This window comes from Amblyomma mixtum, chromosome 6 (genome assembly GCF_055824585.1).
Source record: "Amblyomma mixtum isolate Tamu chromosome 6, ASM5582458v1, whole genome shotgun sequence".
NCBI classification, from domain to species: Eukaryota; Metazoa; Arthropoda; class Arachnida; order Ixodida; family Ixodidae; genus Amblyomma; species Amblyomma mixtum.
Window position 1 is genome coordinate 21503153 of NC_143017.1, and position 72089 is coordinate 21575241.

Consider the following 72089-nt stretch of genomic DNA (forward strand, 5'->3'; position numbering starts at 1 on the left):
TACTATACATGAGGTACGCGGTATGTGAACCAGAATCATAAAATTTCAGTCACAGCAATTTCATCTTGTTCAGATGTTTGATGTGTGTTCCACAAGGTCACCATCCTCAAATCCAGCAAACCATTGTCATGAAATGCACCATTATTTTTTTACTTGCAGTTATGTTGTAGGTAGGCAGCCAATGTCTGTGTTAAAGTACTCCACTCAGGATGTCGGTTTGCTTCTGCAAACAATGGAAACTCATTAAAAGCATGTGTTTGATTGCACAGACGGTTACCAGTTCAAAATAATAACAGTCATATTCACCCGACATCACTGCTATCATTCAGCAGCACAGAGAACACTAGGCAACGTCGTATAGGCTTGCGCCTACGCTTACGCTGCTGCTGAATGACTGCGTCGGCAGCGACGAACTGCGCGACTAATGGCCAGTTCACCCTGTTTGTGTTGCCCATGTAAGCAGTCAAAACCTCTACAGCCGAGCTACTCATCTGGTAGCTGACGAGAGCCGCGTACAAGAGCAAGAACTTCAAAAACCACGCCATGGCTCAGCCTAAGTGCCGGTCGCCGAGGGGCAAAAAAAGACCACGTTTTCGCGCCGTCTGGGTTGCCAACAGGAGCATGCTATTGGACAGACGGCAATGCCGGGTGCGCCAATCGGAACGCTTTAAACCATCCGCCTCGTCCGCCAGCTCCAAAATGATCGTACAACACCCATTCCGCCCCACGCCCGAGCGAAGGCCGAAAGCGAGCGGTTCGCTCGCTGGCGGATCCGCCCAAAAACGATCGTACAACGGCCTTTAGCGAATCGGTGAGTGGCACGCAGTCAATTCCCTGTCACCGCTGCCCGTCAGTAACAAAAAACGAGGTGAACCATCGCCTTCTATATTTGTTTTCAACAGGCTGTAATGTGCAGCTGCCAATTGCTAGAAGTAAGACCTACTTATAAGCAAAAAAAGAAACGAAAAGAAAACAACTGTTGTGGTTGTTAAGTACCGGCCGTAATGTACACACAGTTCAGCACCTCTTCTTTGGCCAAAACACGATTTAGACAGTTGTGCGTGCGCATTAAAGCTTACCGCAGGTTGTTCCAAAAGCATATGACACAAAAATCACTATACTGTGCTCTAAACAACAATATATTTGATAACAGTTTGAGCGGTAAAGACAGACAATGTGTGTGTTTCGCATATAAGGCTTTTATTTTCTGCCTCAGACCGTCTGTTGTGGTGGTGTAGTCGTATCCGCGTTCGGCTCGTATTCCAAAGGTTGTCGGTTCGAATCCTGGTGTTTTCATGTATGTTTATTTCTGTTTCCTTTATCGTTGTTATGGGTGTTAAGCTATGTAGGAAAATCTCCCCCTCTTAATTACGCTGGAAATCACGAGTAGTTAGCTTTTTTTTATTAAATACGCTTAACATTATTACCCTTTCTAACACGGTGTAAATGTGCACCTGAAAAGATCAAAACCATATGCTCTTGCAGAGCAATGTTACGCCCATTGATAAGGTGTAAAGTTGCACTTCAGGAGCGTTGTAGTAAGCTCATTTGTGATAGGCTTAATTGTAGCCCTTGCGAGGATAAGTTTACGCTTTGGGATAGAGCATAAGCTTATTCCGAGTGGGTGCAAACATGCACCAGAAAGTAAAGCATATGTTTGCACTTTCATGGCCTAAGCGTTAGTCTTTCTTAGGAAGGGTAACGTTAGTCATCAAGGGCTTATACTTACACTTGTCCAAACGGAATAACACTAGTCCTATTGCAGCCTAAACATTACACCGTACGCACTTAGTCCCCCGACGAGGGTGCAAATTTGCACCAAAAGGGGCTCGCCACAGCGTCAGTGGATTTAGCCCCTTAAAGGACTAAGATCACACCTTTTTTTCTTAGAGTGCGTGATCTTCGCTAATAATACTTCCGTCCAGGAGACAACCAGGTTTACCCCATTCCAGCTGGCATACGGCAGGAAGCCCACGACAACACTCGACGCAATACTCCCGCACGTTTCTGACCAAGACAACCTCAACGTCACCTCCTACCCTCATCGCGCCGAGGAAGCCCGAAGACTTGCGCGGCTTCGCATTCAAGACCAGCAGCACACGACGCCCGACGCTACAATCTGCGCCGACGAGACACGCATTACAAGCCAGGTGATCGCGTTTGGATATGGACGGCAGTTCGCCGCCGTGGATTGAGTGAAAGTTGATGCGACGCTACTTTGGCCCGTACAGGGTTCTCCGTCGCCTCGGTGACCTCGACTATGAAGTCATCCCCGACGGCACGACAGCATCTCAGCGACGCCGCACACGCCCGGAAGTCGTACATGTCGTACGCCTGAAGCAATATTATGAACGCTGAGGGACTAAATGTTTGCATTCTCCGAGTTTATATTCATTTTAAAGCATCGAGACGATGCTTCTTTGGGAGGTGGGTAATGCCACGTATCATTGTAGTGTCCGTTCATTCGCGCAAGGCCGCAGGAAAGGGGTGCTATCATTTGTGTTCGTGACCCGAGAAGCGACCGGACTAATCTCGATTGATCACAGCCATGCCGAGCTGCATCTATGTGTTTCCAGATTACTCTAGATGATCTCGACCTGTTATCTCGAAGTTTCCTTGCCGGCTTTAAATTGAACGATGCCGCGAGCAGCGGGCATTCGTAGTTCGACGACTGACGAGCGCGTTTGTTGCTTACGCCGCCGTCGAGTGATTCAGTTCTTTTGCGGGCGCAAATCAGCCCAAATAAAGAGCTTGGTTTCCAAGTTTTCTTGGTGTCTTTCTGACCGCTGGACTGCCGTCACTACAACGTGACAATATGTTAAAAGGTTAAAAACTACAGACTTAATTTACGTCACAGTGCCCCTTTAACTATTGCCCTAAAAAACAAGCCGGACATTGAAGAGTATTCTCTCTACAAAAGATGCCAAGAATTTTGAGCAAAATTGCCTGGAAACCGTGGATGCTTTGGCCGCTGCTAGCAAACAGGGCGCCCCCTTGAAAGAAAAATCCGTCCTCAAGCTACGCATAAAGGCGGGGACACACGTCCGGCAAGCACTGCGTATCCGGTCCGGCTCGCCGTTGCTCGGCTCTGGCCAACCGTTGAGCGCCGGATGCATCAAACTGGGTAGCTACGAGCGGCACACCGAGTACGGCACGCCGCTCCGGCGGGCGGCGAGAGCCAATGAGATCGCGGAGAGTGCCACCATCATGATGACGTAAGGGTGCGGTTCTCGGTGCCGGCCGGCCTGCCAGCCTGGATGCCGGTCGCCGGCGTCTCAGAAATGCGTTCATAACAGGCCCTAGGATACGGAAATAACGGAAATAAATAATTTTTGAGGATCATCTGCCAATACCGAGTTGTTGGTTGAAGTGATGACTGCGATGCATGCAAATTTGTTCCGATAGCCGATTGGCAGTTCCTGCCTGGTGCGGCTCGCTTGGCATCTGCTAGCTCCTCTGTTGAAGGCGTCGCAGGAATTGAGCATATCTTTATTTTTTTTATGAGACGAGATTCACACTAAATCGATGATGATAGCTATACCTTTATTATACAGCGCTGGCCATTTCCGAAGATCCCTCAACTGCGGCATCGATGCAAAATTGGCAGGGCATGTTGCCGTTGCTTGAATATAGCAGGCAGTCTTTGTGATAGCATGAGAGAAGCCAACAGCCACAGAAACCAAGGGGCACAGGGGATTTTTTTAGTTTATTTATTTATGTTGTGGTGTTGGTCAATTTATAATATTACTGAATATGTTATCGCTTAAAGCTAACTGATTAGAAAAGCAGAAGAAAAAACAACCACATGCCGCCGGTGGGATCCGAACCCCCGACCTCTGAATTACGCGTCCGGTGCTCTACCACTGAGCTACGGCGACGGCTGTCAAATCTTCGGCTTATGGGGGTATTTATGTTTACAAATAACCTGAACTTGGGAGTGTTCAACAGCGCCACCCACATTCTTAAGCGGCGGACGTAGCACGTCCTGAGTTACCGCTGATGTGACGTAGAACGTCATCGAACGGCGAGGGTGGAAGCTGAGTGAGAACCCTCTTATGCTTCCTAAGGCATCAAGGCTGCCAGAACCGAGGCCCTCGTTAAGCAATTAAGCAGACAAGGAAAGGGGAATGAGGGGCTCGTTATAAATATGAGAAGCCAACAGACACAGAAACCAAGGAGCACAGGGGATTTTTTTATAGTTTATTTATTTATTTTGCGGTGTTGATCAATTTATAATATTACTGAATATGTTATCACTTAAAGCTAATTGATTAGAAAAGCAGAAGAAAAAACAACCACATGCCGCCGGTGGGATCCAAACCCACGACCTCCGAATTACGCGTCCGGTGCTCTACCGCTGAGCTACGGCGACGGCTGTCAAATCTTCTGCTTTCGGGGGTATTTGTATGTTTACAAATAACCTGAACTTGGGAGTGTTCACCAGCGCCACCCATGTTCTTAAGCGGCGGACGTAGTACGAGGGGGTACCCAAAAGAAACCGGACTTATTTTTGTTTGAACTTATTTGTTCACTTTTTCAGCACAGACCTTTGTTATCCTTCAAAGTACTCCCCACTTACAATAATACGTTTGTCGAATCTTTCATTCCATTTTTCAAAACATTTTTTAAATTCATCTTTTGTGATGCTTGACAGTCCCTCCGTCGTTTTTTTCTTCACCTCAGCAACATCAGCGAAACGCCTTCCATTTACCTGTCTTTTCATTTTACGAAACAAAGAAAGTAGCACGTGGCAAGGTCGGGTGAGTATGAGGGTTGAGGAACAGAGGACATGCCATTTTTGGTCCGAATTTGTCGTAGAGACAGGGCTGTGTGAGCAGGGGCATTGCCATGGTGGAAAAACCAGTCACCCGTCTGCCACAAATCAGGCCGCTTCCACCGAACACTGTTGCCCAATCTTTTCAAAACATCCAAGCAGAAAGCCTGGTTAACTGTTTGACCCTGCGGAACAAATTCTGAATGGACGACTCCTCTCACGTCGAAAAAACAAATCAGCATTGTTTCGAGGTTTGGTTTCACCTGACGAGCTTTCTTGAGGCGAGATGAATTTGAAGTTTTCCATTGGCATGACTGTTGCTTTGACTCAGGATTTAATTCAGGAACACTTGAGTTGTCCCCATAGCATGGTCCTTGAACGTCTTTCTGAATATTTCGAGAGTTTCCGTTCCACTGGTTCCGAGAAAAAATCAAAATTTCACCGGCGCACGCTGTTCACGAACATCAGCCATTGCAAAAACGACGCTCACACAAAACAGTCGTCACTCTAAAACTCTGCCTAAACTAGTCTGACCTCCTTCAGCGACGGCACTCGGCTTACTGACTCAGAAATGCTCGTTCTATGCCCTCCTAGCGACAAAACGCGGTACAACAGAAGCTGTGCCGATTCAAAAAATTAGTCCGGTTTCTTTTGGGTACCCCCTCGTATGTCCTGATGTGACGTAGAACGTCATCGAACGACAAGGGTGGAACCTGTGTGAGAACCCTCTTATGCTTCCTAAGGCATCAAGGTTGCCAGAACCGAGGCCCTCGTTAAGCAATTAAGCTTACAAGGAAACAAGCATGGCTGTTTTGTCCTGACAACGTGAAGTCCACCGAACCAAAGGTGCCGGCCGCCCGTCCATCCTGTATTTCGTCCGCCATCGTCGGAAAAATGAGCTAAGAGTTTTTTCTTCACGTAAATAATAGACTTGAAGGAACAAACAGCGCGACGAAACACGGACACACGTAGAAAAGACACACACACGAGCGCTGACTCACAACTGAAAGTTTATTCTGGTGGAAAGACCCTTAAATAGAAAACATGAGGGGGTGGGTAACAGGGCTGCTCAGCGATAACCGGTAATCAGTGTGGTCGCGTCACAGGATGACACAAAAACACAACAGGGAACAAAAGAAAGTTATAAGCGATAAAAGACGGTGTAGAGGGCCGCGTAACAGTGGTCAGGTAGGTAACAATAACAAAAACTATGAAAAAGTAGCCAAAAGAGCGGGGAAAGGTAAAACCTATGAAGAAAACAGATGAAAATTACACAGGTGAAACCATAAAAATGTAAAAACGTGAAGAAGGTAAAAGTTTTAAAAAACGTGCCCAAAAAGGGGGTGTGGAACTAAAAGCAAGATAAAAGCGGAGCAACAAGGATTCCGTGAATTAATCAGTTGTGTGTGGCGCACCAGAACCTTGGGCGTTAGTCAACGCACCCAGAAAATCTAGCTCTTTTTTTGACAGGGAGAGGGATGGAGTACTGACGCAGTCTTGACCGGCATAATGGATTTGGAGGGCTTCAACGATTTCCCTTGTCAACTTATCTCGTCCTCGCCCAATAGTGGTGCAACGGTTAAGGTCAGGGGAGCAGATTCTTTCAGGGGTGTTTCCATCGATTTTGCACTTCTTACAGTGCTTAGCCAGGTGCCCAGAAATGGCTATACTTTTTACATTGTTGTGGTGTTCTTGGAGTCTGATATTGATACACCTTCCCGTTTGACCAATATACCTCTTCCCACATGACACTGGCACAGAGTAAATTATTCCTGAATCACAGGGGACATACGGGTCAGAGTGTGACACTCTGCACCCTCGGGGTTCCTGCGGGTTATTCACTTTGGAACAGAGGGCGGAAAGCTTGTTCGGAGCCGTGAAGACGAGATCCACACCGGCGCGCTGTGCGACTTTTTTTAGACGGTGACTAACTGTGTGGAGGTAGGGCATTACTACAATATTTCTGCGCTTATTATTTGATGTATCACCCACCCCCTCATGTTTTCTATTTAAGGGTCTTTCCACCAGAATAAACTTTCAGTTGTGAGTCAGCGCTCGTGTGTGTGTCTTTTCTACGTGTGTCCGTGTTTCGTCGCGCTGTTTGTTCCTTCAAATGCATTACCAACTAGCCCGGAACCTTGCTCTTCTGAAATAATAGACCCTGGCATTGAGGAATGTCAAAAATATATCATTGTTTAGGATCATTGACCAATACCGATTTCCTCGTAGATGTGAAAAACGTGATACAAATTTCTTGCCCCAACAGCCTTGCACCTACTGTTGCCCGCCGTGGCGATGCGGCTCTGCTGCTGAAGGTGTCGCTGAAACTGACCATATTTTAATTATATTAGGAGATAATGCTGTGAACAGCTAAAGCGATGTCAAGAGTAAACCTTTTATTATAGCACAGGCGACTTCCGACGCGCAGTCTAGTGCCGCTCCGATGCAAAACAAGCTAGGGCATCCAGGCAGCGGCGCAATTCGTCGCCCGGCGCACCCGCGGGCGGTGCCTTTGCCGACAGATTGCTACTTGCGCAGGCATGTTTTGTCGTTGCTCGAGTGTAGCAGTCTTTCTGATAGCAAGGCTGTTTTGTCTTTTCCACGCGGACGTGAAATACACGGAGAGACTGCTGTGCGGTGGCAAGGTTATGATACTGGCTGTGGGCAGAGCTTGATAGAAGCGGCATGCCGCTTTCCTTTGGGCTAAATCCTTTGCGCAGACACTAAAGACGCTGCACAGAGGCTGATAACGATGGGGCAGCGCACCCGACTGCTCTGATAGGCATGTCGAAGGGCGCTGACAAAAGTCCCCTCCGTCACACTTGGGGTGCAGGTCATTGTCGGATTTGCTGGAAAATAGGATTGTCTTGCTGATATGGGCGCATCGTGACGCGATCTAAAGCCCCTCAAACATCGTTTGTTTGAAGGGCTTTAATGTGACTGCGATCTAGTTGTGCGCTATGGTTGCCTGCATAGGCGCACCGCGCGGTTGACATCACGTAGAGGGTAGCGTGCAAACGTGGTTGTAAGGGATCGGTAGTGTACGCGGGGTGATCGGAACGCTGCTGGGGGCACTCAAAGCGAAGCGTCTCCTTTCTTGGAACGCGGCCGCTCGCGAACGCGCCGGGAACTACGGGTGTCCCCCCGCCCCGCGTTACCGATTCGCGCACGTGCTGGCACGAATGTGTAATTGTGTTTGTTTTTATTTTTATTTTCTGGTAGAGAGGGTGGTTTACCTTGTAGAAGCCGGAGGGCTGGCCATGCCTTTGGAGCTCGCTGAGCTCAAGGAGTCTAGGAGAGCTAGCGAACTAGCCAGGGGGAACAGCTCCGAGTCCAGACAGCCTGCGCTTGAAGGGAAAGGTTTGTGCTTGTCAAACACAGGTCAAGAATACAAGGGGGGGTACTGCGCACAAAAAGACAAGGACAAGAAGATAACACAACAAGCGCAGACTCGCGACTAAGTTTATTTGAAAACACGATACTCCTTTTATAGTATAGTTTACTCACGAGTTACCGGAACATGACAAGCTACAGTTTTTAGATATTAACCTGACTTTAACACCAGATCACGTTTGCTGGATGTACTTACCACGTGCACGGAAAGACCTGCTGCCGTTCAGGTCAGCACATTCCAAGACAGTCAAACGGGCTATCGGAACGTATTGCCTGCAGGGCGCCTTGTCTAAGTCTTGCGCTCACCTGGTGCACGAGAGCCTCAATAATCAGGTAATTAGGATGACGAAGGCTGGTTTTCCTGCTTCAATCATTGTTGCAGTGGCAGAGAAGCTTCTGCGCAAACTGAAAGATAGGACGTGCCGGGATAGTGGCCGTTCTAAGGAAATGAGGCCAGCGGTTCTACCGTATATTCACAGAATTTCCCACAACTTGAAGAACGTGGCGAAAAGCTACGGCGTGCCGGTAGTTTTTACCGCCCCATGCAAGTTGGCCTCATTGTGCCCTCAGGTCATGTCCGGAGGGAAGAGGAAAGCGGACTGCGAGAAGCGTCATGCCACTCGATTTGTCAGGTGCCAGACGGGTGTCGTATACCAGATTCCCCTCACCTGTGGCAGGGTATACATCGGCCAGACAGGCCGATGTGTGAATGAGCGCTTAAGAGAGCACCAGCTTTCCATGAAATCAGGGACAGGGTCGAATTTACCCCTGCATTGTGGCGCATGCCCGGATGCTACGCGCAATAACCCTTGCCTGCCTTTGCTGACAGATACAAAAGTTTTGAGGAGGAGCCGTGACCAGGTGGCGCGTGAGTTGGCGGAGGCGTTCTGTATCAAACAGAAGGATAAAGATTGCGTAAGTGACCCGTCTATCAAACTGTATCAGAATGAAGAAAGGTTTTTGTTTTCCACATGTGTGTGATGTGACAGTTTGTAACTATAAAAGGAGTATCGTGTTTTCAAATAAACTTAGTCGCGAGTCTGCGCTTGTTGTGTTATCTTCTTGTCCTTGTCTTTTTGTGCGCAGTACCCCCCCTTGTATTCACCATGATTGACCGACTAGCCCAACAACGTACGCTCTTAAACAGGTCAAGAAAACAGCCAGGCAGAAGTAAAAAGTGGAATCGCAGTTGAAGAAAGTATCGTGACGGAACGCAGCGTCGCGGTATTAGAGGCGGTGAACGCGCACTCCGACGATCCAGCTGCACAGGTTAGCTCTACCCCAAATGACACCTTGGTCACGGACGCGAGTTCAGGAACGCTGGAGTTGGGTCTGACAATTCCAAAAACGCAGTCTCAAGCAAGCTGCGGAAAAGAGCATTTAGTTCAGGAGGAAACGGCCAGCGACGACAGATGTCAGATCGCGGAGCTAGTGACAGGAGAAAGTCTAGCGTTGCTGGAACTGCACACTGTGTCGGTCATAGGGCAGGAAGGGCCTCGTAGCCTTATTGATAGCACTAGCCTTTCATCCGAGGCAGAGAGCGGAGGTGGGCCTGCTGGGCCGACCAGGCAGAGCGCCGCGCAATTGTCGAACGCACCCGATGTGTGTCCGGCCAGGTCATTTGAGGACCCGGAAATGAGTGGCGACTTGCCACAAGGCAAATTACGGTCAAGTGACTGCGAGGGATCTCATGCAGCCTCAGAGTTAGACGACGCCGCGAAATCGGCAAGCGCCGATCAAGCAGGGAGCGGCAATTATAAGGTTTGCCCGTGCAGGAACGGCACAAATGGCTCCAAGCGAGGCAGAGTAGCTGGAGGCAGGTGCGTGGCCTTCACGTTGAAAGTCAGCGCGTGGAGCAGTACGTTCCGTGCTGCAGTACGCCAAATCCCGTGTGGCAAAAGCGGCCGCACTGATATGATTAGACTGGACAGGGGCTATGCTCCTTAGGCAGTACGCGTCTCGTATTGGCGCGCCGAAGAGAGCGTGCCCTCAAGGGCGTCGCGTGATCTGGGATTTGGACCCATCGAGTACTACAACGTTTTCGATCCTGCAGCAACTTTTTAGTTATCGCCCCGTTGTGGCACCAGCCTAATGAGTGAGTGACCGTCAGGCGTTAATCGGGGTGATTAACACGTAGTGGCTCGAACGCACACGGGGACGCGCGGTGCGACCAAGGAGGCTCACATGGCCGCTTGCGGACCCAACATGAGTGACAATAGTTTAGTTTATGGGGTTTAACGTCCCAAAGCGACTAAGGCTATGAGAGACGCCGTAGTGGAGGGCTCCGGAAATTTGGACCACCTGGGGTTCTTTAACGTGCACTGACATCGCACAGTACACGGGCCTCTAGAATTTTTCCTCCAAAGAAATTCTAGCCGCCGCGGCCGGGATCGAACCCGCGTCTTTTGGGTCAGCAGCCGAGCCCCATAACCGCTGAGCCACCGCGGCGGCATGAGTGACAATGAATGCTCCGGTTGCGAGTGTCTGTGTGCATGTGTGCCCATTCGCGAGGACGAGTGTGTACTTCGAGGTGGTGAATTGGGTGCAACCCACCAACTTGGACGCCGTGTTACGGCGCACGGCAGGCATGCCACTGTGTGTATTTAAGTGTGCATTTTGCTTATGTTTGCTTGGTGCCCCTAAGCATTTTTGCATAATATGGTATTGGGGCCCGTGTGCATTGTTTTGCTTTTGGTTTTGTTGGTGCCAGTGCTTGTGTAACTGCAGTATGTCACCCACAGGGTGGTTTCGTGACCGACACCGATCCTTTCTTTGTTATAATTCTAAAAGTGCCATTTGGGCCCTTTGTAGAATCTTGGGAAGGGCGTGTAAGGGATCGGTAGTGTACGCGGGGTCATCGGAACGCGGCTGGGGGCGCAAAAAGCGAAGCGTCTCCTTTCTTGGAACGCGGCCGCTCGGGAACGCGCCGGGATGTACAGGTGTCCCCCCGCCCCGCGGAACTGATTCGCGCACGTGCTGGCACGAATGTGCATTTGTGTCTGTTTTTATTGTGTGGTAGAGAGGGTGGTTTACCTTGCAGAAGCCGGAGGGCTGGCCATGCCCTTGAAGAGTCAACCATGTTAAGAGTGCAACATGATTGGAAGCTACCAAATGTGGGCCGGGCCTTTAGGGCTTTAAAACCGGGCCCCGGAGCCGGAAGCGGGGTTCTGCGCTAAGGTCAGATGCTATGCATCTTCGGCTATGCCGAGTAGGGGCCTCCCCTAGTGTTAGCCAGTTACGCCTTTTTGTGTTGTTTGTCCTTTTGCCGTTTAATTTGTCTCTAGTGCCTGAACTTGTATGCAATCTAAATAGCTGTACATAAACTTCGAGTATTCGCCTTAACCCTGCATCTCAACTCGTCACGAGAGCGTCTCTGAGGGGACACCCCTGGTGCGAAGAAGAGCTTCAGTCTTCGAGTTAAACAAACCGTCTCTGGCGGGGCACCACTGGTGCAAGGAAAGAGAACCTGTGAAATTTACTGTGGTAGAATCATACCTCAGTTGAAATGGCGCTCGGCTGCTGACCCGAAATACGCGGGGTGGATCCCATCCGCAGGAGCCGAATTTTGATGGAGGCGAAATTCAGAGGCCCATGTAGTGTGCGATGTCAGGACATGTTAACGAACCCCAGGTGGTCGAAATTTCCGGAGCCCTCCACTCCGGCGTTTCTCATAGCCTAAGTCGTTTTGGGACGTTAAGCGCCAATAAACCAAACGTTCTCAAAATAGCTATTGATTGTAAGTTCTCGTAGCGCCACCCTCATCGTTTTCTCACTTTATTGCATCTGGCTTTGTTATTTCAATTATTTTTTTATTTTGTGGACTTCGTAGTTGATAAATGTTACAAATAGATTAAAAGAATAAGATGCTGAGATGTTAAGAAACATTCACCAGAAAAAAAGTGGCGGAACACTTAAACCTTGCTTAAAATATTTCATGGCGAGTTTGCGCCCTTCATAACCATTACTAAAAAAGTAGCTGAATCACCCTGACCCTGCACATTTCCCCACAGTCGTAGAGTAAAGGCGATGCTTAGCCACGTATGGCCAAGTATTAAGTTCTTTCACACCAAACCTGAGCATTGTAAATGCTGGTTACCTGAATAGTTTAACATGTGCCCGCCGCGGTGACTCAGTGGTTACAGCGCTCGGCTGCTAGTCACAACTTTCACGAGAAGTTTTTCACAACTTTGCATTTTCTGAGAAGTTTAGCTCAAAAGCCGTTTTTTTACCTTCGCGATTTCGTTTACAGTTTAAACACCCTTGCAGCTACTGATAAACTAAATACCTCTTCCGAAAGCAGACAAAAATAGGATTTCTGAAGATAATTGAACTACGTTTATGACGTAAACGAGCGAGGTACAGTGGACGCACAGATATCGCCAAGAATGTCGTCTGTTCACCGCCGGAGTAGGACCGCCACTTTGTACTGATGCGTACATGAGTAATTATTAATAAGGAGTTTGATTGATGAGTGAGTGCTGCGTAGGGATAAGAACGGCATTCGATAATTCTATCGCGTTATACTCTTAAAGGAGAAGCCTAAGCATTGCCCGAACTTTTGTCATCGACTTCAGTGGTTACAGGCTGGCTTGTCCAGAGAGCTCTACGGCACAGGGTCTGGTCTGCTCCAGGACGGATCGTATATATCTTTTGCCAAAGATTTTTCACCCCAGAGGAACCGGCCATCAAGTCAGAGCAAAGCTTGTAGCCAATGGGACACCCGCTTCCGTTATGAGGATTAGTTCAATGCCACACTTTAATTCAGGCGCGAATGTTTGTGCGAAGTGAACGTGTAAAGCCGAACGCATGGCCGCAGTAGAATTTATGAACGGTAAGAAAGCCTACTTTGCTTCTGCGACATTTTGAGGCTTTTACTCGAAACAAAAAACGGACATAGTGGTTCAAAGGCGAATTTATCTTGAGCGTCAGCAGCTAGACCGATAACCCGTACTCCCCGAACTCTTCTTTCCCTCTCAGGCGAACTCGGCAAGTCGATGCGGCCGCTTGATCAGAACCGGATTCGCTTCTGAGGTGGCACTCCGTCGTCGATGGTTGGCAGGTCCAAAGCGGGATCGTCTAGGCCTTCGTTGCTGCCGTCATCACCGACGCCTGACGTTTCGACGGCCGCTCTGTCGTCGCGCCACCGGTCGATGACGATCTGGCCCAGTAGGCAGTGTCTCGCCAGCGGTGACACGAAACCTATCCCGATCTCCCTGAGCGTGGCACCGGGACTGTCACTCAGATCCCGCACGTAGAACTTCCTGAGAGCGGGCGAAAGTAAGCAAAATTTAACACATCATTATCATCATGATCATTTATGGACCCTCAAAGGAGCCCTGAAATAATTTAAATGGACATATTCTAGGGCAACAAATCCGTAGAGGTGGTGTCTGTGGGTATCTAGTCAAACTTGATAGATCTGCGTGGACCCTATAACTGAAAAATATTTTTTCAAAATCTCTTCTCTCAGGAGCCCGCAATTGATTAAGGCGACACATCTTACCGCGTATCCCCTACCCCGATGACGTCAGCGCGCAGACGGGGCGAGCTTGTTGGCTGACGTGCCGGCTTTCACCTTTTTCTCCTTTTCACCTGACCGGGCGAGGACGGAATGTTACTGCCCAAGCGTCCCCGTTATTCTTTCTGTTCCTTTTGTTTTCCCACCTGGTCCGGCCACAAGGGAACATTGCTGTACAAACTGTCCACCGCAGCTTTTTCCGTGAATATTTTTCTCCCTTGCTTTCAACCACCTCCCCCCCCCCTTTTTTTCTTTCCCCCTTTTTCTTGCCTCCCTACCCCTGCTTAAACCCATGCGCAATACCTTCATACTCAGTCCTGATGAAGGCCAGCTACACACACACACCCACACGCGCTCGCACACACACACACACACACACACACCACACACACACACACACACACACACACGCACACGCACACGCACACGCACACGCACGCACGCACACGCGCACGCACGCACGCACGCACACGCGCACGCACGCACGCACGCACGCACACGCGCACGCACGCACGCACGCACACGCGCACGCACGCACGCACACGCGCACACACACACGCACGCACGCACATGCACACGTGCACGTAGAGGGGGAATGGCCACTATGAGTGCCAGCGCAATCGAAGATCCCAGGCGGATACACGCACCTTGTAATCCAGTCGGCCGAGGCCGTGTCCAGGTCGGGGTCGATGCTTTCGTGCCGCCTAGCAGAGTACCTCTCCTCGTCTGGCACGGTGATGAGTAGGCCGAGCCAAATCTGCTCACTCTGGGCTGCGGCACAGCTCACCGTCAGGACTAGGGCGACGTCGCTCTTCACCAGTGGCGAGGGGGAATCGTCGATTGTGTAGCTCACGACGAGCGACCCGAGCGGCATGTCGCAGCCGAACAGCCTGCCAAGAGACGGCGCTTCTTCAGAGTCCAAACTCGCGCAAGGTGGCAGACATGCTGACGTGGACAAGTTATACGCAAGCAGGGGTAGAAAACTCCAGTTAGTTTTGGTTTCAACTACTTCAGCGCACCTGATGACTGAAGACGAACTGATGTTTAAATATCGAATAAATCCTGGACATGAACACCGCGCTGGAGGCTGCGGCAGTAGCAGAAATGTCTGAGGCATCGGAAAACGAAGCAGCTTGGCTTTTGCTGGCGGCGGTTCGAATCCTGCTCGGGGATGTGGTTTTTATTTTTCTGCTGGATACCGTTGCCATGACAACGGTAGTACGCTGCGGTTAGGTTTCCTCCGGGCGCTACTGGAGGAATTGGCACTGACGTCTGGATTGGCTGGTCAATGGCATTTATGGCAGTTTCCTACACCTGATGAAAGCGAGGCGCTAAGACGCCAGAAACAGGAATAACGGTAAACACAAGACTTTTTGTTTGGTTACGTTTATGGGGTTTAACGCCCCAAATCAACTCAGGCTATGAGGGACGCCGTAGTGAAGGGCTTCGGAAATTTCGACCACCTGGGGTTCTTTAACGTGCACTGACATCGCACACTACACGGGCCTCTAGAATTTCGCCTCCATCGAAATTCGACCGCCGCGGCCGGGATCGTAAATTGGTTTTCTGGGGAAAGGAAATGCCACAGTATCTGTCTCACATATCTCGCGGGAGTCCCGAAACGCGCCATACGGAAAGGGAAGACAGTGGGAGGCTCGGGCCAGCAGCCGAGCGCCATAACCAGTGAGCCACCGCGGCGGCACACGAGGCTTTTCTCATTGGGGAGAGATGGTGGTGGTGGTGGTGGGGGATTCGAATGCACATACCACGGTGCGATTTTAATTTATAAAGGTTTCTAAGATATAAACGTGGGAAGGTGCAACTTCAACACTGCGATCAGAGTAAAAAAAAAGTGGTAAACGGTCTCTTCAATTATTAAAATCATTACGTACGTCATATTGCCACGTATCATTGTAATGTCCGTTCGTTCGCGTAAGGCCGCACGAAAGGGGTGTTATCATTTTTGTTTGTGACGCGAGAAGCGACCGGACTAATCTCGATTGATCACAGCCACGAAGAGTGGCATCTACGTGTTTCCAGATTACTCTAGGTGATCTCGACCTGTTATCTGGAAGTTTCCTTGCCGGCTTTAAATTGAACGATGCCGCGAGCAGCGGGCTTTCGTAGTTCGACGACCGACGAGCACGTTTGCTGCTTACGCCACCGCCGAGTGATTCAGTTCTTTTGCGAGCGCAAGTCAGCCCAAATAAAGAGCTTCGTTTCAAAGACTGGTTGGTGTCTTCCGGACAGCTGGACTGCCTTCACTACAACGTGACATCTGGTGGAGGTGCTGGGTAGCCTTTCATGTTCCGGACACCCCCTACAAGTCCTGACGCCAGCCCTCTGAGCCATCTACCGCAGGACCTGCGTCCAGTCTACCGCGCAAGCCGACGCCTGCAAGGGGACGCTCCTGAGTTCGGGATTATGCCGGACCCTACCCGAAAGCAAAAGCCAGCAGCAACGTCTACCATGAGCTTGCCCCAGACAATGGCTCCAATCATTCTTCAGCAGCCCCGGGTGCCACCAACCTTCGACGCTTCGCCTGGCGCCGACCCCGATGAATGGCTGGAGCAGTTCGACCGTGTGGCTATCTTCAACAACTGGGACGATGCCACGAAACTTACGTACGTCTTCTTCGCCTTGGAGGGACCAGCAAGAATCTGGTTTGAGAATGAGGAAGCTAGCCTCACGAACTGGGAAACCTTCAAGGAGCAGCTTCTAAAGACCTTCACGAAAGTCGCGCGAAAGGAGAGATCCCAGCGGCTGCTACAGTCTCGCATACAACTTCAAACGAGACCGTTGCAATGTACAGGGTCGTCCACTTTAAGTACGAACACGGCGCAGCGTGGCCGCGCTTCGCGGGGCGCTAGCGCATCCGGCGCGGCCGCGCATCGAAGCTCTGCGGCGCAGGCGCACACGGGCCTGGAGGCGGTGCTTTGTGTCGTCTGCTACTGCGCGGGTGAGCACAGTGCTTGCTCTGCGGTGAAGCGCACCTAACTTTCTGCATGATTACAGCGCTCGTGTGCGCCGAGACAGCACTGCGGGAAAGCGCACCAACTACAGCGCGTTCTGGCTGGTTGCGCGTACGACAACCCAGCGGCCTCTCTTCTCAGTGCCACGATCTCGGTGATATGCAGGTATTGCTGAAAACTTGTCATTTCAGATTTGAATTGATTTGGCTTATGGGGTTTAACGCCCGAAAGCGATATAGAGGACCCCAGATTAGCGTCGACCCCATGGGGTTGTTAACGTGCGCAGATATCCCACAGTAAACGGATGCCTTGCGTTTCGCCTCCGTTGGAACGGGGCCGCCGCAGTCAGGGTAAGACATATATCTAACAGAAGCCAAAGTGTTCGGAATGGAAGTCGCTCGTCTTACCGTGACTGCGGCCGCCCCGTTCCAATGGATGCGAAACGCAAGGCATCCGTTTATTGTGGGATATCTGCGCACGTTAAAAATCCCCACATAGTCGACAATAATCTGGGGTCCTCGGCTATAACCTCCCTTGGAGTCTATGTCAAGTTCGGATGTTAAACCGCATAAACTAAATCAATTCAAACCTGAAATGACAAATTTGCAGCAATACCTGCATACCACGGAGATCGTGGCACTGAGAAGAGAGGCCGCTTGGTTGTCGTACGCGCAACCAGCCAGAACGCGCTGTAGTTGGTGCGCTTTCCCGCAGTGCTGTTAGGTGCGCTTCACCGCAGAACAAGCACTGTGCTCACCCGCGCTGTAGCAGACGACACAAAGCACCGCCTCCAGGCCCGTGTGCGCCTGCACCGCAGAGCTTCGATGCGCGGCCGCGCCGGATGCGCTCGCGCCCCGCGGAGCGCGGCCACGCTGCGCCGTGTTCGTACTTAGAGTGGACGACCCTACACTGAGGAGATGAAGCGTCTCTTCCGGCATGCCGATGCAAACATGAAGGAAGAAGAAAAAAGTAAAGCTGCTTATGCGAGGAGTTAAAGAGCAACTCTTTGCCGGCCTGGTACGGAATCCACCGAAAACCGTAGCGGAATTCGTCGAAGAGGCAGCCACCATGGAAAAAACTCTTGATGCCCGAGCCCGCCAGTACGACCGCCAGCAGCGCGTTTTCTCAGCAAGCTGCCTGGACACCGCTAACAACAATGACCTGCGGGAGGTTATACGTCAGGTTGTGCGAGAGGAGCTCCGACGATTGCTGCCAACGGGAACGCAGCCGCAACTTTCATCGCTCACTGACGTCATACGAGACGAGGTTCAACAGGCCTTGGGTGTGACACCGACACCCACGCAGGCTCTGCAGCCCCCAGCCATGACTTACGCCGCAGCTGTGCGCCGTCCTGCCCCTCGTCGACGGGACCCAAGCCCCTATCGCCCTCAACCAGCTGCGTTGGACCACCGGACTCTCGCCCCAACACGCCCGTCCTACGAGCGTCGCACACAGCCGAGGAAATGCGACAAGTGGAGAACTCCCGACCAGCGCCGCCGACTATGCTTCCACTGTGGCGAAGCCGGCCACATTTTCCGGTATTGCCCATACAGAAGAATGGGCATCCGAGGGTTCTGTTACGACGCCCCACGACCCCGACCCGGCCAGCGACCAGCCGAAATCGAAGATTTTTTGCGTCGGGAAGAATGCTCATTGCCGAGCCCCCTATCACGTTCCCCGTCGCCATCATCACCACGCGTTGTGTCTCCTAACCGAGGTTACGCCGTGCGTGGACGCTCCCCCAGCCCCCGAAGGCTAAACTGAATAAAGCAGCCTCTGCAGGTGTGGTTGCTTCTAAGCGCAATGACAAAGATCCTCCATCGACGAGTACTCAAGACCATGCCTCAACTACGACGACAACACCGACGACGATGACGACGACGACGACGACGCGGCCAGACTTGAAGCTTTTACCGCTGTCCAGTGAAGTAACGTCGGAGTACGCCCACCGCAGCCCCACTACTCGACGAAGCCGAGATCGGACACTGAAGACAACGTACAATACGAGAACGCGAACAAGTGATCTTGAAGTTACGGTCGATGGTCACGCGGTTACTGCCTTGGTCGACACGGGAGCTGACTACTCAGTCATGAGCGGGCCACTCGCTGTCCGACTCGGGAAAGTGACAACAACTTGGGATGGCCCGCTGATCCGCACCGCAGGTGGTAACCTTATTACGCCGTCAGGACGCTGCACCGCGAGAGTTACAGTAAATGGGCGAACCTATGCTACAACCTTCCTGGTCCTACAGAAATGCTCGCGAGAGGTGATTTTGGGAATGGACTTCCTGAATGAACATCGGGTGATCATCGACCTTAGATCCAAGTCGATCAAGCTTTCCACGGACAAAGCCATATCTGCCGCGACGACAGCGACTCATCACATTGCCTTAAATGTCCTAGACGAAGCATTGAGCGTGCCGCCCCGATCAAGTGTCGTCGCCTGCATAGGTACTGGAAACATCGAAACTGCCGAAGGCGTCGTCGAGGGGAACACCCAGTTACTCTTTGATCGAGGACTGGGCGTCGCAAGGGGAGTCGCCCAAATCCGGAATGGCCAAGCCCAGGTGCTGCTGAGCAACTTCACTGAAGAATAGCGGCATCTACACAAAGGTACTACGATTGCCTTTCTCGATGAGCTGCCAAACATCAGAGACACATTGGCCCTCCCCGACCAACCCGCAGAACTATGTGACCAAGGCCATCAACCCACGTTCGACATCAACCCGGCAGTACCCCGGAGCAGACAAGACCAAATACGCAGTCTTCTTCAAAAGTACAGCGATTGCTTCTCATCAGCATCGAATGTGCGACGAACCCGGCTTGCCAAGCATTGTCACAGACGAACACGCCCGACCACTGCGGCAGAGCATCGGAGGCATCGGATGATAGGCAGTTGTCCATCGGAGGACAACTGCCTATTATCCACAAACCAACGGACTCACAGAGCGTCTGAACAAGACCACCGCATACATGCTCTCCATGTACATCGACGCCGAACACAAGACGTGGGACTCCATTCTGCCCTACGTGATCTTCGCTTATAATACTGCCGTCCAGGAGACGACCAGGTCTACCGCATTCGAGCTTGTATACGGCAGGAAGCCCACAACACTCGACGCAATGCTCCCGCACGTTTCTGACGAAGACAACCTCGACGTCGCCGGCTACCTTCATCGCGCGGAGGAAGCCCGAAGACTTGCGCGGCTTCGCATAAAAGACCAGCAGCACACCGATGCCCGACGCTACAATCTGCGCCGGCGAGACACGCATTACAAGCCAGGTGATCGTGTTTGGATATGGACACCAATTCGCCGCCGTGGATTGAGTGAAAAGTTGCTGCGACGCTACTTTGGCCCATATAGGTTTCTCCGCCGCATCGGTGACCTGGACTATGAAGGCATCCCCGAAGGAACGACAGCATCTCAGCGACGACGCACATGCCCGGAAGTCATACAATGAACGCTAAAGGACTCGAGATTTGCATTATCCGTGTTTATTTTCATTTTAAAGCATCGAGACGATGCTTGTTTGGGAGGCGGGTAATGCTACCTATCATTGTAATGTCCGTTCGTTCGCGCAAGGCCGCACGAAAGGGGTGTTATCATTTTTGCTCGTGACGCGAGAAGCGACCGGAGTAATCTCGATTGATCCCAGCCATGAACAGGCTGCATCTACTTGTTTGCAGATTACTGTAGAAAATCTTCACCTGTTATCTCGAAGTTTCCTTGTCGGCTTTAAATTGAGCGGTGCCGCGAGCAGCGGGCATTCGTAGTTCGACGACCGACGAGCACGTTTGTTGCTTACGCCACCGCCGAGTGATTCAGTTCTTTTGCGGGCGCAAGTCAGCCCAAATAAAGAGCTTCGTTTCAAAGACTGGTTGGTGTCTTCCTGACAGCTGGACTGCCGTCACTACAACGTGACAATATACATGGTGTTTTTTTTAACCGTTTACAGATTAAAAAAAGGTCCTGATAGTATCGTGAATGCCGCCTCCACGGAATGTATTTTCCACTCGGCGGACACAAGATAAGGGCATAATTAATCAGCCACATTCCGTTAATTATCTTTTTAATTCTTCGCTTTTCGCTGCATATTGCAAAAACACTATTGAAGACTGTAAGGATTCAAAGCTAATACAATTTGCAGCATGTCCCTAACTGCAACAAATATTGAGGTATTCTCGACTGAAGTTTCAACCTTTTCGGATGCGATTCGGGAACTGAACGCTCAAAGTGCGCCGGAAATCCCGCCCATGATACTACGCAAGAGACTGACGAAATGATGACAACAACCGGCGACACCAAGGCTAGCTCCGACTGCGGCAGACGGGCGCTCGAGAAGAGCGCATATCCACTGCCTCCGTGAGCAGCACGCGCTTTTTTTCGTCACAGGCATTGAACTTGGAGGTATGTTTCCTGCCATCTGCGGCTTCGAAAAGCAGCACGGTGATAACGCGCAAAATTTCACTTTCCGCTCTGGCTCGGTCAAGAAAGGAACGGTGGGCAAGTTGTTTGCTTGTGCTTTATTATTTTGCATACAAAGTAATTCCAAAAGACGTGAATTGATGACTGTGGCCCCGTCGTATCTCGGTGGCTAGGTTTTATGCATCACCAATGCTTAAAGTGCTTGCCTTCAACCGCCACGCATGCCATGAATCTCTCCTTTATGGACTGCATCATTCGTTTCACAACGTGCGGAGGTATATTGGCATATGCCTTGATGATTCTTTGTTTGAGGTCTGCCACGTCTTCGAGTTCAGTTGCGCAGAATCCGTTCTTGACGTAACCCCAAGGAAGGAAGTCTAATGGAGTTAGGTCGGATGACTTAGGTCGAAGTTTGGGTGACTTAGGTGGCCAGAATATGATTCCACCGCGCCCAATCCACTGACCGGGGAAATTGCTGTCGAGCCAATCCCAACGATGTGCGCAGGCGCCCCGTCGTCCGGAAACCACGAGCCGTGGACTTGACTTAACGGGATCTCCGACATGAAATCGTTGACACCACCACTTCGAATGCTCGCTGTGTATGACTTTGCTGTTAGATTTTCTTCCAGAAAGTACGGCTCCAGTATTCGATTTGAGTAAATGCCACAGCAGACGTTCACTGACCACCGGACTTGGTGGTGGTGTTCCCGGATGAAGTGCGGTTTCTGTTCAGACCAATAGTCGGCGTTGTGTACACGGACTCCCCATTACGGCAAAAGTGGGCGTCATTCGTCCACAAAACTATCCTAAAAAAGTCTGAGGCATCATCGCATTTCATCAATGCCCAGATACTGAATTCATACCACTTTTATGAAAGTCCTCGCTGAGATCCTGATGCTGTGAAATGTGGTAAGGATAAGAACTATATGCTTCTTGAGCACTCTCCAGCCTGAATAGCGGGAGGATCCAACGGCCTCGACGATTGCACGGATGCGGGCTTCGGGGTATGCACGAACGTAGGCGAGAACATTTATCTCTTATTCTTCATTCAGGATAACCCCTTTACCTTCGTTGAATGAAGCACAGATCCTGCGGTCCAGAATAGTTCGTGCATTTCACCGAACATCGCATGTGACTGAACTGGGCGGCCAGGATTCTCGGAGGCGTAGACTAGTATCGAGGCGAGGCGAGCGTTTCCATTCGTTTTCACACAGGCGACAACCATCTACACCTTCTCGGTCAACGAGTATCGCGGTTGCAGCTGCCCTGCCATTCTAACGCGCATTCAGAGTGCATATGTATAGTATTGCAGCAGCCTCGTTCGTTCTGTTATCGGAATCGACAGCCGGCAGCGTACCAGAGGAGATTCCGGTGAAAAATAATGAATCGAAAGCCGATAAGCCACCGGTCCGTTCTTGTCCGTTCTTGTCCGAGCCAGAGCGGAAAAGGAAACCTTACGCGTTATCACCATGTTGCTTTTTCGAAGCCGCTGACGGCAGGAAACGTGCCTCTAAGCTAAGTTCAATGCCAATGACGAAAAAAGAGCGCGTGCTCCTCACGGAGGCAGTGACTATGCGCTCTTCTCGAGCGCCTGTCTGCCGCATTCGGAGCTAGCGTTGGTGCCCTCGGTTGTCGTCGTTATTGCGCCAACCTCTAACGTAGTATATTGGGCAGGATTTCCGGCGCACTCTGAGCTTTCAGTTCCCGAATCGGATCCGAAAAGGCTGAAAATTCAATAGCGAACATCTCAATATCTGTTGCACTCAGGAACATGTTGCTAATTGTATTAGCTTTGAATCTTTGCAGTCTTCAATATTGCGATTGCAACGTGCGGCTTAAAACGGCAGAAACGTGCCTCGTCATTGGCATTGAACTTAGCTGCGGCGTAACACGGCAGCTAAGTTCAATGCCAATGACGAAATAAGAGTGCGTGCTGCTCACGGAGGCAGTGACTATATGCGCCCTTATCGAGCGCCTGCCTGCCGCAGTCGGAGCTAGACTTGGTGCCGTCGGTTGTCGTCATTATAGACCTTATGCAAAAACTGGCGCCCCCTTGCGTTGACGACGAGCGTTTCCGCCATGTTGGGGGCTTGGGCATACCGCAGTATATGGTAGTACGGGAAAAGCGACGCGCACGTTGGCATTTATCGTCCTTCAAGATGCTCAGATATTGCTCTGGACCTTGCTGTACACAAAGAGGACTCAAGGATAACCAAGGAAACAAGGGAAGAGAGCTAGCTTCGTGCACTTTATTTCTCGCCTATATATAGTGCACGATGCGACGCAGCGGTAAACCTCTTGCTGGTGTCGAGTGCTTTTCGAGAGTTAATAATTAGATCGTAGACGAAGTCACAACACAAATAAGATTTGCAGAATTAATAAGGCTAATAAGCGCGCTTTTAGCTTATATTGTATTTGCCGAAGAGCGCTCCTGCCTGCTAGCAGTTACGGCGCTCTGCGTCGGTCGGCTAGTAGTTTCTCACACGCGATTAGTTTTGCGTCTGCCGCTCGGCTTCATGTGCACGTTTTTTTTTATCCTGAACCTTCGGTTTGCTTTTATGCAAGTGTTATGCAATCCTAAATTTGTGAAGTGTCACAGGCCAACGGATCCGCAACGGACCTTCGCGTAGCCCGTGTTAGTGACTTGCGTATGCAGCAGGCAGTGTAAATCGATCATTTACTGTTCGTGGTCGGCTGTTCGATCGTCGCGTATTATGTGACGATCGTATTTTCCAAGCGATAGTATGACCCACAGTGCAGCGTCGGCAGTCATGGTCGGGCTATCACTTTGCCGAATACGAATCGTGGGGCGCAGAAAGGCGAGCAACACAGACGTTCATGTCGTTTTTTTTTTCCTTTTAACGCGCCGAAACTACACCTGGGCTATGAGGCGCGCAGTAGTGGAGGGCACCGGATTGATGTTGACTACCTGGGGATCTGTAACATGCGCTCAAACCTCGATACAGTGGCGTTTTCGTTTTTCGCCTCCATCAGAAAACGGCCGCTCCAGCCAGGATCGAACTCACGTCCTTCGGCTCAGCAGCACAACGCCTTGGCCAGTGAGCCACCGCAACGTGTTGCTTAGGTAGCTATGCTATTACCAGGCATTTTGGAATTGATGCGAATTGGAAAACAGCTCATAACGTCCCTAATTATCGACTGATTGTTGTTCTGACTTGTTTCAGATAACTAACCTCACTGCAGCATGGTACATGAAGTTACCTTGCAATTGTGCATTAAGCAGCAGCTTTAAGAAGTACATAACTACAAAATCTCTTCTTAGTTCCAATGTAAACAAGATGTAAGCAAAGCATGATTTGAGCAAAATGCAGAAAAAATTATTTACAGGTATGCAGCATAATTCAGTGTGCGTTTTTCTTTCGCAGTTGTCTTTCCACTGCATCCCAGATGAGCTGAAGATGCGCAAGGCATGACTAATGCGATAAAGCTAGATCCCCCGTACAATATTGCAACTGCCCGCATCTGCTCACAGCATTTCAGAGAAAATGACTTCCTGAAGAACATAGCTAGTGGGCGCAGGATGCTAACTGACACGGCTGTACCATCAGTGTTTGTATTCTCCAAAACAAAGACAGCACAAAAGCCACCAATAGCTCTTAAAGTTAAAAAAAATCTTAAAGTAAAATTTAAAAAAAAACTTACAATAAAGCGTCCGCACACGGTCCGCACCAAGCAACTACGTTGACTCCGTGACCACAAGCCCCAACATGGCGTCGCTTGCTCGTTTCGGTTTTCTTCCGGTAGATGGCAACAGTTTTGCATAAGGTCTATTGCATCAACCTCTTACGTATTATATTGGGCAGGATTTCCGGCGCACTCTGAGCGTTCAGTTCTCGAATCGGATCCGAAAAGGCTGAAAATTCAATAGGAAATGTCTCAATATCTGTTGAAATTAGGAACATGTTGCAAATTGTATTAGCTTCGAATCTTTAGTCTTCAATACTACGATTGCAATGTGCGGCGTAAAGTGGACAGTTAGAAAGATAATTAACGAAGTTTGGCTGATTAATTAAATAAATTTGACCGCTATGTCCTTATGTTGTGTCCGTCGAGCCGTATACAGGGTGTTTTTTTTTAGAAGGTCCAAAATTTTTAAAAAAAGGTAAACTGCTTTAGATTTATTTTAGCACTGGGGCAATACTGGAGGCTACGGCGGGCGCCAGGTAAGAAGAAAACTGTTTTAATTAGTTTGCTGATTAACTAAATATGTTAATTAACTTTTCTAATTTTTGTTTTAGGGGATATGTTGTATTCGCAGAATTGGAGATCGTCCTCTAAACAGTCCAACCAAGAAAAAACAATTTTAATTAAAAATTTTTCACGCACGTTACGAGGCGCGAAAAAGTCACCCTGGTAGGCATCTTCACACCGTAACGCAGCGGCGGGAGCGCCTCTGACGTAGTTCACTCCGCCCTGCGCTTTGCGTCAAGCGTCCCGGACTGGCGGCCTGCGCTATCGCTGCTTATCTCGCTTCGCTCCGCGGCCTCACGGAATGCCGCGCTGGAACAAAAACGCATTGACACAAAGTGCAGGGCGGAGCGAGCGCTCACAGACGCTGTGTTACAGTGTGAAGCTGCCTACCAGGGAGACTTTTTCTCGCTTCGTTACGCGCGCAAAAAATTTTTTCATGAAAATCTTTTTTCTTGGCTGGACTGTTTGGAAGATTATCTCCAATTCTGCTAATACAACATATCCCCTAAAATAAAAATTATAAAAGTTAATTAACGTATTCAGCTAATCAGCGAACTAATTAAAGTAGTTTGCCTCTTACCTGGTGTCCGCCGTAGCCCTCAGTATAGCCCCAGGGTTAAAATAAATCTAAAGGAATTTACCTTTCTTTAAAAATTTTGGACCTTCTAAAAAAAACACCCTGTATACATTCCGTGAAGGCGGCATTCACGATACTATCAGAGCCTTTTTTTAAAAAAATCTTTCAACGCTTTAACAAAAAAAAACACCTTGTAGATACTGTTTATGTATAGACCGCCTAATTGTTAAAAAAATCCATGATGAATTGTTTAAAGTGGCCACACTTTATTTCTTGCAAGCCTTTCAAAGAAAGAGCAACCGTTGTTTGTTTTTCGTCTTCTTGAGCTATTGTCTTTCAGTTTTGTTTGCGTTTGGATTGCCTCCTTAGTATTTCATTTGTTCCCGATGTAGTGAGCAGCTTACAGGGATAGGACAATGGTTAAGGTGAAGTGAAAAGGTGAATATGAAAATGAAGGCTCCGATCTACTTATTGCAGTTAGAGATTGAGAGGCGCTAGGAAAACGGCAAAGAAGATTAGCATTTGGCTGCAGAAAATCAAAAATGACCATTTATTAGCCGTGATGTTGGGCTGTGATTGAGAAGATTGCGTATGCGGCCTTTACAGGCATTCCGTTGTCGTAGAAGCTTGAGCAGAGAGGGGCCAATGACGCAGAGCTCTTTGACTGCACCCCGAGACTGCGATACTTCCCCAAAAAGGAAAAAAAATCACACAATAGAACATAACTGCTCTCTGGGCGGTTTCTGACGCCTTTTAAATACTGTTTGGGAGTGAAAGCTAATTGGCAAGTGAGCCAAGTTTTTTGTAACAGCATACTACTCTGACGTCATTTATCCCCGAGGAAGTCCTGTCTAGAGCTGTCTCTCGAAGGCCGAAGTCTCACCGGAAGTAAGGCTTGTCCACAGTCGGCGGATCACAGGGCTTAAACAGTAGGCGCAGGCAGCCGCCGCCGTTGAACGACTTTTCCGTGTGTACCGTGGCCGTGGCGGAGCCGTTGCCGCAGGGCCAGGTGCCCTGGTCTCGAGGCTGCAGCTCCTGCTTGCACAGGTTGAACCACGGCAAGCTCGATGTGACCTGCGCAGTTAACCTATTTCAGTCTTGGACAGCTGCCTATTAAAGTTACGGTGTTGTCTAGAAGAAGAGTTGTAAAAAAATCAGGGGTCACTTTGATTTGATTTGGTTTATGGGGTTTAACGTCCGAAAGCGACTAAGGCTATGAGAGACGCCGTAGTGGAGGGCTCCGGAAATTTCGACCACCTGGGGTTCTTTAACGTGCACTGACATCGCACAGTACACGGGCCTCGAATTTCTCCTCCAAAGAAATTCAACCGCCGCGGCCGGGATCGAAGCCGCGTCTTTCGGGCCAGCAGCCGAGCACCATAGCCACTGAGCCACCGCGGCGGCTGGGGTCACTTTGGCTCTCTAAAGTGCTGCAAGGCGAATGCCTTTACTGGCGCACTGTTTGGTATTGACTGCGAGGCTGTTTGTGCTGTACTAGTGCTTTATTTGACTACACACTTTGACTGCCGATTACAACTACACATCCATGGTAAAACAGCGCGGAAAAAACACGAGGACGGAACAAACACAACACGAGCGCTGACTTTCAACTGACGATTTATTACGCACATGTGTACATATATAGCATTCCCGCCAAACACTAAACAGAACAAAAAAACACTGCATCATCACTGAAAATATTAAATCTACATATCTACAAATGCATGCTCCAAAAATGCACTTTCCCGCAAATCGCGCATGATGCACCTGTGCGCATCACCTTCGCCCGATTTCCCTAACTTCATGCCTCCAGCATGTTGTGTTAGGGGCATCACAGAGGGATGAAGGAGTGCGACCTCTGTCACCTCATTCATACCTTCGTCCTCTGTCGCGTGCTGTACACTACTCCATACCTATAACAATTTAAACACGACATAAACGCTTTAGATGCTTCATCCGCAAGGCACACAAGGTAGCACTTCATCTTCCTCGACACACCCACAGACAGATTACTAGACCTGGGCCTTCACAACACGATCGGGAAACTCGTGGAGGCCCATCGACAAGCCCAGTATATCACACAGACCTCCACGGGCCGGTATATCCTGGACTCTCTCGGAATCGGAAAAATTTCGCTGTGGCTTAGCTTGGTTAAGCCCGGTAATTACGAAAGCAATATCCGTACCTACGCCATGGTACAGCTGGTAGTGTAGCTGGTGGTGGTGCTTGTGGTTCGACTTGTGGTGATGCATCGGCTATATAATCCAATCCAATCTAATCCAATCCAATCTAATCCCATCCCATCCTATCCAATCCAATCATATCCAATCCAATTCAATCCAATCGAATCCAATGTAATGCACTCTAATCCAATCCAATCCAGTCCAATCCATTGTAATGTAATCCATTCTAATCCAATCTAATCCAACTAATGCAATCAAGGTCAAATGAAGGTCAATGGTGGTCACCGCCGCGGCACGATGGTGGTCACCCTGCAAAGTTTTGGTTTGGTTCATTGGGGTTTAACGTCCCAAAGCGACTGAGGCTATAAGAGATGCCGTAGTGAAGGGCTCCGGAAGTTTCGACCACCTGGGGTTCTTTAACGTGCACTGACATCGCACAGCACATGGGCCTCTAGAGTTTCGCCTTCAAGAAATTCAGCCGCCGCGGCCGGGATCGAACCCGCGTCTTTCGGGTCAGCAGCCGAGCGCCGTAACCACTCAGCCACCGCGGCGGGGCTCACCCTGCAAAGTTCTAGTAGTATTGCTTTCGCAATAATACCGATCAACGACCCAATCCTCCTCGCCATTCCTCGGCCTCTTCACCGGGAGCTGCTCAGCAAGTCGCTCGCGAAGGATATGCATCCGTCTCAGCATGAGCAGCGCCGCAGAGCCCGTGCGAATGCACTCCATCGAGCGTATGGCTCGAGCCGGACGCCGTATGGGTGGACGCTGCCTGCACGGGTGATGAAGCGAGAACAGCCGTGGTGGACTCCTCTCCATCTATCCTCCTCATACTACCTACCCCTCCCCACAGAAACGTCCCCAGAGGTTGCAGAGGATGCCACCATTGCAATTGCCATCACCCGCATGGAAGGCTGGTGCATTTTAACCGACAGCAAAACTACGATTCTGAATTTTATTCGAGGCCGAGTTCATGTCCCTGCTTTTGGCATACTGGACTCGCCCGATGCACCCCCGCCCCGCCATGTGGAGCTGATATGGGTGCCTGCATACTCCAGGAATTCCGGAAAGGAGGCCGCCAACCTTTTAGCCCGAAGTTCTTTAAACCGGGCTCAGGTGGCCTCGGATGATATTTTAGAGGGAGCGCATGCACACATTCAGCGAGCTGATGCAGGCCTGCAGAGCCTCGCGCCAGCGCTACCCCCGCCTTCCCTAGATAATAAACACGCAGCACTCTGGCGCAGACTAAAGACGCGCCCTCTCCACTCACCCCTTACCCTAGCCCACTATCATCCCCCTTTCCCCACTACTGGTTGCGCTTACGCCCAGAGCCCTTCACCATTTCCCTCCACATCCTCTCCCTCTAGCCGGCGGTTTTGAGCACCCCAAGATCTGGGAGGACTGGTAGACCCAGCTGCGCTCGGAGGACCCGGCCGTGCAAACCATCGCAACCGGTCGGGCTGCCAGTGTTATGGACCTTAGGAACATGAGCACTTGAGTGTACTGCGGTCGGGCGGTGACTCAGGGGAGTGCCCCGAATTCATATAATAAAGTTTTCTCTGTTTCCCTCCGTGATTCTTTAGCCAGTACTGCATCAGAAGCCTAGGAGGAATTTGCGCTGTTCACTTAAATTCGAAGAGCAACACGCAGCGAGAGGGGAGCTAGGCAAGGTGTTCTCATGGCACCGAATGTGAGAAAGCATTGAAACAGTCGGGCTTAAATGAAGTGGCTACTTGGAAAGAATGAAACAAGTAAGTGCGGTCTGCATTCTTACATAGGGAGTAACTATTCGTCTCGAGCGCTTGGACTGATGACTCTTCTTGTTTAACCTGACAGACCATAGACTCGGTGTACAGGCGTAACGCGCGACGAGAGTCATGGACAAAAAAAAAGCACTTTCTTTGCTGCAAATAAATGTACATCTTTGATCGAAGTATTCGGATCACGTGGATTGCTCTAGAACCGTAGAGCGGAGTTCTATTTGGATTCCTAAGGACCAAAATACCTTAAAAAATGGGGATGAAAGCTCTCAGCTAACGGAAATAGAGAGATATATGGTTGTCACAAGTGGTCCGGTTTGCGGCAGAAAATAAAACCATGTGGTATGAACACTGATGATAAAGGGTAGGGCATACAAGCAGCTGACAAATCCAGTCCTGCGTCCTAGAACGAAACGCTGCATTGCGCCTGTCCTTGCTGGTCTGCGCGTGCACCGCACTCTCCTTCCTGATAATTTTGATTTTTCTACGGTAAGCCAAGGTTCCTAATCTCGTAACCTCTTGTGTCTGTGCTCTCCGGAATCTCCTGAGAGGTCACTCAAAAATTTTGCAAAAAAAAAGCCCCGAGAAACTCATTGGACCGTTACCATTGTGTGACGCGAGATTCAGCAATAACTGTTTGCAGTGGTGAATATGACATTGCTAATTCATGAATATTTGTCCGCTTCTTGAGTATAGTGAGCTTCTGACATGGCTATGCTGCCACTCGTGACATCATTGCGTTGCCAGGCAAAAACATACTGAAAGACCTGGACAGCACCCCCTGCCCACCCTGTCAGAGCGCCCATTTCATAATTTCTCTGACTAAGCCTACATCGAGTACGTGGCGACGCAGGGCCTATTCTCAGGAGCGCCTTGTGCTCAGCCCACCAGCCTAGCTCCCTAATCAGCCGGCAGCTTTGGGTGAAGGTTTAACGTTACGGGGCAACCGTGACATACAGGGGCAACCGTGATGGCGCTGTTTATGTACGTTTCAGAAGGTCATCCATGCACCTGTGGCGCAATAAAAAGGCGGCAGGCGAGAAGGTGCAATAGGCTGACCTTGCCATCCTTGCACAACCTGTCTCCAAATCCCTGACAGAAGCTGCTCGTCAGAGGCAGGGTGGTCACACGCCATTCCGGGCAAGAGTGGTCCGGGAACCTCCACAGTCTGCGAAACCAGAGATGGCCACAAAAGTAAGCGCAGCGAGTACAGCATCACGCAGGCATATTATAGAATATTGAGCCTTTTAACGCCACAGTGTTAAAATCCCTGTTGACCAGAAAATCCGGTGTCGGTGTTTTAGGCGTTGTGAGCGAGAACTCACGACCATGACTACGGCAGGTGGCGCCCAGAGAGCAACCTAGGCGGCAGGTAGGCCATCTAGGCCATCTAGTCCACGTGACTAGATTGCACAACTATGTCAGCACTTGTCAGCAAAACTTTCCCACTGGATAGTGAGCAAAACTGCTCACCGTGACAGATGGCAGTCAAATTAATGATTGGTTGCTCGCGAAGAGCAGCCTTGGGTTCACAAGGCGCACCGCTGGCAGCAACTGCCATCGTAGGGCAGTGGCGCATTGTTTAACCACGGCGCCAGGAGGGATATAAGGACTCCGAGGGATCCATGAATTTTAAGTAGAGGATGACCTTCAGCATATATGGGAATTAATTACGCTATCATGTCATAAAGACGGAGCTTGAGTGCCCTCCAATTTTTATAGTAGTTTGACGGTTCATTCTTAAATGGAAGTGGCGGGTCAACGCCCACCGGAAAAAAAGGAGAATTTGAAACCTGTACGTGTACGTCTGCGTGCATTGTCTAGAGGGATATTGATATCCTGATGACTGATTAATTTCCAGCTTACCGGTACTGGTTTTCAGCAAACATCGCCCTGTCTTCGGTCTCGTATACCCAGCCAGCAGCGAAGATTCCAGCTGACAGGCCGTGCTTACGAACCGCTTCGACTGCCTGAAATGAAGTGAGAGACAAGTTGAATTCGCCAAGCCCGTAAAGTCGAATGAGGATATAAATGTTGAAATCATTTCAAAAACATGATAGCGCTTCAAGAGGCTACAGCTCTTTTATGAGAAACAGAATAGAGATGATTTCGGAACAGGAAAACCGCAAAACACGCTAATTTCCTCTCTGCCCGGAGGCGTAACCTACCATTTAGGGAAGAAAAATGCATGCTTCAGCTCATGGCACCCGCCGCGGTGGCTCAGTGGTAACGACGCTCGGCTGCTGGCCCGCAAGACGCGGGTTCGATCCCGACTGCGGCGGCTGAATTTCGATGAAGGCGAAATTCTAGAGGCCCATGTGCTGTGCGATGTCAGTGCACGTTAAAGAACCCCAGGTGGTCGAAATTTCCGCAGCCCTTCACAACGGCGTCCGTCATAGCCTGAGTTGCTTCGGGAGGTTAAACCCCAATAAACCAAGCCAAGCCAGCTCATGGCCCCATCGATATCCTGTCAAGAAGTGAGGTTCGGTGGTTTCCGTGTTCCGCAAGCTGCGATGCATGACAGCGTGATCGCTACCCTATGTCGCGACTGCAGGTTTCAGGCTGCCACAGAAGACAGCAATGTGCGCCCCTACCAAGATAAAAAGCTCCACGAGATGCCGGATGTTACAAGAACCGTAACTGTCGACTGATGCCAAATGCGCAATGAATGCCGGTCAGGGTACTGTTCTAGGGTTTATTATTTGCTCGGGGAGTTACCAGAAGCGTTGCCCTGCATATCAACTCCCTCGCCCATTAATGTGCCTATATCCAAGGTCTTACTGGACCACGTGACCATGGCTGGCTCATTTACGAGTGCGACAGTTTCCGGGCCCGTGTGTCTTTTACGGCTTCGGCCTGACTAGGCAACATTGGCCAGCAGGTGACCGGAAGGGGTTTTTGGTGATGACTTACTAGGACGTTACACCTTCTCGCCCAAAAGGGAGTCTTTCATGCAGCTGTCATCGTTAAGAGAGTAGACGCCTGTTAACACAAACTCCGGGAAGCCGAATTCTCGGCTAAGGAGAACAATGTAAGACCATTCAGTTCATTCCCATAGGATTCAATGTAAAATCCGCTTAAGACGAATTGTTTTGCATGTGTTTCCGTTAAAATAAATTTTCGCAGCGACCGCGAACAACAGTGACACCGCCCAACGACACTCACGGGGCGTCTGCGCGGTACTGTCGAAAGAAAAAAAAATAAATGAAATGCTTCAACGTAAGAAAGCGCATCTCCAAAAGATGGCTTGCGCGCAGCTTTGCGGAAAACCGCGGAAAAGGCGTGTGGTGCGAGCGTGCTTTATTGAGGGGGGGGGGGGGGGGGGGGGGGCTTTGCTTTATTGCTAATGCGCAAAAGGGAGCGCACCGTCGCGCCTGCGCAGAGATCTGATATCGGCATCACGCCCGTTGCTTCCCACACACACTATAAGATGCGTATGCGCCAAGTGCACCCGCTCGTGGGCTTGGGGCTTAAAGGGACACTAAAAGGGAGACTATCGAAATGGGCCCTAAAGGGAAATATCAAACAACGCAAGATGGATAGATTATCCCTTGGGAACACTGCAGATGTTTCTTCTACGCGTTAAAGGGGCTGCGTTGCTTTCAAAACAGCAAACGAAAGTCCCGAAACCCTACCAGGTTCAAAACGCCTGCGAAAAACAAAATACCGCGACGCCATTTCTATGACGTCTTTGCGACCAGTCCAATCACAGTCGCCGCTTTCAAAGAACGGAAACGCTGCCAGAAACTGGAAATCGGAAGTAAACATATCAGTAAACATATCAGCAGCAGTTGGCACCTGTCATTCAGTGCATGTGCTGCCACCGTTAAAGACAATATTGAAGCTGCTGTGCCAATAGTCAGAGGTCCCTATGTCACTAAACCCCAGTGCAGACGAGATTTTCTACGTGGCAGGCGCGGTTCTTTACAGAACACCAGAACGAAAAGAACTTGCTGATGCCTTCAATGATCACTTCATACAGTTACTATTAACGCATATGTCGTTGATTGTTTATCGGGTTATATATGCAATGAGAGCAACATATTTCTGAAACCTGTAAATAAACACGAAGCAAACAGCACTGTACCAAGTCTCAGCGCTAATACCGCTAAGGATGTTAACGGCATGTAAATAGAGTCATTTAAGTTAGTATCAGATCTTCTTCACCAGGGATGCGTATCCTATATTTTAACCTTTGACTAAACAAGGCCATTTTTCCAAGCGAAATGTAGGTCGCTCGCGTAACTATAATTCCCAAGAAAGGAGGTAAAAAGTGACATGAATAACTACCGCCCCATATCTATACTCCCTTTCATATCAAGAGGTTTCGAGAAGTTCGTCCTGAGCAGATTTACAGAATTTGTAGGGTCCGCTAGCGGGCAGCTCAAATCCCGCGCCGCTCACCGCGGGTAGCCTCGGACACTTCTTCCCGAGTGGTGGGGCGGGGGGAGCGAGGCTAGGCTAGGAAGCCTTCTTAAGGCGCGACCGCGAAGGCCAGCTCTCTTTTTGGACCAGCGCTTGTAGACACCTGCCCTGCCAGAGGACCACCTGACCCCGCTGCCCCAACGACGACCGACCGCCCCGCCAATGTGAGAATAAACCTTTTTGTACAAAGACTGGCCTCGAGTCACTGCCTGTGCATCCCCGCGCAGAGAAATCACCCACAAATTTGAGCAGAAAAAATCTACGTACTCACTCATCACAATTTGGTTTCCGTGAAGGATGTGGAACACAATTTGGTCTCTGGCGCAAAAAGAACTTATCCTAGCAGCATCAGAAGAGGGAGAGCTAGTACTGGGGAGAGCTACCATTTCTCAAGGGTGTTTGGCTGTCTAAACCATAAACCATAAACCGAAACTTGAGCGTTACAGCTTTTGCTGGAACGCAGCTTCTCATCGCTTCATACAAGCGACATCGTGTACAAGCAGTTACTATTAGATCCTTACCTTTCCGACGCACTGCCGGTGTCTAGTGGTGTACCGCAAGGTAGCATTTAAGACCCTTTTGTTTTAATGTATATGCAAAAATCATTATAAATATAAGCACCAACGCTAAATATATTATCGATTAAGATGATGGAAGAGTGATTGTAACTGGCAAAACAGGCAATGAAACAGGTAATGCTAAAAAAGCAAATGTTACGCTTGATAAATTAAATGAATGGACTCTAAAAATAGTCTAACACTGCCATAACAAAAGGATAGCTGCTCTGAAGCAAAAATAAAACGGTTATAGTCGATCAACCAATTGTTAAACTCCATACCGTTCCAACTCGTACCTAAGTTTAAGGCGCTATGTACTGTCTTTCAAGAGAATCTCTCCTGGGACGCTCTCATAGATAAGGTTGCCACTAAACAATTTCAGGGGATAGGACACGTTTATCCCCATTGACGCATACTGTCACAAATGATCGTGATGCTAATTTATAATACCTTATTGTCTTCCAGGATTCGTTAATCCCATTCAGATTGGGGGTCCACAGCTAAAAAAAACCTTAAGAATTTTTTTGCGACAAAAAAGGTTTTTAACAATTGTTGAGAACGTGCAAACCTGCTTTCACACCCAGGAACTGTTACTCTATACAGACTTAAAGTAATGGCACTCGCAAAGCTTAGCAAGTGCCGGGTTTGTAGGACACACAAACAAGACAGAAATATCTTATCTGGTTTTCTGGCAACATTAGCCATTCCGCAATTAATAGCCTTATCTACACAACCCGATATAGCGAACCATGGCGAGTAAAAACATACAAAACTACATATGGGCAACAAATGACAGAAAATAGACTGCCAAGGCTACTTGATCTGCTTGATAGTCAGAACATTTAGCTTAATGGAGTCAGCTTTAAAACAATATGGGCCATTATTAGCAACTTCTGCAACAGTGAGATTTGAAGACCGTATGCTGCTTTGTTCGATTCGTTCTTGAACTGTGTTTTGTGCATTTTCTGTAGATTGTTCGTGTATTTTTTGCATTCAGTAATTTGGCCACGTTTGCCTCTTTCTTTACGTTTTTGCCGCCGCGGTGGCTCAGTGGTTATGGTGCTCGGCTGCTGACCCGAAAGACGCGGGTTCGATCCCGGCCGCGGCGGTTGAATTTCTTTGGAGGAGAAATTCTAGAGGCCCGTGTACTGTGCGATGATGTCAGTGCACGTTAAAGAACTCCAGGTGGTCGAAATTTCCGGTGCCCTTCACTACGGTGTCTCTCATAGCCTAGACGCTTTGGGACGTTAAGCCCTATAAACCAAAACCAAACCAAATCTTTCTTTACGTTTTACTCTGTTGCACCGTACTGCGACGTATATTGTTTGTGAATGCATTATTTATCTCGCTGCTGTTTTATGATTATTTTTTGCCACTGTTGCGTGATGCCACTATGGGAGCTTGGGGCTTTGTGAAGTTATCCTTCAGGCAGCATTTTCCTCGTGCTTCCAGTGTCATGTGATACATGCAAATAAACTTCGATTCAATTCAAATCATTATAGATGCAGTACAAATCAAATGCTGGTCAGTCGGTTTTGGTTTGTGCCGGTGGATGCAACGCCATACCACTGCTCCCTTGGCCTATTTTAGAGTAGGCGAGTAGGTAGTGGGGCGATAAGAGTTCTTGGGCGGCACATAGCAATATTTAAATGCGTATACTGTGGAGGTGTCCTTCAACGAGCTCCTTCAGTGTCGGCTTCTAGTTAGTTTTGCAACACCACTATGAAAGACAAAGAATGCGTCATGTGTCTACGAAGGACAAATACACATGACAAAGAATACAATGGACTGTTAAAAAGAACTACAAATGCCTGGCTCGCACCACAGACGGCGCTAATTCACTTTCTGGCCGATTCTCAGCGTGAATAACCGTTATTCTCGCAGCTTCCCATCTTCCAGACCTTAATGGGAGCTTGTCCGAGTTTCGTCGCGTACTTCATGTATTCATAATCATCATCATCATCAGCCTGACTACGCCCACTGCAGGAAAAGGCCTATCCAATGTCTCCCGATTAACCCTGTCCTTCGCCAGCTGTGGTCACGGTATTCCTGAAAATTTCTTAATCTCATCCGCCCATCTAATTTTCTGCTACCCCCTGCTACGCTTGCCGTCTCTTGGAATCCACTCCGTTACCCTTAAGGACCAGCGGTTATCCTGACTTCTGGTATTAACGCACTAATAAACCACTGTGGCAGAAACATAAATATGTCGCTGTTGACACGACGACACATGATCACAATGCGTAACGCAGTAAGTCGCTACAACAAAGAAAAATATTTCAAACACGGAATTTCTTTTCAAACGCTCTCTGCTCACGCAGCAACAGGAGCCACGTATCACCATTCGGCGCAAGGTCGACACTAGCGCCGTTTGCCGCACTGGTGGGACGCGGGTGCAATGCCTTTTGTGACAAATTTCTCGTCATCCGCTTAGTTGCTTCCTCCTCGCTGCATCCACATCAATAAAAATTGGAAGGGGCACTTAAGACCCGCCTTAAGGATTCGACGCGATAGCGTAATGGGTCATTCTCATATATGCAGCAGGTCATGCTCTACTTTATTACCATAGATCCCTGGGAGTCCTCGTATCCCTTTTGGTGCGACGGTTCAGCGATGCGCCACTGCCCTGCGATGGAAGGCGCTCCGAGCGGTGGGCCTTTTGCAACCCATGTTGCTCTTCCGGAGCGACCAATCATTAATCTTGCTGCCACGTGTGACGGAGGACAGGTTGCGACGACACCGCAAGGTCACGTGACCTATGTGGCCCACCTGCCGCCTAGGTTGCCCTCTCGGCACCACCTGCCAGAGCCATGCCTGAGATTTTTCGCTCATAACACCGACGCAGACAACGCCTACACTGGATTTACTTTAGAACGGAGCCTTTAACGCTATCCCGTTAAATGTCCATCCCCTTGCCTTGTTACTTCGTCTACCACATCCGTGACTCCATCACCCCCTTTATCTGATTGCTCCAGGAGCTCACCCTATCATGTCCAATTGCAGTTCAGTCCCCTATTCTCCTTAACCTTCTCCCTCGGCACTGCGGAGATGTATAAAGTATGAAGATCTGGCGGGCCAGCTGGCCATGGCGGCTCTGGCCGTTACCGACCAGTGGAGTATTAAAATAAAAGGTATTTCCAGATTGAGAACGCCCGGAACAAGCTTCATTGCTACTCGCACGAATGGCGTTTTCGAAGAAGACGAAGATAGGAGATGATTATGAATGTAGAAAAATGAAGGTGAAGTTGACGAACAATGCTTACAATCATTCTTTTTTCTCTTTGAAGCTCGCCTTAAGAGAAATCAGCTTGAAACGCATTAGTGATAGACCCCTATAGGAAAGACGTTTGCCGCACCCTTACTACTCTTTATCCCGTTCGTTATGCCAGTTTTGTTTGAAGAGAAACCTAACTAGCTGCTTCCTGGTACGCGCAACGGAATACTGCAGCATGGCTGCATACTAAAATACACGGGGCTGCCTTCTTGCTGTCTCCTAATCGGCATTAGACATGATTGTCACCTTACCCGCCTCACAAGGTATGCATTGATGATTTACTGTTATCAGTTGTCTAAATTCTGCCGGCCTTCTGAGATTTGAGGCTGAGTGCTGCGCAAGCCAAATTTTGCAAGAATGCTGCAAGGACACTTGCCTTGTAGGTTTCATAGCCGCCTTTGTACTGCGTGTTGCGTGCGAATACGTCGATGCCGGCGTAGACGTCATTCTTGCGGCCACCCGCGAAACACGCTGTCGACTTGAGCTTGTCGTCATCCCAGCCGTGGTTCAACAAGATTCCGTCGCAGAGATTGAAGAAGTCGGCGTTTTTCTCGTTCAGCTGGTTCTGCGGGGACAACTTGCCGTCGCAGGCGACACTGTCGTACCATACGACCTGTGAACCCGGCACGGCACTGTGGGTCTCCTCTACGATAGCCGAGAGCAACGCCAGAAGAGACCCGACACAGGATTCCGCCTGCGGGGTGGGAGGGGGGGGGGGGAGGAAACGCCGTTACTTCTCCTTGAACGCCATGATTCAGTGCGTGAAATGCATCATACGGTTATATTTTGACTTCTCTGTATCTTGTTTTTTTACTGTCCGCTTTCCAGTGCCTGCTCATTTTAGGGCGCTATCATTTAGCTCGTTCCTCAGAAAAAAGGTGTTGTCTACGGCGTCTGCAAAGCAGGCGCAGTTCTATCCGTGATGCTAGCCGTGCACAAAGTTGCGGCCCCACCAAAAGTGGCACAGCCTGCATATGTTTTGCAGAGATCGCTTGCTGCGTTGGCTCGCTGGGCGAACTTGGTAGCGCGCCAAGACGTGGTGGCAAGATAGTAATAATGGACGGCTTTGCTATCGAGCCGCAACGTCTTGGTTCACTCTCAAGTTCGCCGAAGGAGCCAACGCAACAAGTCATCTGTGCAAATCACACACACGTTGTTCCACTATCGGTGGGGCCCAACTAATGCACGGCCAGCACAACGGGTAGAACCGCGCCTGCTTCGCGGACGCCGTACACAGCGCCTTTTTTTTTTCTGAGGAACGAGTGTTAGAGCTCTAAACAAAGAAACCCGGCAACACTGAGAATTATATTTCACACCGGTGCTAACGCTTAAACATTCCTGTTACACTCTCGTAACCGTCCTGTGAGTACTTGGTCCTGCGAGTCGTCCGAGCATGCGCAAAGGTCCGCGACCCTGCTCTGTAGCAGTCTGCTTACCCTCTCCACAGATGAACTTTTGCACCTGCACAGTCGCTCAACATCGTGAAGCGCCCAACCTTGCACGGGCTGCGCTGGAACAAATAGGCTTCACTGAGGGCTTACCACATTAACAACATAATCTATAAGTGGACGTGGATAACACACGAGCACTCGCATTTTTACGAGCCTGAATGACGGCCTCAGATAATGCATGGGTCTCTACTGGACCCTTTTTATGAGAAGCCAGAGGAGGAGGAACCGACAGCATTTCGTGGAGCAGCCTATAGCATATATGTGTGGCGTAGCACACTAACTATCAAAATCAGCAGCACGAATTCTCTGCATGACCAGCGAAAAAAGTAGCTCCTTGAGTCCGGGCGTATCAAGTGCACGAGGGGTAACGTCATATGCTCGTTCAGAATTCTTCCTCCATCCTAAGAGCGTGGCTTAAAGGGACACTGACAAAGTGGAATTTCATGGCTTTGTTGCCGCTTGTTCGGCAGCGAAATATACATTTATTGCTGCGATATTTGGATTCGAAGTTGAAAAACATTTTTCCGCCGCTATGGTTAAAACTAAGAACTCTCTGATGACGAAATAGCCGAAAAGTGACGTAAAGTGACGCAAACGTGTCCTCCGTGAATACTGGTGCGAGCGATGCAATCTAGCAGCAGCCGAAATGAAATCTACCGCTGGCCGGACATTGAGGCCCTCTACCAGCCGTCGCTTCGTTTTGCGCACAGTGGTTTGCGTTTGCACCTGCAAAACGATGGATGCCGTTCCCGATCCCGAAAAAGAGGTCGAACTCATTGATCACGTCTTTTCTAACACGCATCCCCTCTCACACCACTTTCCTTCCCCACCCCGGGGCCTTCCTCCTCGGAGCGAAGGCCCTATTTAATCCCTGCCAATGATGAACGCTTTGCCCAGACGAAGACAAGTCTGAGAAACAATAAATAAATAAATAAATAAATTATACTCGGATGGTACGAAAAAGACGGTAGACTCGTCCTGGAATGTATCATAGAAGACTCGAGTATCTTTTTGCTATCACCGAAGTAAAAACGCGCTCAAAAGAAATTCGAACAGTGGAGCGTGAAGGCGCCGCATTGTTCGCGTTGCTTTCCATCGCGACAGCACGTCGTCAGCGTGCGCGGTTTTTAATGTTTTCTATGCACACACCATCCCCTCTCACCTGGCTAATTATAGAAGGTTTTCCAGCGTGGGTAATCATGCACGCAGTATGTGAGGCACCGGCACGCGAGGCTGGGTTTTCCGAGAGAAAAACGTTCCACCAGCTGATGCGTGTTCGTCAACATTATGCGTGCATCCCCTGCTGACAGCTATGGCCGGCACGCGCCAGTTTTCATTGCGTGGAACTTAAAGAGTTAATCACATAGATTGTCTGCGATCATAATTACTGCGTAGTTAGTCAACAAACGTGCGATAATCGACAGCACTTCTCTGTTTGATGAGATGCGCGTGCAGTTTTGTTCTGGTGTACTGTTGAGTGAATAGGTTAGAGAGCGACAGCTGCTCGCATACTTTTGAGAATCCCTCGAGGCTTACGTGTACAAGACAGTAATCAGCGCAAAGATGGCCACACGCTCGTGTTCTCGTCGCCGATGTATACGTGCATGAGCGTGATCAGCAGTTCGTTCTGCAGTCTGGGGCTGCCCTCTGTAACTTCACGCAATTTCTCCTGCACTACGGAGCCGACTTCTAACATACGCGTGCGTTGCAACGAGACGCAGACGCACGCGATTAAGAGGAGAACCCCAATCGAAACAGTGGATGGCTGAGGCGGCCGGCACGTACCAGCGTGGCAACTGATCTGTTTTCTTTCTGTTTCCGGTTTCAGGCTTTAATTTTTCGGCCTTTGAAAGCGGTGGCTCTGATTGCTTGGGTCGCAAATACGTCATAGCAATTACGTTGCCCCTGTTGTTTGTCGCAGGCGCTTTGAATATGGAATGTGGAAGGGTTTCGGTACTTTCACTTGCTGTTTTCTCAGGAACGCAGCTAACTTTCCGCAGAGAGAAAAAAATAGAAGTAGTGTTCTCGAGGAGTAGTGTGTGCGTCTTCCTTACATATGTCCGTTTAGTGTCTCTTCACGGACGCCAGGACGACGTCCGAGACGAATAGTGCATTGACTTTGCGTAATAGACACTGCTTGTACATTATTAGCCCCAAAGGCTTTAAAGTGGCATCGATGCTCGATTTCTTGAGCAATGAACGCGGTGGTTGCTGCTACAATTCGCAGCGATAGATGAGGAGGAGCAAACAGTACTAACCATCTCGAAACCGATACTGACGAGCCACCCGTCGAACCTGTATAGGGCGGCGACGCGGGCGAGTTGGGACGCAACTTGCTTCTCGATAGCTTCGCCGCGGATAGTGTTGAAGGCCTGCAACCCTGTCTCGCCTTCCAGTATGAAGGTTCCTGAAACCAGTTTGGGAGCGACAGTGGGAGAACATTTAGGTCACTGCGTTCAGTTGAATAAACCTTTACTTGCGCCGTTATCACTGGGTATTCGGAGGCAAAAAAAAAAGAAAGGATTGTTGAAGCTGTAGCCTTGATTGTCAATAAAATGCGTTAAAATGTATAAGCTCATCACAATGCTTATAGTACGGCGTTATCATGACCAGCGGACTAAGCTCGTTGCGGCTCGTCTAGGAGATGCCTCTGTGGCGGTGTTCCCTTTTCTGGGAACTGAATTCAAGAGTCACAAGAGCAAGCAGAAAAAGCAGGAGCGGTGTCCCGACTATGTATAGCGTTGTATTCGCAGTTGCTGCTCGTCATCAGTTTCGAGTCTTTCGACATCTCTAGGCGCCTGTTTGCCATCTCCCATCCCCAAGTGTAGGTGGAGTTGTCGCCACACCTACCGCGGTGGCTGTATGGTTATGTCGCTCGATTGCTGAGACCGAGGACCTGGGTTCAGTTCTAGCTGTGGTGGCCGCGATCCGATGGAGCAATGCCAACGATTGGAAAACGGCACAACATGCCAACAAATGGAAAGTAGATGCAACCTGCTCAAACGTTCGCATGACTATGACACGCGATCTTTAATCAAAGTGCATTCCGGGTAAAAAAAAAATAACGACAGAAATATTGCGAGAGTACGACAGAATGTAGAGTCGTTTTGACAAAATTTTTGTTGCTTGATGGTATTTTTGTACAGTAGTTTTTGCTGTCGGACGTTTCTGTAGTGACTACACAAAATTCTGCTGCTACTACAGGAATTTCTGTGGTTACTACAAGTTCAAGAGTAAGAATATTACGAAAAATTTGTTGTGAAGACAAAAAATTTCCTCGTGTTTTTCGATTGGCTTGTGTGTCAAAGACGCAAAGAAAGACGGGGCGTGATATAAAGTGCTCCTTGATGATGAAGTGCTTTGGGGTACACAGTAAAAAAAGAGGCACTTGCAGAAACGGCCTTCATTCCAACACAGTGTAGACGCGGAACCAGGAGGAGGCTGTAACAAATGCACTGCCTTGACGGAACCATGCTCGTTGATATATCCTTGAAGGAAATGGTGAGCGCTAAAAACCACGGAAAAAGGACGAACACACAGGACGAAGCGCTTTCTAACAACTGTTTTAATCTCAAAAGGAACATGACTATATACACACATTTGACGTCATATCATGCACAGAAGAGGGAGGAACGCACGCGCTGAGATTAAAACAGTTGTTAGAAAGCGCTTCTTCCTGTGTGTTCGTCCTTTTTCCGTGGTTTTTAGCGCTCACCAATTCCTTCAAGTATGTATTTCTAACTAGCCCCAGTAGTAGCTCTTTTGATATATCCGCTGTGCGTGCCTCACCTAGGACTCGCACTCCGTGTCTGTGGCCAGCCGAGATCCACCCGGGGGGCGGAACGGTGACCATGTGATGCGAGTAGTAGACGAAGGTGTTTATAATCTGCCAGTGATGGAAGCGGTAGGCGTCCCGTTTGTAACATCCGTGGATAAACCTGATGGCATGGAACAAGACGCAAATATAGCTACAGCATCAATGCCTCTTGGCAAAATCAGTTTAGCGTGCGAAAAAGCGCACTTATATTACTCTAATCTTGCGGCTCAAACACTCCTGAGGCAAGTAAAGTGAGACTAAAGAAACTCAAACTACCGCACCTGTCGTTCGTTTCATCTCATCTTTCACGTGCCGTTTGCAAAAATAATGATGTTGTGAATCTCTCTACTGTTTGTTCATACTGAAAGCCGCCGGCACACGGCTTTGTTGCTTTATTTGTGATGTTATATGCGACCAGGCTAATTTCGACTGATTGCGGCCAGCGCAACTGCTTCCACATTTCACGAACATTTTCGTTTGAGCTAGTAGGTGAGGAGACATGCTTATGGATTACAACGGTGCAAGAAAAAGGCGCCAGTCCTGTCTGTCGTGTGCTCTCGTCTTTGTTTTCTTGCGGTGTTTTATTCGGTTAGCTATGCTTCCACATTGCTCCAGATTGCTGTAGTTGCTTTTGGCGTCTTATCTCGAAGGTTCCTTCCCAGCTTTAAATTGAGCGCGGCCGACAGTGGCTGGCAATTTGTTCAATGACCGCCGGGCATGCTTGTTGCTACGCCGCCGCCGAGACATTCAGTTCTTTCTGGGTGCCGCTCAACCCAAAAAATGTTTTCTTTTAGAAGCTCTTTTCGCTGTCTTGCTGACTGCCGCTACCCCTACCGGTAACATTAATACTGTTACGTGGCCCAAGGCGATGACGACGCAAGGGCGACCCGGGCACAGCATACAGGCCGAGAGCCCAGAACCCGCACGGGACACAGAGCTCAGAGTACACGGGCTCAGAACAAACGTGCCACCTATACACTTCTTTCACTTCATCGCCATTCGCGTTGTCCGTTGAAGTATTATAATCAAATTAGAAGCAATAATAATATGCTTATTCTCATGCTGACAATAGAGGAGGCTATGAGTAAAATTTGCCGGAGAAACAGCAGCTTCAATCTCTACACGGCGAAAGCAGCGATAAATCAGGAATAAAAATGAATTTTTTTGCTTCAGTGATCAGCTGAGTGCAATATTTTGAAATACCCTTGGTAAATCGGACATTACAACTGTTGGAGGTGCTGTTAAAGCACACGTGTCCTTTTTACATGGATCCTCCAAAAATCAAATAAAAAGTGTTGTCGTGTTTCACTATGGAAGGGCTTTGTTCTGTCAAATGTTATTTATTCAGTAAGTTTTCAGTTTGGTGTGATCATCAGCTTATATGCAAGGCATAAATCCTAGCAAGGCACAAATCCCACTGTTATGCCAGTGGGGTTAACAGTTGATAAAAGAGCAGTCGACGGATGAGCAGAGCACACCGCGTTCGAGTCCTGTGCGATTGCGTTATGAATCAATTTCAACCTTCCGCAATTTTTTTATTTTATTTATGGATACTGGGACCTTGTGCACAAGATTAGAGTAGGTGGGAAATAGTGTGTTAAGATACAATAATACAGACACATAAAAACAAAACAGAATTGCAAATGAAAAATCAAGAAGAAAATACCGCAGCAACGTCATCAACAACAATAACTTCAAGTGCTCTTCAAACAAATGTATTGTTGTCTGCCTAACGACACCACCCACTAAGCTATTGGGAACCTTCGAGGTGACGATTTTATTGACGGATAAGCGAGGCGTACATCCCGGCCAGCGTAACCGTATGTCTGCAAATCGAAACTGCGAATTTGCTCAAGTAACTGAAAGTGGGAAAACTTTGTTCTTGGTACAGGGCTCCAAATCACAACTACCGTCCTCACAAGGCAGCCGCTTTTCCAACTGAGCTAACCCTGATTTCTTTTACTAAGATAATCAAGCAGTTGGCCGGTTGGCATAACGAGACCGAACTAAGGAGACTCGATGGAAATAAACAGAAGAAGAAAGATACAAATGGGGGGGAAAGGCAGGGATGTTAACCAGAAAGGTTTCCAGTTGGCTACCCTGCGCTGGGGAAGGGAATGAGGGGATTAAAGAGGGAAGAGAGAAGGAACGGGAGACACAGTCACAATCTGTCAATCAAGGCAGTCTCTCTAAAAAAACTAAACAGTGCCTTGTAAGCCTAGATGGCAGTCGACTGTTGTGGCCACGAACCGACCTCTGTGAAAGGGCGAGGATCGAGGCAGTCTAGAGCACAACGCAGCTTATGCCTTTCGGTCACAAAGGCAGGGCACTCACACAAGAGATGAGTGACTGTCTCTTCACAGGCCCAGTTTACACAAGAAGGGCTGTCGGCCATCGCGATCCGGAAAGCATACTTATTTGTGAAGGCAACGCCGAGCCATAGAAGGCACAGTAATGTTGCTTCACGACGCGCTACATCACATGGAAGACGGAGGCGCAGTCCAAGGTCCAATGTCCTGAGGCAACGGTTGCAGAACTCTCCCGTGTTTCACGCTGAAATTGTGAGCTCCAGCCTCAAGGAACGAAGCCCACACGCTGCGTCAGCTCTGGTTACAGGGATAGTGACAGTCTTATCTTTTATTTGTAGCCATGTAGGTGCATTTCCATGAACATTAATATTTAAAGGTTGCTTTGCTTAAAATCAACAGTGCGACAGGGAACATGCCAGACTTTCACCAGTTAACCTCAAAAGCACAGCCGAACGTTGCACTTGGTCTGCAATGCATGGTGTGATGCGATATGCTGGTGACTTTTCAGAGCACTGCAGACAGATGCTTTACGCTCTAGCTTGCAAAAAATAGAATATGAAAAACAAAACAACAAGAAGAGAAAACATATAGCCAAGTAAAGTAAGAGCGCCGCCATCGCACCTTGCTCCCGCCCAATCATGGTCGCGGCTGGCGTACTACAAACATTTGTCGAAGGCTACCCATTATGTACGTGTGTGGACGCCAGCTGCTTAACAAGTAAGCTAGAGTGCAGACTGACAATAAACCGATGATTGGGGCTTCTTGGTATAGCTTTTTTTTTTTTGCAATCGAAGCGCTAACTTTGACAGAACGACACAAGGAAGACTAACAGAATGAGCGCTCCTGTTTCGTCGTTCTGTTCGTCCGTGTCATTCTGTCAAAGTTAGCGCTTCCATTGCAGAAGTGTAGAGTGATCAGGTCGCTCGTAGCGCCCTTACCTGTCTTCCAGGTAGCCGCCCATCATGTCGTGGCAGAAGAGGGTCCTCGGAGCCTGGGAGTCATCGCCTCTGCTAACGTCTCGAAGCATCTCGACGGCGACGACCGGCGCCTTCTTGAAGGCCAGAAGCTCGTCGAGCGTCTCCAGCGGTTCGACGACTGGTCCGGACAAGGATAAGTCTGACGACGACGTCGAATCGGAGTCCGAATCCGTATCCATGCTCCTCGCAACGGGTGGGTACCTGGTAGGACGGAGTGCGGCCAAAGTACCATTTAGAAACAAAACCAGCCAAGAAAAACAAACGACAAGAGGGAAGAAAAGAAAAACGCTGTAGGGCTTCCTCATAACAGCGGCTAAATCAGGGCTGGACATAGTTTGCGGCATGGCGGTTAGGGCAGTTATGGAATGTGATGCGCCTTGATACCTTATATCCGCATGTTTTCATTTCAAGTATAACGTGTTCGCGAATCGCCGGCGTTACGAATGTATCAAACACAAAGCAGCCTTGTGTATCAAGTGCAAGGGAACGAGTTTAGGCGGAACGCCCGCTAAGGTGTTTTCTTTCTTATTAAGCATGAAATGCTTTTAGCCCCCGTTGTCGGCAGTGTGGTGACGTCACGCCGAGACCGAGATCCACTCATCCGGGCATTGAAATCCACTCATCCGGGCATTGAATTCCACTCATCCGGGCATTGAAATCCACTCATCCGGGCATTGAAATCCACTCATCCGGGCATTGAAATCCACTCATCCGGGCACTGAATTCCAGTCATCCGGGCACTGAATTCCAGTCATCCGGGCACTGAAATCCACTCATCCGGGCTCTGAAACGAGAACATCCGGGCACCGTACGAGACTTAACGAGAATTAACGAAACTCTGTAAGCCCTGCTACGCGACCGGCATGCAAGCACCGGTTGGTCTCCAAACGAGACAAAAAATAACTGCTGCCAGTGCCTTCTCAATGTTTATCAAGATATCAGTGGAGCTGTGGGTTTGATAATGCACGGAATTATAATTTCCGATTTCTAATAACGCGTGCAAAAAGCACATAAATGCCACGTTACACTTCGTTGACATACGTGATCTCTTAGGGGCTTCGCGCATCAAAGCAAAGCCGCGCAGGCGCACAGGGGCCCGGGGGAGAAGCGCTGCGTTCAAAGGGCAAGGCATCGCGCCGAACGGGTGGTGGCGTTCCTCCCTTCCTTTACGGTGCGGTTCGGGTGTCCACCGAGATGGCAGAGAATTACTGCGCCATTTCCTTTCCTCAAAAAACCTTGCGTTCAAATGGCAAGGCATCGCGCTGAACGGGTGGTGGCGTTCCTCCCTTCCTATACGGTGAGGTTCGGGTGTCCACCGAGATGACATTAGGCCCGTAAACATTTCATGCTTACTGTACTCTCGTTTACGGGAGAGGCAGAGATTTTTTTATTTTCTTTTTGTTTGGGGGGGGGGGGGGAGCGGTCATCTTACTAGAGCGATGGACCCTCTCCAGGAGAGGTGAAAGCCTTACATTGCTCCGAAGAGAGCTCAGACTGGCCAAGCAGGCAGCACAAATATCAGCAAATCAAACTAGTGCATGGCGAATCCCCACTTACAGGTTCGGGAAACCGTGGCTCGGGCGAGATGGCGGTGTCTTCTGAGCTTCTTCGAACGCCGCTGCAAACGCCACTGCACGAGCTGCTTCTTTTCGTTCACTTCCTTCCCTCGAAAAATTAATTAAGCAATATGAGAAAAATTTCTGAAAAAAAAAACGAAATAACGACAAAGCCTCAAATTGCATATGTTAATGATCGAGCGCTAAGAGAAATCAGTAAAGAAACAAGTGAGGTGAATAAAGGGTCGGAACCGTGAACAGCCAATGCGGAGATGGGAAGTTTGTTCTTTGGGATGAATTTTGTGATCACTAATGGTGACGTTCATATCCGCGAAACAGAAAGATACGAAAGATAAAGAAAGTTAAAGAAAAAAAAACTGTGCATATCAATACGGGGACAAAATTTAGGTCGTTGCACACTCAAACTCCGCCTTAAGGGCATGACACGATGGCGCGCTAATGGCTCCAATCTGCGGCCTGGGCTACTTTTTGCATATCCCTTCGCAGGCACGAACTGTATTCTTTATTCTGGTTTTCTTCTTTTTATTTTTCATTTCTTTTTTTTTACCACGAGACACTCAAATCCTCCCTTTAACGAACGTTCTTCAGTGGTCTAGGGGCAGTGGTTCGAGTACCGGCTCGAGCATTTTTCTTCAGAGGGACTACGTAATGGAGGTGCAATGAGGGCACGGCCCTGTAGACTATTAGGAACGGCGACGGCAGGTCTCGCATAGAAGCAGCCAGCACACCTGTTTCTCCTGCTTGGTTGCGAGCATCCGTGTCTACTCAATGACGATTGCTCCCACTTCCAGTCCTGCCGTCATGACCCCCAGGAGAGTGCCCGGTCGTCATCTGGCACCGACTGCCGCGCCGGATTGCGGCCGTATTCGACCAACGAGAACTACGTGCTGAAGTTCTTGCGCAACAGGGCCAAATCTCAGGCGCCTCCTCACGTGCCGAGCGCCGCGGCTGCAAGCTGGCGGGCATAGTTAATGCATATCGTTACCCTGTTTACTTTACCGTTTGCTGGACTCGCGTGGCGTCCTCTGCGCATGCGGGCACGTTACCGGGACGTTAGCACCTGACAGGGTCTCTTTTAGCGTTGTGGAGAGGTGTTTGCTCGTAAGCAAACATGGCGGCGGACTGCGTGGTCGCTTCGGGCCAAATACAGCATCGCCGTCGCATTCCTCAGCGCCATTTCGCGCTATAAATGAAGGTATTCGCTTTTAATTTGCATTCTCTCTCTGATACGTCGAGGTCTAAGTGACAACTAGCCGAAGCTTTTGAGATAATTTGGCGATTTCTGAGCACTTAAGCCTAACTATGGGTCTTGAATACAGTGTTTTGTTGCTTACATACCAAAATAGCAACGGGAACACTGCAGTTCTTGAGTTTTTTGCCACCTTTAACATTTTCCTGTATTTTCATAATTTTTTTTCTGCGGCCCAGAATTGACACGGTTTGTTTACTGTTACTAGACGGCGCCACTGTGTTTACATCCAAACCATGCATGCAAACAACCAAAGAAGCGACGTGATGGAAAGCAGAACGTGCTGTAGCGGCCGCAGTTGCTCTTTTTACAGCATTAGCAACGCAATGACCGCTGCATACGCAAGCTAACTGCGTTCTTCATAGTAAAATTGTCTACTGGCCAGGGTAAGCAAGGTACCTAGATTCACGAGTGCATTTGAAAAACTGCTGAGCCGGCTGTTAGCGGAAATGTAGTGTGCACGTCTTTATACGCAGAGAAAAAGGTTATTAAAGTGCATTTAAAATGCTTGCTCCATGTTCGCAATTCTTGCGTATTTATGTTTGTAATAAATACTGGGGCACCCGCCATCATCATCAGTCGTTTTCGCCGTGCTTGTTACGGGAGAGACGCCATGCTAATACGCATGTCTTCTTGCGTGCGCAGCGCTAACCGGAAAGTCCGGCGTCCGGTTACGCAGTACAGGGTAACGTAAACACGGCAACGATATGCTATAACTCATTAGAGTGTTATAGCATATCGTGACCGTGTTTACGTTACCGTTTGCCGGGATCGGCTTGCGACGTATGCGCATGCGCACCATTACCGGGCCGGTAACACCTTATGGAACCTCTTTAGCGCTGAGGAGAGAGTTAGCATTCGCTCCTATACAAACATGCCGTTGCCCTGCACGGCCGCTTCGGACCAAATACAGTATCGGCGCCCCATTCTTCGGCGCCATTTTGTCGCTCCATATGAAGGCATTCGCTCTTCATTCGCATACTCTCACGCATACATCGAGGCTTAAGTGACAACTAGTCCATGTTGTTGAGATAACTCAGCGATTTTTGAGACGTGAAGCCTAGCTATCCGCGTACGAAGCCAAAGTAGCAGCGACAACACCGTAGTTTTTGTGCCAGCTTTAACATTTTATTCTATTTTATTCTATTTTATCATGCGTCCAAACATTCAAAGAAGCGACGCTTCGCACGTCAGACGCGGCAGGCAGAAGGTGTTGCAGCTGCGTTTTTTACAACGCTTGCAACGTAGTGACGGCAGCGTGCGCAAGCTTAGTGGGTTCTGTGAAGTAACTTTGTCTACTGGTCAGGGTATATTTAAAGCCGCTGCGCCGGCCGTTAGCAGAAAAGTAGTGTGCTCGTCTTTATATGCAGAAAAAAAGATGATTAAGGAGCATGTAGCATCTCGCTGCAAAGAAGCGCCTCCAGTGCATGCGTATTTTTCTTTGAAATTAATGAGTTGGAATCTGCGTTCATCATCATTCGTTTTCGCCTTACGGTAACTTGTTATTTGTGAGACGGTGTGCTAGAACGTCTTCTAGCGTCCGCAAAGTCCGGCTTCCGGTAACACGGTAAACGGTAACGTAAACACGGTAGCGATATGCTATAACTCTCTATTATCTCCAACCGTCGCGAACACGTCTAGGGACAAGCGAATAGTTTCCGCCTTTTTTCCCGACCCCACATTCTGTCCTTGTGCATCGGAAGTGAGGAAGAACAGTGCCGGCAACACGTGTGGACCACCAGCTGGCTAGAAAACACCACATGCGGACATACAGCAGTCTATGCTACCTTGTCGGCATCCTCGTCACCCTAAGAAACGCGAAAGGGCGTGTCCTTAAGTGCGGGGATGAGAGAATGTGCGCACAAGTGAACATTTCAGGCCAATCCCTCCTTGGTGAGGCCCTCCTGTGCCTAGGGGCTTTAGGGAATGAGAGCCCTATAAAACTCGACAAACGAGTGCGGCAGAGTCTGTCAGTTTTGATTTTACGCTTGTAAAAATGTGAATAAACCTAGTCGTCTTCTTTCGCCATCAACGAACTCGTTCACTCAGCGACGATCCCGTCCTGGTCGGAATGGGTGTCTCTTGAGCGCGGTTCAGTGAAACCGCGACTCCAGCCCCACCTTGAACAAAAGTATTGAGGAATCGTACAGTGACGTCATCACTATTTTTCTGTGTGATCGCTGGGCGATTACTCTTTTCTTTATTATTTACTTATTTTTCTTTTTTTATTTACCATAAAGCACACAAGACCTCTCTTCAATATGGCAGTGGACCGTGTTGAATGGAGCGGGAGTGGGCATAGCAGCAGCTCGAGCGGCAACACGAACGTAAACCCCTTTTGCTTCGTGTTACAGGTCGTTGCAAGCATCTTCGGAGTGGAAGTAATGCCAGCATCTGCTTCTTAGCGGCAACTAGTGCCTGTCATGACCGTTTGCCTGCGTCTTAATGGAGCGCATGTGCGGAGAGATACACCAATGATGCCATGGCCTTCCCCCACATCATCCTGCCTCCATCATCGCTATCTTCAGGACCATCAGACCACGTGAAGCCGGCAATGGCTCTAGAGGTCCCGTCAACCGGCTACCTATCAAGCGGGCATGGCAGCAGCTCGAACGGCAACATGAACATGACATTACATGAGAGGTGGGCAAACAAACAGGTATTAACATCAATAGAGATCTTCGATGGCGGCTTTAAAGTGACTAAAGTTGGTGATGGTAGCCACCTCGGATGGAAGGTCATTTCAGACTCGGGATGTTTTGAAGAAGCAAGGCTGGTAATATGTTTTGGTGCGGGTTTTCTCAGTGTATACGGCATTAGAGTGACTGTTACGGGAAATCCAGCGAGCGCGTGTGATAGGTGTAACATCTTGGTTTAATCGGGTATCATAGAATACGAATAGTCAGAACAAATGAATCTGGCAGAGCGGTTCTGGACAGATTCCAGCTTGCTCCAGGTTCCAGATTCCGGGATATCGAAGTGAGTAGTTTTATGGAACAGGGGGTTAAAGCAAGGTCACGGCACAATTGCTCGAAAACTTTATTAGCTGAATTAGTGACATAGTTTACGTGATATGATTTGGTTAAATCTTTACTTAAGTGGATGCAAGAATATTTGTAGGTGTCGACCGCACTAATGTTAAGTAAGCAAGTAGTTCTATAGAACAGGGGGTTAAAGCAATGCCACGGCACAATTGCTCGAAAACTATTTTAGCTGAATTAGTGACATAGTTTACGTGATATGATTTGGTTAAATCTTTACTTAAGTGGATGCAAGGATATTTGTAGGTGTCGACTGACTTAAAGGGGACATTGTTAATTGTATAAATAGCTTTCTGGTGGTTATGCCGGATTTAGAAAAAAGGAAGGGAGGTTTTACCAGAATTGAATAACGTTAGCCAGGCGTTACAACACTCTTAGACATGAACAATATTCTCGTGAAGGCTGATGGCGGTAGCCTGGTTAGCTATTGGGCGATAGATGAAACAGTCGTCAGCAAAAAGTCGAACTTTAGAACTGAGGGTAGAGGGTAAATCATTAGACAAGAAATAGAAGCGGGCCTAGAACAGTACCTTGGCGAAAGCCAGACAAAAGACGGGAAAGCGAAGACGAATGAGAATTAGCGTGAACGTATAGGTAGAGATCGGTAAAGAAAGCATGAATCCATTCGAGAACCAAAGGATGAACATTTAAGCGTCAGAGTTAAAGAATAGGGCGGGCATGAGGGACTTTGGCAAATTGTTTTTCAAAATCTATGAACACGGCGTCTGCAGGACTGTTTTGATCCAGGCAATCGTGTATGTCATTAAGGAAGAGAACGAGTTGTGTTTCACAGGAGCGACCTTTGCGGAAGCTGTGTTGATTAGGATGAAAAAAAATTATGCGATGACAAATACTTGGCACTATGATAATATATTACATGTCCTGCGATGCTACAGCAAACACTTGTTAACGAGATTGGCCTGTAATTAAGCGCTGATGATCGGTTACCTTCTTTGTAGACTAGAATAGCTTTCTCGATACGCCAATTACGTGGCAGAGAGTACGGAGAAAGCGATTGCTGAAAAATGAAACATAATATCGCACTACAGAACACTTCGGCATTTTTGAGGATTTTATGGCTGATGGCATCAACACCAGCAGATGATGAATTTGGCTTATGATCTTTGGTATTCCACTCGGCTCAAAGAATGGTTTTCATCGGAGAGTTGATAAAAAAGGGCAGTTCAAGCAGGTTGCTAAGTGTTTCATATGGGAATATTGAACAAAACTGCTCCTTTAGAATATTTGAATCGTCTTACTCGGAATGCAGAAGTCCACAAAAATTAATTAGAGAAATTAAGGCTAGGCGTAGAGGGTTTAATAGTTTGCTAGAAACACTTCAGATTATTACGCAGCATGTTTATCAAGAGGTTAGCAAAGAATTTCCCCTGAGCTTTGGCTACTTTGGCATTGTAGTGAGCAGCGGCAGTGTAATATTTGTTACAAGCGCGGCCCGTATTAATACATTTAGCTGCGCAGAATAATCGTATCTTTTTGTTGTTTATTCCTTTTAGTGCTTGGTTATACCATAGAGAACAAGGTCACTCTGTTATTGCGATATCAAGAATCTGCTTAACTATAAGGCGTTAATTTCGGATTTACAGGTCACTGATTACTAAACAGCTAAATGCGATCGAAATAATGACCGTTTCTTAGTGCTGGTTCCCTGCCTACTTTTTATCATACGATATATTCTTTCTTTACCAATCAATCAATTGATTTGTGGCGATATTGAGGCTAATCCCGGTCCCAGTGGAAAGAAAATGATCGCAAAAATACTAACGGTACAGGAAAAAATTGGCGGCACAATTCAAAGCAAACGAACAAGCCAAATCCAAATTGAAAAAGACTGCTGCACTGGCTGAGCGAATGGATGGACTAGAACGTCAGTTTACTGATTTCAACAGCCCCACCAGTAGAGTAAACGATATGGAAACTAGAGCATAAAGGACTGTCAAGAGGCTATCTGTTCTTATGAGCAACACAGATTATCTAGAAAACGAAAGTGGAAGAAACAAGTTAATCATATATGAATATGGATATATTTAAACCTAGCACCGAAACATAGGAGGAGCTTTAGGTTAATGTAATAAATCAAATTTTCCAACAGAAACTTGGCATTTCTGCAGCCGGTATCGAAAGGTGCCAAAGGATACGAAAAAATTGCAAAAGAAAATATGACACCTCATTAGAAACCCTCTAGCCTTCCGCGAAAAAATGCCGGCGCAGAGAACGGCTAACAAGCTAAGAGGATCTGATTTTTCTTTATCTGAAGCCTTTTCCACTGGAGTGAGCAAAATCCGAAAACAGCTTTGGAAATGCGCTTGACAGGGAAAAACATAAGAAGTCTTGGCATCGGCTCAGACGCCTTCGCGACTCCACACAGACCAAATCGACTGAACGGCGTCAAATGATTAGGTTAGTGCATCAGTATCAATGCACCACACAGTAATTCTTAACGGAACAGCGAGATTGATACTTAAACACAACCCCAGCAAGACCGCCTTCAGGAGCTTTCATTATAGTGATTATTTATGATCTTTGCGTTTCCACAGCCGCATTTCCCCCTCGAAATAAGATTACAAGAGCTGTAGGCTTGCATAAGAAAGGTGATAATTTAGCATCCGCAATTACCATCCAATTTCTATACACCCAATACTTTCTAAAGGTTCACAAAAGCTTCTTGCCAAGCAGTTATCCTCGTTTGTTTCAGATTACCAAGTCCTCACAAAGGCTCAGTGTGGTTTTCAAAACAACTTGGGAACAAAACTTGCGCTTCTTGCACCCTCTGTAACTCTGAACACAAACTTTTGATCATCCGCATATTTGATGAGTTTACCCAGGCTTTCAATTTTTATCCTTCACGCTATATTTTTTAAAAGATTGAATGGTACAGACTAAGAGGCCTCGCATTAGATTTTTTCAAATGTTACCTCACAAACAGACGACAGTTCGAGACAATAAATAAAAATAAGGTGACATTTTAAGGAAATAGCTTCAGGCGCCTCTCAAGAGGGATTATCGGACCGTTGCTCTTCAACCTCTACGCAAATGACGTTGCATATATCCACAAAGAGCCAAAGCTCATAATGTCTACTGGCCACATTAGTATGTTCATATCTTTGCCCTGTCGCGCCAAGTGAATTTACAAAGAAACGTATTTCTTAGCAAACTGAGCACTTGGTCCATGCGCAACTTCGTTAATGTTAACATCACCAAAACGAAAGCCATGACTTTTCACACAAAAATACGCATATTCTAACAGACGTAAACTTAATATTCAATTTAGCTGATTTTGAAATTGTTAGTGTTATTAAGATCATTGATGTGAATTTTTCTTGGCATCTACTGTTGGACGACCGAGTTAATTTGTCGCTAAGAAAGTTATTGAGTCGAAACAGACGTATCTTTTCTATATCAGTAAGCTCTTAATTTACAATCCATTATTTGCCTTCCATATACAGCGTCAAAATTAGTGTGGGCCTCAACAACTAACTCCAGCCATGACAAACTCTTACTGTTCCAAAAAAAATCTCGGAAAAAAGTTGACAACCTGCTGTATAAAGAACACACTAAAGCTATCTTCGAAAAATATAATCTTATTTATAGAACCAAAGACTTCAGACAGTTTTATCTTCGTTATCGAAGACATTGCAAGACAATGATGAAATGAAATACTTCGAACAGTCTGAACCTACACGGCTTACTGATCGCACAGAAATGTGGAAGGCTCACAGGTTCCATATTAGTTATGGCGATCGAATATTTTAGTATAGCCTGCTCAAATTTGCATGCAGCATTCACGAGACAGGCATAGAAAAATGCAACCAAGCTTCATAAGAATTCAAATTTCCTATGATCAGTCACCCCTAATAGATATGTCGTACCCTTCGCCAAGAAGCTTTAATGCTGCAATAATCTGTTACCATATTATTCGCCTATATCTGCATTCGTTGATTCGGAAGCTATCTAACATTTTGAACTTTCTGTTAAAAACGTCTCTGCTTTCTGTGTACCATAGCCATCGTGATCTGTTAGCCTGTGAAATTGCTCCAGAGTTATGTGCGTATGCCTCCCTTTGATGTTGCTTGTACGTAGGTCGAGGGCTCCTCAAGCTGCGTGCATGCAGCTTTTACCTCCAGCTCCTCCATCCTTGAGAATGGGAAGTAAAGACTGAATGAATGAATATATAAATAGAATCCTGAGTTTCAGAAAAAGAAAAATCACAGAAGCACTTTGGTTTATTGCTTTATTGGGTTTTAACGTCACGAAGCAAACTGAGGCTATGATGGACGCCGTAGTGAAGGGCTCCGGAAATTTCGACCACCTGCGGTTCTTCAACGTGCACTGACATCGCACAGCACACGGACCTCTAGAATTTCGTCTTCATCGAAATTTGGCCTCCGCGGCCGGAATCGAACCCGCGTCTTTCTGGTCAGCAGCCGTGGGCTGTAACCACTGAGCCGCCGCGGCGGGTCGAAAGCACTTTCACACGGCATAGGCATGTTTCGAGCCAGACGTCGGCGTATGCAAACCTGCGGTGTTCAAACTTTCAGGCTTGTTGCGCTCTCACTAGGTGGGCGACCTTTTCAGCGGAAGAGAGCCGAAAGTCGTTTCTGTCGGCTGCTTTCTCCTTATCTCGCCATTGCCTGCACGCTTTGGCGCCGGACTGCCTCGGAGGCGCGGGCGAGCATTCGCTGAGCAAAATGGACCGGGTTTGGTCACCGCCGGGCGCTCGTCGTGTGGCTGTCGCGCACAGCCACACCCGAGTCGAAGAGCTGCTGTGCCTGCGGCGGCATGGGACGGACGCTACGTGGGACGTGCGCGGCCTGCCCGAAGCGCACTGCGTCACTCGACATTGCGGGCACGTCGCCCCCGCCTCCAGATGCGCGCTGCGGTCGCCCACACTACCAATCATACCGGAGAAGAAAACTTTGCTATCGCCGCGGGGTGTCGGGGGTACAGCCAGAAGTTTTATGTTGCTCGTCTCCCAGGATAAAGCAAACACGCGCGTGTTGTTTACAAGTTCATTGGACTGCGTGGGTGCCTCAAAGCGCGTATCGCACACACAAAAAAGGAAGTCGTCTCAATCGGTCAAAACTGAGTTTTTTTTAGGAAGAGCTTGTATGCACCCTAAAACGCCATCTTTGTGTCCGTGGACCTGCAAACGAGGCAGGCTACATGTCTGTTTAGTTCTAAGATCAGTTGCGCTATTGCGAGGGAAAATATTGAACGGTACACGATCTCTGCAACTTCGTGGCAGACACCCTTCCAGTCAGATAGGACTCGGGATAGAGAGAGATAAAACACAATGAAGTAGCTGAAAATGCAGTCGGTGCATGAGCGGGAAACTCAAAGCTTGGGATTGGCGCTTCGAGACGTGCGGCGTAGAACGTAAGATGCTAATACCTACAGAGAGAACTCTTAAAAAGATGCAGGCTAGCAACGAATAGGCGATAAAAAAACGAGTGATAACTCCTTTGTTCGCTGGGGAAAACATACTACCGGCGTTCAATGAAAATGCGTGTTCGGGCTGCTTGGGGCACTGCTGGACATGCAGCACGAAAGCTTGCGCGTCCAGTTGCTGCGAACCTTCAATTTTTTTACTGAGGAGTATTTTCAGTCACTTTATTCGTTTTATCCAAGAGCCACGGTCAACACCCGGGCGCCATGCGCGCCACACCAACAACAGGCAAAATCAAAGCCAAAATTCGAGTGGCTAAGCGCAAAGGAATACCAGCTTCAACACCATGAGAACAAGCTCACAAAACAGGACGGAGACCATGGAAACCGACTCACACTTAAGCAAGAGTTTACGAAACAATTAAAACATGAAGATATTGTCAAGAAACTGCAAGAATACAATCGAACCCAAATGAAACAAACCAACGCACTCGCTCCGCACAACCTCACTGAAGCAACCTCGGAATGGATGCTTTCCGAACGCCTTACCTTCTTTACCTCCTTCGAACATCGACATGAAATACGCTCCCAATAGAGTTCTCCAGTGCAAGTGCCGCTGCCTCAAACAAACATTCCACAATCTAGAGGTTCTTCTCGGTATTCTAAGAGAAACAAACTTTCCTCTGGCTCTACTGCTTCGAGAAACAAGAGGATCCACGCCAGGAATTAAAGTTTTCCGCATCCATATCCAACCACTGATACTGCAGCAGGGAAACTATTCTAAAGACAGGCTGCAGTTTAGGTTCGAAGAGGCATCATTATGCGCTGATTCAAACCGACACCATCAATGATGATGAAGCATGCGAAGCAGTGGTGGTGTGCATGTCGGAAAACCGTTTCAAGAACAACACAATTGTGTACGCCGTATACATTTTGTCGGAAAAGATGGACAGAAGCACAGGCTCTGGCTTGATTGCACACCCAGGTCCCAAGTACCGATCATATCATTATCGAAGGAGAATTCGGGGCTAATCATGATCAGAGGTGGCAAAGAAACAGCACTTCACGAGGCATGGACTTTCTGGAAACAGTTGACAATGACGACTTACAGCTCCTAAATTACGCAAGCAAATACACACGGGTACGCCTACACCCAAATGGAGCAGATGCCAACCCGCGCCTCATTCAGGCAAGTAGAAACTGTAGTACACTGTGGCATTGAACACCGGCGCACAAGGAAGCGGCTACTTCCCTGTGTGGATGACACTAAAAAAGAAGGAAGCAATCAGAGTGAAGAAAGCAGTATCTGCCGTCGGTTGCAAAAAGACACTAAAGACAGAAATCTACACAGAATCAATGGACATCACCAAGCTTGACAAATGACTCGTTCGAAACGCGCGAAGCAGGGAGTACAGTCAACATAGCACAGGACTCCCGTACCACTGGACCATATTTCCTCAGCGTTTGGAGAACCTTCGAGCATTTCATACTCAAATATCGCAGTCAAGGCAAATGGTTCATTTACCTCAAACGTGTGTACATAATAAATACGAGGAGATCGCAAGATGTGAACATGAATTGGCCAATACTAGATGAGAACATTTCGCTTGTTTCGACCATCGCACCGCCACTCATTAACGTAAGAGTGCACCTCAACGCTTTCAGTTGCTAAACGAAAACACCGTTTACGCCCACACAAACAACCCAAGGGTTTAACATCAATCTGCGCTCCATAACAACGGAAATCGCCCCCGGCTTCTTTTTAAAATACCGAGGAAAAGAGAAGCCTCCAGCCAAAGACAGTATTTACGAGCGGCTCCCAATCGATCGTCAGCAAAACGAAGAAAGCTATTTCAAGCACCGTGAGATGGAATGAGCACTCCACAAAGTCAACACCAAATTTAAAGGGCTCCTGGCAAAGACTGTGTTACGTAGACAGCGGTGATCAAATCCAGACATTCGGCCAAACAAATATCCTGGAGGAGATCAACAGATTTGGACGATTGGAGAGGGGCCGGCAGATCTGGAACACTGGGTAGTAAAACAAAGCCCAAAGCCAAGGCGAGGAAAAATTGATGAGTCGTAAGAAACTTGCGGCCTGTGACAAGGCCTACAATTCATTTGCAGGCGCCAGGCTCTCCTCTCCTTGTATGCAGCCTTCTAGAAAATCGAACTTTTGTAGTCGATACAAGACAAGATAAAACTGAGAGTTGAGCCAGGTGGTATATACTGCTGGAAAAAAAAGCGGTGAGATGAGGGACAAAGAAACAAGAGAACAGGACCGGCGCTGACTATCCACTGAAAGTTTGTTAGAAACAACAGGCAAAAATATACTCCTTCGACAACCAACTTCTTCGACAACTCCTTCTTTCTTCCTCCATCGTCTCAGAGTTGTTTTTTTTTCCAAGAAGACAAGATGAACTCCAAGTATACACCGATACACAGTGTAGCTTTCTACAAGGACCTATTTTAACCCCAATTCTCGAAGGGCCCCTGACCACATGTCTGTCCCCGGAACGCGTGACTGCAACACTTTGCGGTCTTTAAGACAATCAAGTCAACAAACAATTTTTAGGACAGTCACGAAAAAACTGTTAGTGGGGCACAGACACAAAAATTCGAAGGCAAACAAATGATATGATTTGTTTTATGGGCGTAAGGATGCAACGCAGGAAAGAAGGGGTAAATGAGTCTCAAAGGAGCCCCTAAAGCCAATGGTGTTGACCTATTCTCCTCCTTGACCGATCCCTTTATGCCCGCTAGCGTGAAATCGCAGGGGGTGACAGATGGATGAGGGATAACCGCGGCGTAACCGGATAAATCGCAGCGTCATAAAAATGAGTCGGCGCCATTGGTGGGAGGGCCTCCCTTAAGGGGCGTCTGCCGCTTCGTTCTTGAGTTGTATCCGACTATAGCAAGTTTCAGTCGCAGACGCTCAGTGGAACGTAATTTACAGTGATATCGGATGTTTTCCAAATAGCCGCTTGGTGCTTCCACCCACATCGGGTGAGGGAAAGTTGCACTTGCCATGTAATTGTGACGTCACTCAAACTAATGCTGTTCTCAGGAACAGCCAGTGCTTGCCGGCGACGCCGACATCGTCACTACTGTCGTAGTCCAGGAAGGCTGGTCAACCGTGGCTTCAAGGTACAGTGCAGGTACGTAATCATGTGTAACTAATTAAAGCTGCGCAGTGGTGCCCTGAGCTTATTTCTATGGTTGCTAAGAGCCGATTCCAAGGCAAGAAAACGAAGACCGAAAAAGTTTCACACAAGTGAAATAGAGACACTCCTCTTCTGCGTGGTCTCCTAGGTTTTGCTCTACCTTGTCTTGTAGACAAGCCTCCGCAAGCGAGATTTCCCCACCTCCTCGGATTTTAGCAGCAGGCGCCGAGTATATCAGATGACCGAATATTAGCATTGCCTTGCCGAGTATTTTTTTCTTGCTTTTAACACGATAACGTTAAAGACCCAGCTCTGCAGAAAATCCGGTGTTGTCGCAAGCGTTGAAAGCCAAAAATCACGGACATGGCTCTGGCTGGTGGTTCCCAGACAGACACCTAGGAGGCAGATGGGCCACCTAGGTCACGTGAACTTGCGTTCTCGTTGCAACCAGCCCACCGAATAGTGAGCAACCTGCTCACTGTGGCAGCTGACACTTACTCATAAATTAATGATTGCTCGCTCGGGAAGAGCAACCTGGACTTCACAGGGTCCATCTATCTCTCGCGTGATTTGGTCACTGCATCTGCTCAGCACGCTCGTGTCACTCCAGTGAGGAGTGCATTTGGAATCACGGCAATGAACGGCAAGATGGCCTGAGATTCGTGCGCTTTCATTGTATTTGTGTTCTTTACAGTCTTTTGTTAAGGCATCTGCCGATACGGCCTACGTAAGCATCACCACAAGACAAGGGAATTGAGTAGACTACGCCTCAATTACCTTGTCTTGTGGTCATGCTAACGTCTGAATACCCTGCAGATGAATTTCTTGTTAGCCAGCCTGCCGTTCGGCATTACGTTACGTCATGCGGTGGAGCGCAGGTTCTCTCAGATCATGAATGGCCGTTCACCAATGCCCCTCAAGAGAAGTATACAACAGCTGCATCTTACCGGTACTCACCTATGGGGCAGAAACGTGGAGGCTAATGAAAAGGGTTCAGCTTAAGTTAAGGTCAACTCAGCGAATTGAGCAAAGAAAAATGATAGGTGTAATGTTAAGAGACCGGAAGCGGCCAGAGTGGGTGAGGGAATGAACGCGGGCTAAATCAACAGAAGAAATGAGCTTGGGCAGCGCATGTAATCCGAAGGCAAGATAACCGCTGGTCCTCAAGCGTAACCCACTAGCTTCCAAGAGAAGGGAAGCGTAGAATGGAGGCGGCAGAAAATTAGGTGGGCGGACGAGGTCCAGTTTGCGGGGATACAGTGGCCGTAGCTGGCAAAGGACAGGATTAATTGGAGAGACATGAGAGAGGTCTTTGCCCTGCAGTGCACATAGTGTGGCTGATAGTGTACCATTGTCCTTCCACCGTAACAAACCCACGAAGGTTCGGGTGGGAACCGCAATCCGGTTACGCGTCCGCTGAAGGTCAGGAATTGCACCATTTCAGTAAAGTTTCTGTTCACAGGTTTAAACTGGCATCTTTCATTGGGCACTAGTACTACCGTTTCGGAACCAGGAAGAGTACGCTCAGTACTCTTAACTGAAACTGAAGGCCGCGGCGCTACAACTACGCTTTCCCGCTCCCAGTCATCCCTCTCTCCCAAGCACCCCTCTCTCCTTCGCTGATTGGCACCACGTCTGCCCTCCCCCACTCTTTCTCTCTCTCAGTGTGGTCACCGAGTCTCATACTCTCCGCGCGGCTCCTCCCACAGACTCCACTAAGGCTTTAGACGGATCACATTGCGCGAAGCTTTTGCCAAGATGGTGGTTGCCATGGGAACCACTCAGAGGGGGGTTCCCATGGCAACCACCACCGCTTATTGTTTCCCTTTTTCCCACGGCTACTATTCACATCTTACGCACTACTACGAACCGAAAATCAATAAATAGGGCATCATTTGTGTCGCTGTAAGAAGTCCACATAAAATTGAATATTGAACTTAAGCAAATTTTTACCTATAAATGGCATTGCAGTGAAGAAAACTAAGTAGTTTTGCCCCGCCGCGGTGGCTAAGTGGTTACGGCGCTCGGCTGCTGGCCCGAAAGACGCGGGTTCGATCCCGGCTGCGGCGGCTGAATTTCTTGAAGGCGAAATTCTAGAGTCCCGTGTGCTGTGCGATGTCAGTGCACGTTAAAGAACCCCAGGTGGTCGAAATTTCCGGAGCCCTTCACTACGGCGTCTCTCATAGCCTCAGTCGCTTTGGGACGTTAAACCCCAATAAACCAACCAAACCAAAACTAAGTAGTTTCGTATGCTCGTTTAAGAGGTGTATAATGACAGCTCTGTACTATGCAACTCTTCTTCAATGTGAGTGTCACGTTCGACTTGCGACATTTACTACGCGCGGTGAGATATCGCGCAAAGTCAAGGTGAGCAGGGGTTCCTCTGGCGCCAGCGTGAGCGTTGGACGAAGGCGGTGTCTCCTACAACGCTAAAACGGTTGGCTGGTTGGTTGGTTTATGGGGTTTAACGTCCCAAAGCGACTAAGGCTATGAGGGACGCCGTAGGGCTGGGCTCCGGTAATTTCGACCACCTGGGGTTCTTTAACGTGCACTGACATCGCACAGTATACGGGCCTCCAGAATTTCTCCTCCAAAGAAATTCAACCGCCGCGGCCGGGATCGAACCCGCGGTTTTCGGGTCAGCAGCCGAGCACCATAACCACTGAGCCACCGCGGCGGCACTGACGGCACTTCGTATGTAAAAGTTTTGGCTGCTAATACCTCAACCGTGTTGAACAGTGGACTTGACACTATAATGTGGCGCATATCTTGAGTATCCGATACTACAGAAGACAGCACGCGGAAAAGCATTCACACGCGACAAACTGTGCTTCAGACATAAATTAAGCGGACGGCAGCAAGCTAGTTCTTTAGGTTTGCAATTCTGTAATTCTGCTTGTCTGCAGCACAGCCGCTTGCCAGTACCTCAGCATCGGCAGCGAAATTTATTGTCTATTTTCATTCAGCCAGTTCGGTTTTTGAGAAGCCCATAGCCGAAGTGCATTTCGCACGTGCTTTTGTTGATTCTCTCTTGATCGGGTACGCGAGGCAGTCACAACGCACACTCCAGCATAACAAATTGAACCTATTCGAGTTTCCTTCAAACGCAACGCGTGGAGGGTAGGCATTAATTCAAAACAACAGAAAGTAGATGTTACCATGATCAGCCCCCAGGTGTAGCCATGCTTTTATAAATTTGTGCTCAGGAGTCGTTTCGGGCGCACGCTGAATGAATCGACGCTTATAGCTGTGACGCCAGACTCATGTTCGCTGTTAAACAATTTATATTCCTGTCCGGATGCTGCACCACACAACTAGTTAGCACGCACCCGCACAGACAGCGAATTATATGAGCGGTAATGGGGACCCCGTAGAAAGCCCCACGTCCCTTTTTTCAGCCTCCGCCGCCGGGAGGCTGAAAAGAGGGTCGGGCACATGGGCGGCGCCACTTGAAATCCAATATGGTCGCCCGTAAGATGGTCCGACGGCCGCGCTGGCCATGATCAGCGCTGCTGGAAACTGCGTTAAAACGTCCGGGCGAGTGTGGTGCCTCAGGCGAAGAAGCTCTCAATGCAGTCCTTGTGTGCTGGGAGCTATGATATGCACGGTATCGCCAGTAAACACACAAGCCAGGTGTACTAGAAAGCACAACGCAGGTGTAGCTGGTCAGGTATAGAAAACATTCCGCGGCTGGTGGCGTGGTGCGGCATGCGCGACACGTACCGAGAGAGCTTTAATCTCTGCAAGAAAAACAGGTGGTGGGGAAACGCTCGATTTTCAAATATTGGAGCTCAGGGACTAGCATTTCACTTACGTTTAAGCCGAGTTCGCAGCCACTGGCCTTGTTTTCCACCTCACTTCAGCACGTACACCTTTGGATGGACTAAGCTGTCCTATAGCGCACTCCCTTAAGCGGCACGGTATGCTGCCCATGCCCTGGGGTAGATTTTCATCGCTAAAAATACGAAATACTTAGGCTTTGGCAATGGAAACAATTTTCTTTTCAATATATGCGATGCTCTAGTAGTTACGCAGATTTTTCTCCTCTATTTCTAAAACTCGCACCTCCGGTGCCGTGTTCAAAAGCGCTGGTGGTGACGTGAACTTACTGGTGGAATTAGCTTTAAACTTCATTGTCCACTTCTTGAGCTTAGAATCTAGAGGGTACGTAAGGCGGCTTATCTCACCTTTGAACACACAGTTTGAGCCCTACGGCAGACAGAAAATGCAATTGATTTTATGTTGTCTGCCAATGTTGTGTGATTTCCTCCTGAAAACGAATATTATATCAACCTAGCTGGTGTTGGGCCTGACTGTAAAAGGCAACACAAAGTGCTGTAATGCACGAAAAACCGATGCGCCACGGAACTAACAGAGCAGAAATTCTGCTGAAGGCGCCGGACCAAGCCGGGCGCTGTCCGCCGTTATTAGACTTGGAGAAACGTTATTGACCTAAAAGATAAATAGGGTGCGATCAGTGGCCCCTTAACGGAGGGCGACTTCTCCCACCTAGTCCGCAAGCTTGGCTTGCGCGTTCTTGTGCGGCTCGCTCAGAAGCCGACGCCAGGCAACGTGTGAGGGAGCCGGTAGAAGGTCTTTTGGAGGTGCAACATCTTTCGGACGGTTTCATAGGCGGCCGCGTGGCGGCGGCACCGTACATGAAAGTTGCGAATGCGAAGGGTATAGAACATGCTGACGCAAACAATGACTGAGACAAGGAACTGAAGGTAGAAATAACTACTAATGGTACAAATAACTAAGACAGATTATCAAACAACACTTTCACTGGGACAAGCATTCGTAGAGTGTTTAAATACATTGATGATTACTAGGTACTTTGTGGGGGCTGTGGCACAAATTTCCTCGAGTTTGCTTTGGAGGCATTAGCCTGCTTTAGTCATGCTCTTCAGCCGCTTATTATCACGCACGAGGTTCCCACGCCGGGGTCATTGAGATTCCTAGATCTCAGGCTCGAGTTCGCAAGGGAGAAGGCCTGCTGGGCATGTGAATCCAGAGGTGTGAATGCGCCACTGCTTTCCAGTCGGCGCTTTCAAAGCTCGTTAAAAGAGCCATTACAAAGCTTTCTTTGTCTGAAAGAAGCGAACAGCCACCGAAACCAAGGGGCACAGGGGATTTTTAATTTATATTGTGGTGTTGATCAATTTAGAATATTACTGAATATGTTATCGCTTAAAGCTAATTGATGAGAAAAGCAGAAGAAAAAACAACCACATGCCGCCGGTGGGATCCGAACCCACGACCTCCGAATTACGCGTCCGGTACTCTACCTCTGAGCTACGGCGACGGCTGTCAAATCTTATGCTTTCGGGGGTATTTATGTTTACAAGTAACGTAACCTTGAGAGTGTTCATCAGCGCCACCCACGTTCATAAGCGGCGGACGTAGAACGTCCTGAGCTACCGCAGGTGTGACATAGAACGTCATCGAACGGAGAGGGTGGGAGCTGCGTGAGAACCCTCTTATGCTTCCTATGGCGTCAAGGCTGCCAGAAACGAGGCCCTCGGTAAGCAATTAAGCAAACAAGGGAAGGGGAATGAGGGGCTCGTTATAAATATGAAAGAAGTGTGCTGAAGAAGTCGTGCGCTCACGCAACGGAGTCCGGTTTCCATCACCAAATTGCACGCCTTACTCAAACTGGTTACTCCTCGCTCCAGCTTGTATCTGGCGGAAAGGTTCAAAAAGAACCTTAAACTCGAGCGTGTCGGTGCTGAAAAACGTGGCGAGAGCAGGGAAGCGAAAGAAAAACGAAGGATTATGGCGCTGCCATATATACACAACGTATCCCACCGCTTGAAAAAGATTGGTGGCAAAGAAGGAGTTAATGTCGTTCTAACAGCCCCAAAGAAACTGAAAAGCCTCTGCCGGCGTGCGGATTCAGGTCAGTCAAAAAAGCGCAAAGGAACAACGTAAACTAGCAGAATCACACGGAATGCGCGCAAGTCGTAGTGCATACAATACCTTCAAAATGTGGGAAAGAGTATAATGGGCGGACGGGCAGGTGCACCAGCGAGAGACTGAAGGAGCACAAAATTAGCGTCGATCAAGCCTGCAACCATTTAGGTATTCATGTAAAGGATTGGCTTTCGAAAACATGTGCCGCGGAATTGAAACAATTTGAAGTGTTGAATAAACACAATGACCAGTTGGTCCGCGATGTTATTGAGGCCGCCGAGGTAGGCAAACGAAGAGACCAATGCGTAAGGAAGCCATTCGTATTGTTAACAACAAAGGAACTTCAGCTGTTGTGCGTGGAGTAATCTTGCTGTGAGTGCAGGACGATGTGTGTAGCGTGGTGTCAAATGAGGTGTTTGTGACACGTGTGCTGTCCTTGCGAATATAAAATGTGTCCTTTCCAATTGAACGTTGTAACAGCGCTCGTGTTGTGTGTGTCTATTCTCGCGCCCCGTCTACGTTCTGCGCTGTTAACACCACCATTGGAAGCACCTGCCGTCGTAGGGGAGTCGCACATCTCTCAACTGCTGCACCATTAAGCCAGGAAAGGTATGAGGGCTCCAAGGAATCTGTGAATTTCCTTAAGGCGGAGCTTAAGTGTTTCATTTTTTTTCTCTCACGGTTGCATGATATACCAGGCTTTCAGGAAAGGTAATCACTAATTTTTTTAACTAAGGTTTTTGAGATGAAGAGAAGTTTTTTACGGAATAGTAATACCAGTGTTGGCGGCTGTCAAAAAACAGGCTAATAATGAGAACTAGTAAACTGATTAACTAAATTCTAATGGTTAACTTTTTAATTATTACAGATAGGTCCCTGGTATGGTTGTAATTTTTGGCAAGGCCTTGATGGTGTGCGTTGCCTTCTTATTTATTGCGCTTTCACCAAGCGCTACCATCCACACTACATTGTAAAGGCTGTTGCCACACCTAAGCTTAATGTTGCAAGCAACTGGGTTCTCGGCCGTCCCTTTTTCATGGACGAGAAGCAGGCTTTTGCCTAAGAAATGCTGCTTTGTGTTTCAGCTGTTATATCACTGCCGCGAAACCTCGCACAAATGTTTTCCGCAACGCATGCGGGGAGGTCCCTGGCGTTAATTTTGAGCTCACCGCCAGCGCCTGCTTTACTGTCTTCCACCTGGAGCTTTCTCATCACCAGATGCCTCTGCTAGTTCACCAGTCGCACTTTTGAAGAGCACTGCTGTCGTGACGCGCGAATCCATGGTAGTAAGGTTTCTTTTTAAAACGACTAAAAGGAATGAACTTGGCACTTCTATGGGATTGTATACACTGTGACAGTATATTTTTGCCATTACAAAAACAAGAAAAAGGTTCGCTACACTAATGCAGTTAATTACTGGACTGAGCAGCATGCGATAAATACTTTTAAATCCCTTTACTTTAAATCCCTTTTAAATCCCTTTGGTGAAACTTGCGTGTGATATCAGGGATGTTTGGCCCCCTCGCCCAGCAGGCATAACCTGGCATCAAAATCACTCCAAAATCCATTCAAAATCGCTCTGCAAGGTTCATAATGTCTAATTACTCCCACCATGCCAGTGTTTCAGAAATGAAAAGAACGCTTAATCTTCCGGATCTTGCCATACGGCGCCGCATTTCGCGCCCTTGCACATTTCATAAAATATATTACGGCAACGAAAACTTAACGCAGTCCCTGTATGCTCCTCCAGTGCATTTATCGTCCCGCAGAGATCATCACCTAAAGGTGCACATTTCACAGTGCAGGACTGTCCAATATCTTAATTCCTTCGTCCCCAGAACAGCCTCGGACTGGAATCACCTGCCCTCCACCGTCGTCGTCATCAAGGATTCTCAGAAATTCAAGGATATTGTTATTGCTTATGAATTGTAATTGTTTATTTGTTTGTTTCTTTGTATTTCATATTTTTATTTTTTTCCCCACTAGTCTCTGTAACGCCTGACCGGCCTTGAGAGTAATGAAATGGAAATGAAATGAAATGAAAACGGAACACTTCAAATAAGATGAAAAAAACTTTTGTGCAGCGTCGTTGTCTTAGTTCGATGCATTCACTCCGCGGAAGAAACGAATGATGTGAACTGAGCTGAACTTTCCTTTCAGATGGCCAGTGCAATCATTTTGAGAAGTGAGCGTTGCGAACTTTTCTGCTCCCCTTTACGGCATACATATCTGAGTGGGCAAAACTTATGCAATCTCCTTCGGCTCTAGATGCACCCAACTCCCTTAGGCGTTTCTCCTTCGTGTGGCCTCTGAAAGTTTAAACTTTGAACGCGCCTCTTGGGCTGCCGTTTTTCTTTCCTCTCTTGACATCATCAAGTCTTCAGCGGCGCCGACGGTGCACTCCGTGTTTCTTCGAGGGGTCTGCAAACTTGCCTAGTCTCATTGATATGCGCGATCAATTATTCATTTGCTTCGGCGATAAGAAAGTCTGCTCTTGGTTACTCGCGCGAAAGGGCTGTGCCTTGCATTTTTCACAGCGACCTGCAGCGCCCGCTTTGAACTTTGGGCATACGCCCGGGTTCGTTTCGCCCACGTTTTTCGCTCTCCCCAGAGTAACTCGGAGGCGGACCGTCCCGCGCGGGTTCTCTTCAACCTTGCATGCGCAGGATGCCACGTGAACTCAAAAGCGTTGAGGAAAGTGAATTGTGTAATGTGGAAGGCAACTTCTATTCGTCTCTGTTATCACTCGGGCGCAATATTTGAAGATAGATGAGTGGGCGTTTGTTAATCAGTCAGAAATGGGTTCTGCAATTGCGGCGCAAAGCCGGGCCCTTAGCTGGCCGCTTGAGCAGTCCCCGGCAGTCGATTTTAGTTCTGGGCCCACCAGCCATACGTGTATTACTGACGCGGGCACTGGAACTGGTTACTGACGTAGTGAATATATTGGCGTACGAAGCGACACAAGAGCGTGGGGTCGCCAATGTTTAGGGGGTATTCTTGTGGTTCAACAACACTTCGTGGCTTTCCGCTTCACAGCCGCTACTGCTGCAGGCGTTGTCTCTGCGTTTTATCGTTCTCTCGCTCTGATCTCTTTGCAGACTGGACAGCCAAGCTGCGCGCCCTCAAGGGGAGGCGAGTGATACCGCTGGCAGCATTTGCATAAGGATCACTACACTTCCGTATTTCCTTTTCCTCTTTTTTTTTTTGGCTAGAGAGGTGTTGCATGTACTTTGTTACTATGCAGCTTTCGTGCGTGCTTTCAAAGGCATGTTTGCTCAAAGCTAGGTTTGGTGAACAGAGGGTCATTTCTTACCGGCTAGCCGTAGTTAGAGAGCTGTGCGACTGTGAAAGGCGGGCGCGTGATGTCACAACAACTACAAGTATGTGGCAGTCCAATGGTTCAGGGATATAACAAAGGGCCTCTAGGCCAAGAGGGAATAGAATTAAACCGATGAAATGATGAACATCAAGATGAACCTGAGCTCTACCACACGACTGTAAACGAAGTTCAGGTCTGTCGCACCTCGAACAAATAATAGCCGTGGTCTGATGCTCGAACGCGGGACGGCCGCCAGGGCCAAGCAGCCGCACTGGTAACCAAAGAAGCGATGCATTTTCCAGTTCGTCTTCTGGAGGGTCACAGCGTGCGACATCGAAAACTGAAGAGGATTCGTAGAATGCGCTGAAAACCTCAAAGTGTACACGTACGCTGGGCGCGCCGGCTGATCCATCAGGGAACAACGCAGGAAGAAGCTCGCAAAACAACCCCCTACTTCAGGAAACCAGGCAGCGTAGTTGTTGAGTTAGAGAGAGAGAAAAAAAAAATGTGATTGAGGTGTACATACTATACGAATTTGAGGTTTAAATACTATTGAGGTGTACATACTATACGAAGGTACGAATTTGTCTGGACAAAGGAAGGGCAGGTCTACGTCCGAAAGGAAGCAGGTGCAAAGGCTATCAGGATTGGGTGCGAGGATGACTTGGCTAAGCTAGTGTAGTCTGATCTCATATACGTATTTTATACGAGGATCCACTTTTTGTCACCATGCCTTACTACAATACTAATACATTTAAAGACTTGCTTACCTAGCTACTCTGTAGATAAGTCTTTATCTATCTATCATTTAAACGCTCAGAGTTTAAATGCTCAGAGCGACCGGCGACGCGGATGACTATTCGTGATTCATTGGTTTCGCGCGCCAGGAAGGAAAACGTTGCCGAGAACGAAAAGTCATCTGCGTCGCCGCTCGCTGCGTACTCTTGCAAGGCAGAGTGTCATACGCAAGAGCTGCGTCACACGAAGGAGGTGCTTCACGCCGAGAGCCGGGGTCTCGCATGCGTAATTAGATGAACTGGGACGAAATTTTAGACATGCGTGTTACTAAAATTGGACAAAATGGAATAGCCCTGAAAAGCAAATGCCTTCAAGTTCTCAGTGTAAATATGCAAGGCTAACTTGAGGCAATAAAAAGTTAAATAATGATTTTAGCTAATTACTGAATTTATGCGGACAATTATTACCCCGATTTGTGTCCGCCTGCCCGCATTACCGAGGAGCAAAAGCGGCATTAGCGTACGGCGATTCGCATGTTTTAAAAATATCAGTAAAGTCTAACTTTGAACACCCTGTATAGCAATGCAATGCAGCCTCTTTCAGTACGGTACACCAACTGGCGCAGCATAGAAGTCGTAGAAGTATGCACAGGTTGCAGTTGCATTCTGGAACGTTATGCTGCCATCGTTCCAACGAGCTGGCATGTTGTGTAGCGAGGCTGACCTTTAAGATGGCCCTGGCGGAACCCCTGGCCATGAGCAAAGGCCGCAGCAGAAAAAAAAATGTTACGGCCCGTGTAACCGCGCGAAGCGCAGCAGAGATGTTCTGCAATACGCGAATAGGCCCCACTCTTGGCGTACTATATTTGCTGCATCCCGAATGCCACAAAAAAGCCCACGTGACATTCACGGCGCCGAATAGCGTATTAGCGTATGCTCGTGGAAGCGGCAGGATGCGCTATTTTCTCTGCCCAGTGGAACCCCCTGAGCAGCAGCGGGACGCACGTGCAGGCCACTTGAAAAAGGCGTGCCTACGTAGCTCGCTCTGCGCGCTTTCTAG

The 72089-nt window shown here is 48.5% G+C and overlaps 1 protein-coding gene across 1 annotated transcript; it reads right to left on the minus strand.

Annotated features, from left to right (window-relative positions):
* Positions 1-13080: 13080 nt before the first annotated feature.
* Positions 13081-47402, minus strand: LOC149338402 (cytosolic endo-beta-N-acetylglucosaminidase-like). The gene is made up of 9 exons (XM_089550312.1): positions 46588-47402; positions 43313-43461; positions 41782-41930; positions 38445-38766; positions 31683-31782; positions 30876-30984; positions 26757-26947; positions 14333-14575; positions 13081-13428 (listed from the first exon to the last, which is right to left on the minus strand). Exons 1-9 carry the CDS (start codon positions 46968-46970, stop codon positions 13176-13178), a joined length of 1899 nt encoding a protein of 632 aa, XP_089406438.1. The 5' UTR covers positions 46971-47402; the 3' UTR covers positions 13081-13175.
* Between the last annotated feature and the right edge of the window lie 24687 nt (positions 47403-72089).

Excerpts from the sequence above, each read along its gene's own strand:
- LOC149338402 (XM_089550312.1), bottom strand. The coding sequence starts at position 46,970 with ATGCCGCAAACTATGTCCAGCCCTGATTTAGCCGCTGTTATGAGGAAG. Across the intron at positions 43,462-46,587 it reads GGCGGCTACCTGGAAGACAG|GTTTATCCACGGATGTTACA; the intron begins GTAAGGGCGCTA and ends CCATGCCATCAG. Across the intron at positions 31,783-38,444 it reads CTATGAAACCTACAAGGCAA|TCGAAGCGGTTCGTAAGCAC; the intron begins GTGTCCTTGCAG and ends CATTTCAGGCAG.